Below are 72,089 nucleotides of genomic sequence, written 5' to 3' on the forward strand. Positions count from 1 at the left end.
CATTATTCATGACAAAGGATTTTCCATACCAACCTCATCAGATTCATCGTCTATATCATCATCTAGAACATTCTCTTCTACATTTGGTTCAACTTCTTCAAGTTCTTCATCTGACACAACATCAATATCATCTAGTTCATCCAAATTAACATTGTCTCGATTAACATATATTCCTTTAACTTCTTCGACCTCTTCGTCTAACACTACATGAACCCCCCTGCTCCTCTACATCATCTTCTTCTTCAATTTCATCTTCTTCCACTACATTATGCTTTACGGGCCTTCCTATAGGATCATATCTAAAAACATATGACCACCCTACTTTACCTGGAACTCCTATGTAAAACACATGTTCACATTGGCTTGGAAGAACATATCGCTCTAATCTTGGCTCAATATTCCTTGTATCAACCATGGTAAATCTATTAGCATGCTCAATAATGTAGGAATTAATGTGTAGATTCAATAATGCTCATGAAATTTGCTAAATCACAAGACATGAAACTACTCCATTGATCTGCGGAAGTTAATTCACCATCTAGAACAAGAATCAACATGCAAAAGGAAACATCACACATGCATACAGATTTATCTAGGGGAATGCAACTACTCAAAACCCCTTACTATCTATATTGCATTAATCATAGAATAGAGATGCAATACATATGCTTGCTCAAGTTTGAGCACACCCCACAAGTGTATAGTCTATCCCTATGTCTGACTAACTGACTCTAGCCAAAACTTAGCCAATTTTCAAGCCCTCAGTTAACTCCTCCAAATTGTTTGTTGATGTGGAAATTCAAATTTTTTCAATTTTAATTAAAGGCAAAAATCATAATTGAGATTTTCTTGCTGCATTTTCAACAAACAACAATTCTATCAGGATCACGTTCATGTATTCATAGCCTAAACCATTTGACATCAAACACAACTATTTTGAAGGATTCAAAGTCACACTCAAAAATATCATTCAAATACTCATAGTATCGATTGTCAGAGAGTTATGGATGTATGTCACCTCTAGAGGAAACATTGATAACTTGAAATACTGCAATTATCCACTATTAGAAGTTTTCATCTTTTCATCCAACCTTTTCATGCGAAATTTGTGGCCAACGCACCACATTTTGGGTGGTGTTTCAACTACAATACGTCAAACACATTAAAAATTCATTGTCAATTGAGAAGCATATTTATACTTGCAAAATTTGAAAATTAAGAAGAAAAAAAAGCACGCCATATGCATCAATATAATTGTAAAAAACTCAGTATGGGTGAATATGCTTCCCTAATAATATTTTAAACCATATGCTAAATCAATTTCGTTATGTGTAAGATTGGTATCTCCACTACGTTGAGCTTCTTTGACCAATGTAGACACACCATATCATGATAACCTACCATTATTAGCTTGTTTGCATCATTCAATCCATACTTTCATCTAATCAAGATTGTTCGCAATGTATAAATGTATTGCATCCCACTCTCGACCGTGGTATTAAAATAAAAATATTCGCAAATATATAATTAGTTACCATGTTATACCTTCATAATAATGGATTATGCAGGAAGACTAAAAATTAAATAAGTACAATATACATAAAAACAAAAATGTCAAATGTGCTATAAATCTCCACTATCTACTTACATCTCACTTTGCTCATTCTACCTTTCCCCAATAGGTGCTCCCCTTCAAATTTGTCCACTGAGTTGACATCCCAAATGTGGTCCAATACATTACTTTTTCCTATTTCACGACTATATTGACAAATATAAACCATGGTTTGATATACCATATATCCCTTGAAATCGTTGAAGGATTGACCAAATCCTTTAGTGATTTCAAGTGCCTATTAACCATCCACATTGATCTTGTGTGTATAGGTCTACACTTTTCAATCTCCTCGACTTGGTGTATGAGGTAGTGTTCTTGTGCATTGAAAAATGTCGAAGGTAGATACTTTTTCATTTCACACATTAAACGAGGAATTTGTTTCCTCCAATACTTCATATCCTCTAAATTGATTTCTTTAAATGACAATCATCTACAAATGAAGCAAGCAAATCACATATCTCAACAACAAAAAAGTATATAGTACATGATCACAAGTAAAACACATGCAATGAAAAATATGCGACACAACAACTTATTGAACAAATTACACTCTGCACATAAATCTCCAATTACCTTGTGCATTTGTCAAGATCATATATAACTTGTTTGACATTGTTGTCAAAGTTTTATGGGAGAGATAGAGGCAGAATATATTGTAACAAAAATAATGATCAATCATTTTTTCCCAAATTAATAGGAACAAAAAAAAAAACATTAATCAACAAGATGTTCCACTAATATATAATTATATACACCAAAATAATTACCTTAATGAATGTATGTCAATCATGAGTTTTTACCCAACCTAATTGACCTTTCTTTATTAGGATATTCTTTATGTTCGAAGAAAAGCTAGTTGGAAATTAACTTTTTTTTCAATAACCTCTTTAACATCCTTGCTTTGTTGTTTTATCAATAATCATGGAAGGGCGCTTAGATTTTGGCCATCTTCGTCGCTATTTGAATGAGTCACGCTTCCCAAATGCATGGTTGCCCTCCTTAATGTCATTACAAATCTTGACATTTTTTTCTTTATCTCTCCTTCCATCTAAGATTCGCCATAAGGTCTTTGTTACATTCTTTCCAATATGCATTGTATCAAACAAATGAACAACTTCTAGGTGCTCATAGTAGGGGAGTCTATTGAATTACTCAGGATAACTTTTCATTCCACGTGGAAGTGCCCTATTAATAATGCCTTGACGACCTACAACGTGAATCATAGGTAAAGATATTATTATAACAACAATATAACCTGTCAATTAGTACATTGAAGAAAATGCATGACTGCTAAGACTTTCTCATTTGCTCGGTCCTTTTGCGTCTCTTTTCTTCTCCAAACCTTCATGTACCTAATGTTAGGGTTGTTCTTCTTGGAAGAGTCCACCATATACCTACAATCGCGAGCTATATGCCCATAGTTATGGCATTTGTAGCATTCAATGTTGGGCCTGAATGATTGAATTAGTGACATATACTTTTTGCTAATAAAGTTTGTTTGAAATTTGTCTTGCAATCCTACAAACATATTTCTTTCGTTTTGATAATGTCTTTGATGATAAGCGCTACTATTCATATTGCAATTTGTGGCCATATGCCTTAGAACATGAAAAATAATAACCATTAAATGTGTTAGGGTACCTAGACGTGTTGTCCCTTCTTAATTCATTCTTCCTTGGAGGCAGTACAATTCTTTGTTGATCCTTGATTGCTTTAGCATTATTTATTGGAGCTGCAACATTTTCAATCTTCTTTGGTTCTTCATTTTGATTTGGCCTTTTAGCGATTATGTTGTCAGCCATATCATCAATCTTGTTCTGCGAGATCTTGAAGCTTGTGTCTTCATCGCATGTAGATTTACCTACTTTTACCTTCATCTTCAACTAATATAATTCTTGATCTTTCCTTTCAATATCCTACAAGTGTTCATTGTCCCATTCCATGAGCTTGTTGGTTTCAGATATGTTAGTGTCAAGTTCTCCTTGCTTTTGAGCAAGGTCTTCCTGAAATATGTTTATCAACAATTTCCTTCTTTCTTCTGCCTCTTCTACTTGCAATTTTAAAATAGTGATAATTTTAGTTGCTTTGTTGAGGTCTTGTATTTGCTCTTTTGCCTTTCATTTTCATATCTGAGCCTGTTGATTTTGGGAAAGATGCATCTAGTTTTGCTTTTGATCAATTTCAATTACATACCCCTGACCATATTCCTTTAATTGGCTTGCCAGGTCTTTTTCATTCTTTTCTGTGTCTTGCAATTGGAGTTCCAAGAGAGCTACTTGTTCTCTTAGTGTGCAATTTTCCTCCTTTGTGTTCATCTCTTTCAAAGCATTGATTAATACCTTTTCCATGCCAACTTCCTCTTCTTCCTCTTATTCCTCGTTAGAAACTTCAATATGAGAGTATTCCTGACTTGAAACATGATCATCATCATCTTTGTCTTGACCAACATCAACGTTACCTAAATGAAGATTTTGAATTTTCTCCCACAGATTTTTGGCTATTGAGCATAATCCTACACTGAATTTCATAGAATATGGCAAGGAACTTAAGATGACACTCATGGATTTGGAATTGTATTTTCTTGATTCATCAATAGAGATATTTCCAAAAACAACAAAATCTCATACATCATATCCAATAGCTTCCAAATAGATTTCCTTTTATTGATTAGAGGAATTGGACCAACCTGTTTCTCTTCGTTAGTTATAATAGGTTCTGAAAGAATTTCAATACCAAGAACTTCCTTTGGTTTCTTTGAACGCTTGGCGGCTTGCTTCCTTGACTTTGCCATCTTCATTCCCTTAGATTTGCCTTCTAACTGTTAAGCTACTACTGAAAGAGCCGGCTCTTATTCCAATTGTTAGAAATATTGAGAGGGGGGTGAATCAATATTTCTTACTTCAATTTGTATTTCTATATTTTCAAAGCATTAAACATTATTAGCATTAGTTAAACATAGACAATCATTAAGACCATTCTACAATGCACAAAATCAAGACAATAGATGCCAGAGATTTTTAGGTGGAAACCCTTCTAAGAGAAAAAACATCGAACGCTTCTTAATATTTGTCATCAATAAATACATCAACAAAAAGCTGCAACTTCCATAATTTTCAGCTACAAATGAGGGAGGCTCCACCCTTCTGGTTTACAAGCTACAACCTGACAGATGGTCCAACAACATGTCTACCAACTGCCATTGGATGGACGCTCCAATATCTGAACTTACAGAGTCTAAACTACAGGAAGCACTAACTCCCTAATTCACCAATTGTTATTGGAAGGATGCCACCTGCCCTAGCACTTCCATACCCCCTTGAAGTGTTCTTAGGCTCCAACCTAACAAAGACTCCACTCTCGTCTCGCACCACCCTGCCACCCTATTCAGCGAGCTACCACTTTCCCTGAAAGCTCCAACCTTCAACCACCATGGCAGACATGTTTCACAATTTTCAGACTAGATCCACCTGCATTCAATAAACTGTGATACAACTTCTACTTAATGATCAAATACCAAAACTCTACTCAACTATCAATTTGATCTCTATGATACAAAGCCAATTCTTTTTACTCCTCAATACATCATGCTCTCTCTGTAAATCAATCGTCTAGCCATTCATCTACAATACAAGCTTAAAATTGATTCAAGTACGAAAACCCTAGTTGCAACCAATCTCTGCTCAATAAGCTCTGCTTTTTCTCAATCACTACTCAATATGTTCATCACCATGAATATTAACCTCTACAACAAATCATTGGCCAACAAACAATGATGCTTATTATACCATCCAACCCTTCTACAATTCAATACAGTCAACCATTGGATTTCCTACTCAAACACTATAAACCTTAACATTCCACACATGTCGACAATGAACCTTGACAACTCACATCAATAGCACAGTTCTTGGCAGCCACATGCTATACAATAGCAAACTTTAGCACAATCAAATATGTTGTTGTATCAACCCCTAGTTGGACAACCTCAATAATGTCCTTATGTCAAACCCTAGTAGTGATCATAGCAACATGTATATGTGGCTACAACCTCTGAGAGGGGGGCGAATTAATATAACAATTTTTAACTTCAAAAACCTATAAATGCATCCATAGGTATAGAGTAGAGCACATAAATATACAAAACATGGAGATTTTTATATGAAAAACACGGAATGTTCGCTCCAGATGAAAAAAAAAACACCAATAACTTGATTTATCAACACCAACTAAAATGATGCACCAACTCCTTGATTTATCAAAGCCAAAACTTGTACAAAAGTCAATATTAGTCAAAGAAAGTTTGTCCTTCTGGCAATTATTCCTCTATCCTTCACACTGGTACTCAACTTCCTAAACATGACCTTAGCAACAAAATTTCTCTCAACAAATGATCCGGAGTCCACCACCATTTAACAAAACTCTACCTCCTCCACAAGTTTCAATCCCCTCAATGGAGAACAATGTCATATCTTCAATACTAACTTGAAACTTACCCTTCAAACACACCAAGATTTAGCTCTTAAAACAAGGATGAATTCAACCTTCTTTGTACCAAAACATTGGTCCTGATATCCAACCTCAATATAAACAAGTCATTATTATCATAACAGAACTAAAATTCGACCTTCCACTCTAATTTGGCTCTCTACATAGACTTGAAATTCAGCCTAGGGGACAAAATTCAGCCCTCAAAAACAAAAACAAGTCTGCAATCAATCATCTAACCAAGACCATAAACCTTCAAAAGTGTGCCAAAAAGCCTTCCAAAATAAGCTAAAAACCCCTTTCAAAATAAGCCAAAAGCCTTTCAAAATGTGTCAAAAATACTTTCCAAAAGTCTCTCCAAATCAACATCTCTTCACTTCTGATTCATGAGGTATGAACCTCAACACTCCTTTTTATCACCAGTTTGAACAGATCCAAACTTGCTTGAGTGAATGATTTGAAATGTTTTTTCTTGCCCCTATTTATATTGCACTCAAGGTCTAGATTGGGTTGGCTTGTCCATTGGTTGGACTAACTTGTGTAACTCACATAATATATAATAAAAATTTAAAAAATCATTTCTCCTCGACCTTGCGGAGTTAGAGTGTCATATACCATTAGAAAGGCCTCGAAATAAGTTTTAAAACCATATATATCATGCTTCCATTTGAACTAGGTAAATGGAATAACAATACCTTCAAAAATAGGGCATCCAAATGGGACATCAAAAATCCAAAAACAATATTTTGTTTGAATATATACCTCTTTCATTTAGAGAACCTTTGACATCAATGACAACATCAAACATAAACATGTTTGATTGATTGATTAAGAGCAGCTCATATTTCTCCAGTATAAGGAAACAAATTAATAATACATTATCCAAAGGCAATGAACAAAAGTTGATAAATCAACCCGTATTTGTGGATCACTAGTGATGGCTGTCCTCCCTTTAACAGCCAAGTTATTTTACCATGTTATATTTACAAAAACAATCTATAAGCTAAACAATCAATAAACAAAAGTTAATAAATAAACCCGTATTTGTGTATCACTAGTGATGGTTGTCCTCAAAAACACTCTATAAGCTAAACAATCAATAAACAAAAGTTAATAAATAAACCCGTATTTGTGGATCACTACTGATGGCTGTCCTCACTTTAACAGCCAAGTTATTTTACCACCTTATATTTACAAAAACACTATAAACTAGACAATCAAGTTAGCATAGCTTTTACCACCTTATATTTACAAAAATACTCTTTAACCCTATATTTACAAAAATACTCTTTAAATTTTAAACCTGAAAATGTATTCATAAAAGATTTGCACACATCATCGATCGGAGCTTGACAACCCTAAACTTTTTAAGTATGGGGGATTTTCGCAGTGCATTATATTAGATATCATTTTTGGGATTCAACTGCATTAAGTAAGTCATTCAAAGTATGACCATTTCCATGAGAGGTAGTCGTAAAGTGACTAATTTCTCATGATTTTTGAATAGTTCACTTAGCACTCATTGCATCGGGTGATGCTCAGTCAAATTAACAGCTCACCAAACCTAAACTTATTAGTCAATTTTTTACGCATCATGGATCAGGAGCAGGAGCTTGACAACCCTAAACTTATTAGTCAAATTAACAGCTCACCCATGCCTTAATTCTTAAAGAAACTTTCACTGAAAATGAAAGGATAAAATAACACTAATCCCCTATAACCTCATTTCAAAAGATAAACAAATTTGTCTACCTTGTGAACAAACTAGATGCTACCCTCGTTTTCAACGGGAATCTGTGGAACAAAATCTTACCGTATTCATGGGTATCTTTGTTTGGGTATCCTTGTTTTGCACATTCATAGGTATATATTCTTTTGCTTATGATCAGTTAGAAATGTCTGCTTCTTGTTGAATATGAAAGCATGTACGGTCATGTTGGAGTGTTTATAACTCAGACAACAGGGAATCCTTTTGAGAAGAGGTTTGCATGAATTTTAAATAGAACACTGCCTTTTGTGGTCAATTAATCGATTTTGTAGTTAATTGGCCTATTTGATTAGAGTGGTAAACAAAATACATTGCATTATAATATTCCAACAGGGAATGGACAACTGTCACACAATAAGCAGCATCTTGTATATATAAAACAAACCATACGCAAGTACGAGCTAATCCCATCAAAATGTCACGGACAAATTATAAGATAAATAACATATAAGAAATACACATACTTGGCTTAAAAAGAAAAAACACATAGCATATTGTTTTAAAATTTGTCCAAGCGTGTTAACATAAGCGACTACTTAAAGTGTGTCTTGATAAGGACCAGAGATATTAATATGTATAAGCGAAACGCTTCCAGAAAAAGAGACGGTTATATAGTCGTCGCATACAGGAAAAGCGCAGTACAGGTATCGTTTGACACTCCCATAAACACGATTGTGGAGATGACCAAACTAATACATTCAGCTCATGCTTAGATGCGTCGCTTGCTCTTTGAATGTGGATATATGCAATGTATATATAGACTAACAGTTAACACTCTCAACAAAAATACCTCCACCTATCATCCTACTTTAAAATTGTTGAGCATTTCCTTCACTAATTTACTCCCTTGAAAACGGGTCAGCCTAGTGGCCATCTTTAAGAAGAAACGGATAAGGAAAAAACAAAAGGGAGTAGAATAGTCATATCGAATATGTAGATTGCACTAAAGAATAATTGTCAATTAAAGAATATTATGCGGAAAAATTAGAAAAGATAAACATTCGGAAAATGACCCATCCGGTCGTAATAAAGGAAAATATCCGCCCCTCACCTAACCATTCCAATCTACAAAATCATACTGAACATGTCTAAAAAAATTGGCAACATTCGTACGCCAAACTATTCTGCAACCAATTCAGCCGCCAAACTATGCTGCGTCCAGGTGAAAACACCCTCAGTAGCACTCCTGCTAATATCACATATAAACACCTCATTTGATAGCGCGACTATCCTTCAAGCAAATATAAAATCATCAATAACCCATAGGCGGCATACCATAAGCTGGCATGGGAGGCATTCCCATTCCAGCCATACCTGGTTGAAAACCACCCATACCCATACCTCCTCCCATACCAGGAATTGGAGGTGCTGGTAAAGCAAGCGGAAGAAGCTGGGCATACATATTCTGCAAATAAACAAAAGAAAATTCAGCATATAAAAAAAAGACTCCATTCCATAAGTTGCAAGTACAGGAGGTTTCACAGAGCACAAGGCTTATACCTGCTGAGCAACCATATCCTTTTCTTCCTTTTCCTTGGACTTCACTTCTTGAAGATTCTCTAACTTATCCTTAACCAGCTCATCCACTTTTGTAGTGTACTCTCGAATGAACTGAAAAAGGAGACAAGGTTATCATCAGGTCCATATGACGGATCAGGACAACTTTGATTTTCGAAAAGAGCCATATGGAAAAATAATCAAATACCTGAAGTAGGTACGGGAATGAAAAATCAATCATATTGTTAAACCATGCTAGCTCCAAGGCCACATCAGGCCTGATCAAGTCATAGCATGTGAACAAGCATGAAGCAAAGCATTCCTTCTTGCCCTGCAATTCCAGGTAAAGCTATTAGCCACCACTACTAACAACTATACTGTACAAAGCTTTGCTTTTAAACATTACACATAGAAAAACCACAAGAGGAACAGAAAATTTTGCACTAGCATACCTGTTCCACAAAATATACAAGCAATTCTTCTGCAAGCTCACGGTCACCAGATTGAGAACTAGTCTCCATGGCATCCTTGTAAAGATTATCCTTTTTGGACAAGGCAACAGACTGCCTCCATCGTCCTGCTTTCTTGTAAATGTAGGCAGCAATACGGCGGAACTCAAGAAGTTCGTGTTTCTCAACCTGCTTGGAACAAGTAAACATCAGTGATTTGGAATATTCTACTAAATCCACAGGCTTCAACTGGAAGTTGAATGACAAAAAGGTAAAAGTTTTTGAGACATGTTTTCGGCAATAATCACATCAAAATTCATTTGTTGACGCTTTCAAACCAGGACGTGTGGTTCATCTTGTCCTGATGATGAACCACACTTGCCGTTTCGAAACGCGTCGACAAATGAATTTTGATGTGATTATGGCCAAAAACATGTCTCAAAAACTTGATATGGATCACAGAAGCCTTAATTCAATAAAAAGGTAAAAGGTCAACCCCACCTTCTGTGCAAGACCTATCTGGTCAAAGTTATCGTGCATATCTATAGATTCCCGAAGTCTCTCATAATCTTCCTCTTCTACATAAATTGCATTCAATGCCTCATTTACAGCAGCCACATTATTGCTCTGGACTGCAACCATGTATGGCTTCACAAGATGGAGATGTCCAGCCTGAATCACAATTCAATAAAATGCAAATATAGTTTAGTACCTTTCTTCAAAGCTTTCAAATAGCAATGCAGTACAGGAAAAAAAATATACAGAACCTGGTAACAAATAGGGAAACACTCAGACATTCCGTTTAATGCCACACTAAAAATGAAATCTGATCAGAATAAAGAATGTCAGAACAGCATACCTTGCGCATTATGTCCACCACACGTGTATGATCCACCCTAAGAGAGAGGACATTCAATAGATCATTGATAAGATCTGGATGTTCTTGCAAATAAAAGTGAACAGCCTTGTAGTATAACTCAACATTGGCCACCTTGACCACAACATCTTTAAATTGCATGTGATCCCATGCCTCTGGAGAATGGTTCATGATTGTTGCTGCAGCATTATCGTACTCATCATATTGAATGTATAAATATGTAAGCTCCTTCCAGTGCTGCTGCTCATCACAAACACGGATGAGCTTGGGAATGTTGAGCCGTGTTGAGAACAACTTAATATGTTCCATAAGCTTGTCTGGACGATATCTAGCATACAGGATACCCAACTCTGTAAAGATACCCATATGTGCACGCTCCAACCCCAAGCCACTCTCCATTAGAGAAATTAATTCATCAAAGCGGCCCCTATTCTGATAATAATCACTGACCTCTTCCAAGTCATCTACCTGGAACAAAAAGTTCAAAAATAACATCAATCTCTTGACTTCACAATTAAAAATAAACAGTTACAAAGCCTCCAATACATGCCTCTGGGTTAATAGGTCAGAAGGGTCAATCTTGTACCTACTAAATTTTAAAACATGATTTCTAACATATTCTCTTCAGTAGAATGCACGGATATCATGCCATTTGATAGATGGTAATCGAACATTTTAAAAACAGAATCCACGAGATAAAACTGTTCAATGAAACCATGTTACCTGTACAATGATGTTCAATCCACATATTTGAGCCAATCTAAACTCTTCCGCATCAACACAGGCAAAGCAAACTTCCTTCCAAGTCTTTGAACTGTTTGCCTTGCGAGCAGCATCAACTGCTCCTTGGAACTGTCTTAGCTTCACAAGAGTGCTAGCAAGTTTTGCCCAGTTTGAAATAAAGGCAAAAATTATCTTTGCGGCCTCATAGAGCTCTTCATCAAATAGACGGTCTCCCACACCTTGGAGATTAGCTACATTAGGTGACAGTATGAATTCCTCAATATCAGCAAGTCTGTCAATCTTAGCATATGCATAGATAAGCTCACTATCAACCTTTGGCTCTTTAACCTTTCTCCGTACCATCAACAGGTATTTGACTAAGTCATGATACACGCCAGCTATCTCAGCCGCCCTTATCACATCAAGGAACTGTGTAGCATCATCAGCACGAATAAATGATTCAATAGCATCACTGACCAATCCTTCCCTGAGTTGTGCCTTTGCAACTTGACTCCAAACTGCATCCTCCTCAACACGGGATGCAAACTCAACCGCCCGTTCGATGCTTCGGATGTTATCCAAAAGCACATTCACTGCCTGCACATTCAAGTTGAATTTTTTGAAAATCGCAAAGGCTTCCTCAAACAACTCTGCTCCAACAGCTATCTCTCCAACAGCAGGGCCATCGAAGTTGTCCAGTCTGTTGATATAATCCATTACACGTGACTTGTCAGCCTTGATGGCTGTAAGAATAAGAAGATTTTGCAGATTGGGGTTTCCACTAAATGCAGAATTTTGTAGCACAATCTTCTCTAGAAGCTCAATCAACTCATGTGGGAGATCAGCAGTCATGAATGCTTTCACTGTTGCAGAGACTTGATCTGGATTCTTACTTTCTGGTAAAGCAGTTGATACAACCTGGTCAATAAGTTGCCTTCGGAATGGATTTTCAGGGGTAAGTACCTTTTCCCAGAGGTCAGGCTCCATCCGCTCAACAACATACCTGAATCAAAATGTGTCAATTCAGACATTTACAAGAATCTTTTTAACAGAAACAGAAACCACAAACATATAACAAAATGTTAAAGGGTACCTGGCTTGGAGTTTGAACAGAGAATTTTTATTGGTAACATCAATAAGTTCATCATCACACTGGCCCCGCTTATATGCAACAACTGCCAGAGTCGGATCTCTTTTCTCACAGTATTTACCCACCACGCGCGAATCATAGTAGGGATTTGTTGTAAGGAAGTGTTCTGGATTGTTATTTGTATCAATGATGATTTTACCAAGGGCATTGTGAACATGTACATCTTGACTTCCTTCGCTTACAAGGTGTTCTAAGAATTGGGTCAGCAGTCGAAGCCGATTCCTACAAAACACACAGACAAAAAGAGAGTTACAATTTTAAAATTACAAATCATAATTACATCTAATGAGGTTTAGAACAGTACCTTTTCTCGCATTCTTCAACAAGCGGTTCTACAGGAAGAAGAGAACGAACTGACAGAATAAGACCTTTAATGAAATCCTCTGGACAATCATCATCAAGTAGTTGGCCAACAACTAAAGGAGCATTGCTTGGATTGACCTTATCAGCAAAACAATAAAATGACAATAAGCAAGTCTCTCAAAACATGTCTGCAAAACCTTCTAATTGAAGGTTTTAATTATTTTAACAATTTATATTGATGTCTCCTACATTGATCGTCCCTTCAAAATAGCAGACGGCTACAATATCAGCCATCTTTTCGTAAATCAAAAAGACATTCCTGGAAGCCTTTCATGACTAATAAAAAGATATAGCTAGACTATTCAGTTTCATTGAGCTTCCATATGAATTACTATGTCGAATTCAGCAAAAAGGGTACTTACTTTCTGGACATAGCCTTCAATGTACCGCAGCATGTTGTTTGAATATAAGTAGTGAGTAAGATCTGGTACAAAACCAAATCGGTCGCAAACATTTATCAGGGGACGGGCATCTGGAAGTCTCGCTTCCATCAGAAAATTCTTGGTCTTCTCTGCGTCATAGAAGTTTGACTCTCTGGTTACACGCTCCACCTCTTTGATTTGACCAGTTTTTGCTGCTGCTTCAATGTATTTAAAGTGAATATCGGGGTCCTCACTGCCAAAGTTATTCAATTTTCAGTTCCCTATAAAGCAAATAGCCACATACATGCCTACAAGATCAACCTCTCTAAAGGACCATTAATTTCCATTCACAGTTTAAACACCAAAAGTAAATAATGACTAAGCAACCCTTATAAAATTGAAGTTGCATAGTTCACCTGGAACTCAAATATGAACCCAAAAAGAAATAGAGCCCTTCATATGACTTGAACTGCTCAAAGAGTTTGATACATGAATCTACACCCAGTTGATCCGAATATTCTTTTGCAGCCTGCAACCGATGAGAAAAAAGGTTAATACAAATGTTAAGATGAGCACAAATAACAATTTGCAGCTATAATATAATGTTGACATACAGTTAATAGTATTCTTACCTGTACAATTATCTGGAGGTTTCCTCTTAGATTAACAAGAAGCAGATCTTTCATGCACTCCAATGCCCACTCTCTTGAGAGAGTACCAAAAAACTCAACCAGTGCCTGCAAGAGGTTAAAATCAGTGACAGAATTTAAGATTTTTCAAGATGACCCCAAAACATCACAGTTCACAGACCTGAGGCTCAATAGCATGAGTGTTGACAATAACACGTTTGATATCAGGCAACTCTGTATAATGCTGCAACCAAAGTTTGCAACGTCAGTAATGTAGTAAAAATTAACTTTTTAAAAGCCTGTGTTATGCTGGCATAAATTCAAGTAAAACCTCTATACAAGTGTACCATAGCCAACCTGTAGTCTCAAAAGAATCACAAGTACTTCTAATTCTAAATAGATCCCAAGTCTTACATACCTGAAGTGCTCGCATATATAAGCCAGCTTTCTCACACAGTTGTGCAATACGGGGACGGTCATAGTGACTAAACATTCCATTTGCCAGGATTGCATCAGCTACATTTGGGAAAGTGACCAGGTTGATCTCGAGAACCTGCAGGGGAATCATATTGAATAAATTGCAAAACCAAAATACTTTCCATAAAAAAGGATATTTCAATTGAAAAACTTGCCTTTGTTTGAAGATACCCATGTTCTGGCAAATTAGGCTTCAGAACATCCAATAAAAAGGATGTTGCTTCACGGATCATGTTTCGCTGAAAACAGATGCGCACAGACACTATCAAAACTCGATATATTAAATAAGTTGCCTTTAGGCTTTAACAAATGCTTTCACAACAAATATAATAAGAAAAATTGAAAGTCAAATTCCTCTTGAAGTAAATGTGAGAACATTCTCATAGATTATTAAAAATATCTCATTTGTCCCATAACATAAAATTTTAACTACAGTTAGACAAAACTCTCTTTGACAACAAGCAATCCTCGAAAATAAATGAGAAATGGTGAAACCAAAGAAGTTTGAGAGTCAAAAGATATAGAAAGCTGTAGGAAATGTAGGCATAGAAAATGATTAAAGCGAACTTTCAGCTTAATCCAAAACCAGTTTTTGGCTCTATTGTGGATGCGAAAAAATTAATTTATCAGTGAAACCATCCGATTACAGAGCTACCCACATCAGGTTATGTCAGAATCTTTTACTGAAAAATCAGAGATCACAGGCCCAATCTCCGTGTACAACTCTTTGAGGACCTTGATCACTTTTTTGAAAGGGATGGAGAGGAGGGAGTTAAAAAATGAACCAGAAGAGGACAGATTGAAGTGGTGAAATGATAATTGCGCTGCCAAGACTTCAAAAAAAACATTTTTTTCCTGTGACAATGGAAAATCTGTACAAAAAGGGGAACCCAAGGCATTCATGGTGCTTTCCCTCCAGCAGCTTCTCCTCGTGCAGTCTGCATAGAAAATTATGAAGTCTTACTCAAAACACCTCCAAGATAAACCAATTCTAAGAGGTAAGGAAGCAGTTGACAAGAACGGATTGGTAGAAAACATTGGCAAATATGGAGCTATCCTGCTTTTCGGTGGAGAGTTGACAAGCAACACCACAGCAACAGGTGCAGGAGGTATAATCATTTGAAGCATAAAATAATATCGCTTCCTTTACCATAGGTATGGATACTTAACAAATAGTGTAGCTGAAACTTTACAGCAAAGACCCAAGGATTAAAAAGATTGGAGTCAAAACTTGTTATTAACCTTCTGAAAAAAACCTATAATTCCAAGTGGCTCAAGATTGATAGATATGTGTAAAGCTCAGACACATTTAAGGAAATCAATTTCTAGCATGTTGATAGAATTTGGATTCAGGAAGCAAGCTGCATTAAAAGAAAGCAAAATTAGAAAAAGTGAGAGATCTGTAGAGGATTGGGGAGATCTCTGTTTTACCATCATGAAAAGCCTTAGTTTAGACCTAACAGCTTCGAGGAGTACCCCATTGAAGGAGTGTAAATGCAGGCCTTCAGGCTAACACAAATTTTGAATGGACAACAGCATAGAAATAGTAACACTCCAAGGCAATCTTTGTAAGTTAACCTTCCAATTTGAACAATTACATGAAGATTGAAAGGTCAACTAAAGGGTCTAAAAGCGATAGGGAGCAAAGCAAAGAACTGTCAAGCCTTTTAAAAAGGACGAGTAGCAGCAAGCACCGTACGGGAAAGACAGACAAAATGAAAATTGAAAAGCACTCAGAAAACTGAGAATAGGACCCTCAAGAGTGAGAAAGCATAGAGGGACCCACAACAGTGAAGCAGGAGGTATATAAAGCCATAAGTGAAAATAAAGAAGCCACCAGTCTCTGAATATGGTACCATCAGGAATAAGGTGCTTAGGAGCTATGATGATGCGTTGGAGAAGATTCCCTGGGTCATTGAAATAGAGAGAGGAACAAATATAATCTGAACCACATCAAAAAATACAGTAGTGAGATAAAACAGAGTGCCCAGGGGCCAGGAGTTTTGAGCGGTGGATACAGATGTGGAATTAACAGTCATATAAGGAGATCCAAAGAAGAAAACCTTACCTCCTCTATCATTTTCCATGCTTGAAGAAGCAATCTAAGTTCCTTTGTTTTGTAATTGAAGTATCTCAGGCACTGGCTATTACTAAATATTTTGTAAAGGAAATCAATTTTTATGTGCAAGTATAACATGGAAGTCAACCCTTCATTTAAATTATTTCTCACTATCTAATAATTATACCTTTTCTAAAAGGAAAAGAAACTGAAATATCCATCTAGTATTATTTTGGCATAGATTAGATTCCAAAATTAACAAATAGATACAAGCTTTGCAACTTTGCTACAGGCAACAGATTTTGGACACAATCTTCTTTCTATTTTCCTAAGCAGAAAATACTCCAAAAAATATGCACAGAATCACTCTAGCTAACAGAAAAAAATTTATCAGGCCATAATATTAACGAGTAATGGATACTTGCATAAAATCTACAATTTCATTTTACTGTTTTAGTAATTAAGGTTGATCTAAGAAACTATAACATAAGAAGGAGGTCAAACTAAATACCTGAAGGAACAAATCTGTAATGGTATTGTAGTCCAGCGGACAGCCACCTTCCATTTGAGACATCATCAGTGCAAAGTTTACAGCACCCTGAAACAGTGGATAAACATCAAAATAAAAACATATCCAGCATAGCTTCAAAACCAAGGTCAGAAGACCTTCTTTAACAAAAATGACAGTACCTGTGGATCGGAGCGCAAAATAGTCTGGAGGAGAAATAAGTAGTCTGGCGTGTACCCAACCTACACAAGTTTATACCCAATAATATGAAACCATAATAGTTATCCAAAAAAATATTACAAATGTTTTCTGAACAAATATAAGAATTACCAAGCTAGTTTAATAACCACATTTCCCCTAAAATACGAATAAACAAAGTTGTCTTCTAATTCCACTTGTAATAGAACCCCTGTGTTACTGTTATGCAATGGGTCAAAGTAAACATTACAGTTGGTTAAAGCATACCTGTTTGGAGTATATAAGTATTTTGTCAAATTCTCTTCTCTCAGCAAAAGCTGCAACTACCTTAGGGGTAGCCCTTGCTTTTATATAAATTTTTAAAGCAAGGTCATTGTCCACCGTCTGCATCAAAGTAACACATTATTGCAATGTTGCAAATAAACATTAAACAAGAAAATAGTGAAATATTGAATTAAATCTATGACTAGAGAAAACCAACATTTACCATGCATAATAGTGTATCCAACCCATTCTAAACAAGAAAATGAGTGCTCTATCAAACACGCGATAATAAAACTGAAACAGATTGTAAAGCAATAATTATCCTTTGTCCTTGTCAAACTTCACAGCACACTTCTAAGCATAAGCAAACCTTTTGAAATTAATCTTTAGAAGGCAAGAAAAGCACACATGCATAAGGATTTTTCAAACCAGCACAATTCCTAAGCATGAATTCTCAAAATCTTAAGGTAACAGGAAATCAGCTTTGGTGCGTATGTGTGTGTGCATGTCTTTGTACGAGCTGAGAAAGACCCACAGTTGCCTTTTAGCGTTCTAGATATTCTCTTTGATTTTATGGACTGTAAATAAGAGCTAAAAATAGCATGTTTTTAAAGAAAACACAGAGAGAAAATCATTCCCTGATCTAAAAACGAAAGCATCTGGAAAACTAATGCAACATGTAAAAGATTTTCAAGGCATTTTCTTACTATAAAGTATGAACACTAAATAGAAAGGGTCACATACTAGTTAACAAGAAAAAAACTAATCAGATGAAAAAATACCAGATTAAATCAGAGCAGTGAATCTCACCTTCACAAGATCCCCCAATTCCTCACTGCACTCCAGCTTATCCTCAGCAAGCCAATTCTCCAACAGATTTTTCTTGTTCTGATTTACAACTAATCGTGAAAGTTCCAAAGACTCGAACGCATTCAACTTTCCCCTAGTCAGAAGAGTCCCAAAATATTGTAGAAGGGGTGGTGTCTGCCCAGGCTGTACTGGAACACTCTACAAAACCGTTTGTCATAGATAAAATGTTAAATTGTTACATTGCACAGCCCTCTAATAAGCAATGAGCATACAAAAACCTGCCAATTTCAGAGAAAATCATAAGAAAGAAGATTGATGCATTTATTAAGAAATTTATGTGCCTCAGCCTTTACTTTATGTTCTAGCCTTCTTAATAGTCAAATTATCTAAGTTATACTAAGCTTCAGTATCTGAATAAACGGTTAATGTTAGTCAAAGCTCTAATGTCATTTTGTTGTTTCCCCAACTCTATTTCATATTTTCATAAATTACAAATGATTAAGAATATGAAACCATTTGCACTTCCAAAATGCAGTGAAAAAATCTTCAAACTTTGACAAACTTGATTTCAAAGTCAATCAACCCACTAGTAGCTGAACATCCCATCCATGTATAATGTATACCTGGAATTTTGCCACCGTATCTGGTGTGCGGAGAATGCCTTGGGGTGACTCAGCAGCTAGTTCTGCAGCTTCTTTATACTTCATTTGAGAAAACAACTCCTGGAAGCGCTGGACAACCTGCATGAAAACAGAATATACTCATTCAACTGCAATTCTGAATCACGTGAAAAGATCTATTACTCGTGCAAATATGATAATAGTCAATTAATCAAATGAATGCAAACTCTAGGAGTGGCAAATACAACATTTTGATGTCAACTGATCTACCAAATTTTGTGCTCATTTAAAGAAGATATTTTCTGAGGGCAATACAAACTATAGATATCCCATTTAGTGGAAAATCAATTATTTTCATTATGTTTAACAATCCAGCATTATGATAACAACTGATCTACTGAATTCTATGTGCATTTAAAGAGGTGTTTTCTCTCTAAGACAAATGAAAACAATAGATATCCGATTTATTGGACAATCAACCAATTTCTTCACGATTGGATGCCACATCCATGTCTATCTATCTTTATATCCACACACCACATAAGTCGAAGGATGCCATTTTGGAATTTAGATGAGCACATGTAAAAACCATCATTGCGGCACCTGTTTATTAACAGCAATCAATCTATTTTTTGAGAGAAATTTTTTCCATATTCACATGGACTGATCACAGTATCAAACCATTTCTTACCAAACTTACTCCACCACTATTGTTACGATCAAATAAAACCCCATACAGATATTTTGGAAGAAGAGTAAGTTGATAGGAACTGAAATTAGTAGCATGTTATTTGAGGAAACTTTCCACAATTAAAACGTAAAAAAGTACCCCACAACAACAGCCAATAACATGACTGCATAAGTGCATTCCAATATTTTTATATAGTTACAGTTTGAGCGGTAGACCTCATATATGTACCATAGATGGATGCAGAAATAGCCGCCATCAGCACACAAACACATGCATAATGTTCTTAGCCCTCATAAATTGCAGGTTAAATATTTCCTATGATGGTTAAATTGCATAACTTGTCACTGGCAATATGCAAAAATTATTGACACAAATTCTCATGATTATCTACAACTAAGTTATACAAATGCTTACCAAGTTTTCAGCTCCAGGAAGGTTTCCTCTTTTAGCAAGATTCACGGCAAGCTCTAGATTATTCAGCTGCAAGAACACAAGGAACAAATTCATTGATACATAATAACCCTTTAACAAAATCTTAAGCCTATTAAATATGTTAAAAAACATATCAGAAAAGTTTACCTGTCCACTAACAAAAGGCACAATAGTTGCTTCATTGACAGTTGCAAGCAACACTTGGCCTCGGCGATTGATAGCATAGAATCCACCAATTGACGAAGCTTCCGTTGTTAAGAAAATGGGATCTGGACTGATACGATTCCTGTAAACTGCTGTAGCAGTATCCAAATCATAGACAAACAGAAGTCCCAGCTTTGTGATGACATATATCAGACTATACTTGTTTGATATCTGTCAACAAAGATTCAAATCAAAAGGGTAATTCTTTAACCAAGTGTTCAGCATCACTACCACAAACAAGGCGCGTTCATAGAGGAATATCATGTTATGGTTATCAGAAAATCATTTTAAAAGCCTTACCTGCATAGCCACTGGAAAATCATCGGCAAAATCTGGCGGAAAAAAGAGATCTGCCTGTTTCTTCGAAAATCCTGGTTTACCTGATGACATTTAAAAATCCATTGATTAGAGTGCAGAAAGCTAAAATTAAAGTTAGAAGCCACTTCAGTTACTCTTTACTTGTACATTACATAAAATTTAAAATTCAAAATTTTTGGCACATACAGCAAATAGATCCAAAAGACATAAGCATGGTCTATTTCTATTCCACCATCAACGTAGCATTGAATTTTTAATAGATATAGTAAGGAGTCAAAAACCAAAACGTACAAGGAATTGTCTCCCAATAAAGAGACACATGCTAAATATGGTGCCGACAATTATCTTTTCAACATACCAAATCCATTAATAGCAACAACATTGACTACATATATAGAAGTTGCAAGAGTCTGATTCTTTTCCTGACTATTATCAGGAAAAAATACTTCCTCTATACTCATTCCAAATGTAGAAGTATACAGAGGAAGCTGACATCAATACTTAATTTTTCATAAAACTGTGAACTGCATAAACTCTCATAGACTTGTGAACTGCATCCTTAATAAGACAAATGAGAGCAACTATTTGAAAATAAATCGAACTACAAGTATTCCAAGTCCAGACTCAGGTTATAGAGTCACCAATGTGAAATTATCATGGGAAATTAACAGTCTAGCACTTAAAAAACTCTCCAACAACACAAGATTATCGTAGTGAAGGAGATTTTTAAGTAACATTTTATGTAACCCCAATTAGAAAAAAGCAACAAATATTTATAGTAAAAACTATCAACTATTATTGGCTATTCATTGTCAATCAACAGTTAAAACATTGAAAAGATCAAAGGTATGGACCCTTCAATTTGTCCTTGATGTGCAAATGCATAAACCAATAAAACTTGCATACTAAGTGTAAACAGAGTAACAGACCTGGCTGTGCACCAAGCTCAATCACATGTAGCTTTGATGTAAGCTGCCCTCCAACCATGGTTTTTGAAGCAAATGAAATAAGGATAGAAGGATTTTCATTCCCAGGAACCTGCAGAAAAACAAGGCTACGGTTGTAAATGATCTAAAAATGTATACTTACTGCAAACATGAAAATTCAGAGGTTGAGAAACAAGCACCTAATTTGGTGCAAACCTTGCATACAACCAACAGAAAGGAAAGTGATGCATATCATGGGGGAGGAGAGAAATTTCCCACCTTAAAAGATGCAAATGCTGCAGCATGGGCTTCTAGAGCTTGACTGCGCTGCTGATCTACAGAAAACAGCTGCATGTTCCCCTTAACTAGTTGAGGCCTCTGTCAATAAAATTTGGCATCTGTTAGGAAATGTCCATGAATAGTCTAAATGCTACAACATAGTGATATCTGCATCAACAGCACAGCAAATAATAAGAAAGTCCATACCTCGGGTGCCCCTGGAGCAATTCCAATTAAAACAAGCCATTTCTCAGATGGATCACAACGATAGTTTATTATTTGGTTACCAGTTAAATTGGCAGTTCGATCAAACATTCTTGCAGGCTCAGCATCCCCTGTAATTCAATGTGTAAATACTAAAAACAATGTATACCCTTCTTGCATAATGAACAGCATTTGCATATATATATGAAATAAGAGTTTATACCATATTCAACATTGTATCATATTTACAAACCATCTTCACACTAGAAGGATATAAGTATCAAAAAGGATAATATCCTAGCTTCATAGAAAGGGAAAGAATAAATACATAAGGTCAAGATGTGAAGCAACACAATAATAAGACATCGACATTTTCTTACCTTCCAAGGTCCAATGATAGACAGAAGTCTGTGTAACAAGTCCCAACATCTTTGGGGTTATCCATTTCCAAAAGACAACCTACATAAACATCCATCAAACATGAGATAACAATGGGTTTTCCAACTTTGCCTAACTGCAGTCAATGGCATGATATGCTCTGATTTATCAAAAAATTCACTGAGAAATAAAGGAACTCGTTTTACCTGTTCGGGCATTTGATATGACTTCATCTTTGCCTTCATCTCAATGTTAAAAATTTGCAAATGATCCTGAGTACTGCCAGGTATTTGAGCTGGCAGAAGTCAATAACATTTGAAGTGTCAGATGAACTGGAAATTTTCAAGTCATGATAGTGTTAAATATCCACCACTGAAGCTGAATATTACCAGCTCCCATTAGATCAACTGTTATAACTTATCTATCATATCTACAGATTCTGTACCATTGTAAAACTTTCTTGTAAAAAGAAGTTTCAGCTATATGCAGGCTATTGTTGTTCATGGCCCTTCTCTTGTCAATGTCCAAACTAAAGATGTGCAAAGGAACAGAACATTATACCATCCCTTCATTGTCATGCACATCTATATACCCACCCCCAAAGAGATAAGGAAAAGCAATGCTATTTTGCATTAGCAATAAATATCTCCCTCTGCAACCCACGTTTGCTCACTCCATGCCTACAGCATAATCTTGTGACTTGTAACTTGTAACATTTAACTTTGCAGCAGAACCAACTTTTATAACTTGCATCTCAATGGTTTTGCTTATTGATGACCCAATTGATATCACCACACATTATCAATTGATGTGAGCATGTTGGGGCATAGATGCATGCATGGAAGCTTCACTCATTTGTTTTGTATGAACCAGATCAAAGATTCATATATTTATAGATTTATTACTATATATTACATCAGCCAACATAATATAAATAGTCCTGTGGAACTAATTAGAATAAAACTTGAAACATTTTTGTAGTTAAAAACTTAAAAAATAAAATAGAATTGTATGCTTAGAAGCTTTAAACATTCAATTCATCTTCTAAACAAATTTTACCATCTTTCATACTTGTTCTTGTCACTAGAGAAGTGATGGGATGCAAGAGTGCTAAGCCGTTTTTGATGATACGATACAGAGATTCAAGGAACTACAATGAGCTGCAATCACACTGTAAATATTTTGAGTTATATTAATTAGTGGCAAACAATTGTCAATTTCCCACAATCAAAATTATACAGCATAATAGGGAATTTATATTTCTTAACAACATTGATACAGTGCTTCACTGATCAATGACGGTGCCTGTTGTGTTGGCAAGGGAGGGCCACAAGTTCCATATCAACTGTTGGCATCAATGGCATTAGCTAGGTTCTCCAGAGTCCACCAGCATGTCGTATGAATATCTATTAGTTGCATTTACACTGATGGTGCCAAATTCTTATGGTATTAGCTGGCTTCTCCAGAGTCCAGGATGTTATATGAATATTTCTTAGTTGCATAGCCACTTGTAAATATCTATTGGTGAAGAATGAGAATTTTCTCTCACCTGCTCTGTTCCACTAATTAGGGTTTAGCCCTGAGATTAGCCTCCACGTACATACAGATAATGTTGTTTCATTTTCTGTTGTTAGTATTCTTGTTTTTTCTTTACGTCATATGGGCCTCGTGTACCTTTATATGGGTTTCTTACTAGTCCCTTTCACCTAGTTTGGCAGCGCACATTAATGTAAATTTCATTTCATTCATTTCTCATATAAAGTATGCTGCTTTGAATAGAAGTAGACATGTCTTAGCTTCTTAATCAAAGAAATAATATAATCCAGTTTGCCAGATTTTGAAATTGATGTCTGCATCACATGATATGACACCCTATTAGGCTGATATATTCTCTGGATTTTAATATGTTTTAAGTTATACTACAAACCTAAGGCATGAAAGTGAACACAAACTAAAAATTATAGGGATTGATCTTCTTAAGTCAAAAAAAAATTATGCATTTGATTGTTGTCATCCTCACTGGAATGCTTTGAAGATCCAAAGCACTCAAAGCACTATTTCACTTCATCCTATAACTTAGAACTTGTAGAATTGAGTTCAAATCAGAAAGAGTTCATGGGTCCAGAAGAAGGTCCACATCAATTGTAAAATAGATGTAAAGGTCTCCAAAATAGACAATACAGTGGGAATTTGCAAGCACAGAAGCTTCATTTAACTTATGTTGCTAAACCATGAAGTCGGGCAGAACAACAATGTATACAAGCATGAAATGAAAACTTTCCCTATTGTTATTATGATGGCTCTAATTCTTCTCAATCTTTTACAGTCTGAGATTGCCTACAATCACATTCTGCATGACTTAAGATGATGTATAATTATTCTACGAAAAGTCAACCAATTTTAACAGAATATAGTATATACACTACATTAATGTCCTCCTACCAAGATTTCTAAAATTTTGGTGACTTCCACCAATGTCATTTTCATTCATTGAAAGACATCAATCAGCGCAAACTCAAAGCTATCACCCTGAGCATCACCAATATTTGATGCTTTTATCTGCAGAGATACATAGTATGACTATGACTACATTTTCCCTGCACATGAACTTTCTCGTACTTTTTTCTCCCACAACTGACTTCCTTTTCCAATGGTTGACCATATTTTCTATCTAAGTTTTGACATTTTATTAGCAGAGATACAAAGTATGGTTTTATCTATCTCAGTCTGGTCTGATTAACCACAATTTCTAGTTTTCTGGCAAATTCTTTCAGTTGTACATCATCCAACCATGCCAATCATTGAAGGATCAAACATGAAACAAAGAACATTCTTTACGGCTCTTCTTATTCCTTGTCAAAAACTAGCATATTTCTTCTCTTGTATAATTTCAATGCAAACTCAAAGTGAACGTGGATTCTACTGGAGACAAATTGCAAAAACACAAAAATGGTTAATAAAAAAGAGAAGAGGCCAACAAGACCTTTTAAAGCGAGAATTCTGCTGTTAGGATTCATTAAAGCCGAATCTGCCGTGATAGGCCTTCTCAATGGCTGCATAGGCATATTCATATCAATGATCACAACACTGTTCGCAGGAGCAGTTTCCCGTACGCAGATGTACTTGTCTGACTCCATAGTGACATGAGTAAAGGTGATAAACTGTGGATTAATCCCGAGGCTTGGCAACTGCAACCATAAAAAATCATAAAAAAAGGAGACTTTAGTCACAGCTTATTTACTCAATCACTATTTTTCTGCACTAAAATTTAGCTCCACGTGACTGAAGTAGAAAATATGTCAGTACTGACGCATTCAGTAGTCCTATGGAAAAATAATATTTTAGATCTTGATTGCAATTTGAGAGATCAGTTTGTCCTCTGTTTACTGAGTTTCAACTAGGCATGAGTCAGACACTGCTGTAGCAAAGACTGTCGATAGTGCAATGTGTGGTCAAACCTAGTAGAAAAGTAAATTTTCAAACTAACACTTTTGCAAGAAGAATTGCTCCTCTGGTTCTAACTTCAAATTTAATTCATACTTAACACAGGCATCCTCAGCAAACTCAAGTTTTCAATAAGACTCTTAAGCCTGGAAGTAGCTTAGAAATTCTATCTCCAAATCTCTTTTAATGGATCTGACATCCACATATTAATCACGATAGTAGATACAAGAAGAAAAGCTCTAACTGAACCAAATCCAAGTGGACATGAAAATTCCTTGTAAATTAGTGTAAACAAATTATACATTCAAAATTGTTGACTTCCGACATGTTTTGACACTAGTTATAAGATGAAATACTACTGGAACTGGCAAATTAAAATGAGAAAAAAAGGAAGTTTTATTCCTCTGCATTTTCTGCCAAATTTTTGTCGCTCCGCAACTTTTACCAAATTTTTAATTGCTGGAATTTTTTTGCCAATTTTATTTGGAACAATTTTCACAACATTGATGATCAGAGCTGAAATAGATCATTTAAAATACACAGCAGATCCAGATCTGCAATTATCTAGCATTTGTGGCTCAATTACGAGTAGCCCAACAGATACTAATATTGAAATTAATCAATGCAAGCCAGATATCTTCAACTGGTTTGTAGTTTATTTTCCTCAAAGAGGAATCGCGGGCAAGTCATGGCTGCCAATAAGATCAGTTAGGACCACAGCATTGTGCCCCCAGAACACTTGCTGACCAGATCAATAGATCAGGTGACTTGATCTATTTTATCAAAGACGACACATAAGATCCTAAACTATTGAATCAGTAATAATACACTGTTGTTTAAATAATTTCCGTTAAAGTCGCCAGATCACTTAACGGTTCTGACAAACTAATACATATACTAACTAAACATGTTCACAGCAGGTCAACCTAGGGCACACAGCTTCTGGCGGACTTTCATCTCAGGTTGAATCTCAACAGCTCTAATCTAAAACACGTTACTGAAAAATTATCCAAACAGCCATAGAATCTAGAAAAAACAATCTGGCTCGCTAGCACAAAATTACATCTGAATTCAACAGAACAGAAATTCAGTCCAGACATAAAGGTCAAAAGACAAAAACTTCAGATTACTCAAGGCGCCAAATGTCCATGAAATAGCAGAAAAGAAATTGCCGTTTTCCTGCAGTGGTACTCACCGTCAGGACCTCCTTCATGGTGATCGGGGCGCTAGCTGCAGCCATGGCGCCGGTGAAAGAAAACCCCGATCTCAAACAGCGATTCCTCGGAGGAAAAAGGAAAAAGCCTTAATTCCGATCGAACGTATCCAATTCCACAAAAATTCCTAGAACAGCCGATCTGCCAAAAAAACCGTCTATATTCAACCAAACCCTGCAATATCAAGCTCATAAAAATTCGCAGAAAAAGGTGAACACTGAAGCCAATACCGGAATCCACCCCGGTACCAATCCGGCCGCTGTTGCAATCGAAGATCTGGGAGCCGAACTGTGCTCTGAAATCGCAACCCTCGCAAGGGTTGATGATGAGGAAGAAGTAGAATACGAAGGCTTTAGTGCCCACCGCACATCTATCTGGAAATAATAATAAAAAGATGAAATGCGCTCGCTCAACCAAATGCAAATTTAAATGTACGCCAAATGCACCTTAATTCAGACAAATTCGCCAACATGGCATTTCGGGGCTCGGAAAAGAGATTCGTTTACAAGTGTCGGGAGCCCGTGCCTAGCTGTGATTCGGTTACGAACCTACAGGCTACGGTGTAGTTCGGGTGTTGGGCTTTTGCTTTTTCACCTTTATTTCTAGGGGCAAATTTGGATCTGATTTCTATGCCCCTTTGTCACTCCTTCAAAGAGTAACAAATTGTAGGTCCCCGCCGGCGAGCGGTTAGCGACGAAAAAGCAGGCAATTTCGTTGGTATTAATTTAAATAAAAAAATTTGTATTTAAATTTTTCCCATAACGGGATAAACTTGATGCAAGATTTGGAAAAGTTTAGTTTAAATATTTCATAATTTGGATTTTTTTTCGATATTTTTTATTTCAAATTTGGTTGTGAATTACTAAAATTATATATTTTAAATGACAAAGTTGTATTTTATAGGTATAATAAAGATTTTTAAAGGAGTTGAATTTATCTTTTTAATTAAAATACAAAATTATTTTTATGATGAAAGCCTTCGCTCTCAAATTTCTTTTATAATTGAATTTCATTGAAAAAATTCAATTCATAAGATATTTAAACGGGCTTGGAAATTAGTTAAAAATAAATGTAAAATATTTAGTAAATAATATTATTTTTATAATAAATAATTTTAATAAATATAACGAATTAAGATTCAATTTCCAATACGTTTTGGTTTAACGCTTATATTATGGGGTCATTTAATTGAGAAACTTTTAATTAATAAGTTTTAAAAATATTAATTTTATTTGAATGGAAAGGAAAAAATGTTTAAAAAAACAAAAATAATGTCGTAATTAAAAGGTCATTTTTTATAATTTTGAAGTATTTAGTTTGTTATTATTTTGATTATAATTTTTTTGGGTAAAAATGTAATTTTATTATTTTTTTAATGTGAAAATGGATTATTCATTTTGCAAATTCTTGTTGCATTTTAATTTTAAGAACTTATAAGTTAATAGATATCTTTTTATCAATTCAAAATTATTTTTACCCAATTTCAAGGTAAAAATGTCAATTTCTCTTCTCAATATTTTGAGAAGCAGAATTAATATGTTGAACATTTAAACTATGGCTTATATGGATCAAATGCCTTGATCATAAAGGAGTTAAACAACTATGAAGCCCGTCATTAGAGTTGCATTGAAGAGAAGCTCATTCAAGCATTTTTGAATTATGGGAGTGTAGATTAAATAGTTGTATTAGAGATACATAACAACACAAAGTTGTTAGCATTGAATATGCTTTGTAAGCAGCAACTTTGGCATGGTTTGGAGTAGTAAATTCCTATTATGTCATGAACTTGCTAATTTTTTTATTTACACATTTAAACATTTAAACGCAAAGACCACTTCACATTGTTTAAAAGTTTGGATACACAAAAACTATGGCTTATGTGGATCAAATGCCTTGATCATAAAGGAGTTAAACAACTATGAAGCCCGTCATTAGAGTTGCATTGAAGAGAAGCTCATTCAAGCATTTTTGAATTATGGGAGTGTAGATTAAATAGTTGTATTAGAGATACATAACAACACAAAGTTGTTAGCATTGAATATGCTTTGTAAGGAGCAACTTTGGCATGGTTTGGAGTAGCAAATTCCTATTATGTCATGAACTTGCTAACTTTTTTATCTACACGTTTAAACATTTAAACGCAAAGACCACTTCACATTGTTTAAAAGTTTGGATACGTAAATCCATTATCACACTACCTTGACGCATTAATCATTGTTCGAGATATTCTATCTAAATCAACAAGTGCAAGCCTCGAAGAAAAACAACATAATGAATTGTTGCACACCTAATATCAATCACTATGTAGCATCTTCCTCTCTTGCTTTCTCAAATTTGTAAATTGTGTAATTTATAAAGTATGAATTAGAGAATGAAAAAAGTGTTTTATATTTCCTTAGTAGTGTGTCGAATGGTTAAGGATGTATTTTTCATTGTAAGAGGTCACAAGTTTACGCTTTATTATATTTTTGCAGTCAAATCGCTGCATGGAAGCAAGTCCCTTGTCTCACAAACAAAAAAGTCTCATACACCACCTTCTAACTCGATGGTGACCTTAAAATTAGATTATTATTATTATTATATAACTCAAGTTAAAATTATAAAGAGGTGAGTTATTTGCTTTCTTTTCATTTTCCTAATGTTACTATTTTATTGTTAAAAAAGAATTAATGAATTAAAATATATTATTTAATATAAATATATTTCTTTTAGACAAAGTGAAATTACACTATGTTTTTTATTTTTTTTTAATATGCATGATTTGAGTTTTTTTTAATGGGTAGATATCTTTAAAAGCAAAGTTGTGTGGAATGGTATTGGATCCCATCAATTAAGTGAATGAAAAGAGTTAAAAAATGAACAAACTTCTTTTTTTTAGTCCGCAAATTACACTATGTTTTTTTTTTTTCATACGCATGATTTGATTTTTTTTAATGGGTAAATATCTTTAAAAGCAAAGTTGTGTGGAATGGTATTGGATCCCATGAATTAAGTGGATGAGATGAGTTAAAAAGTGTACAAACTTCTTTTTCTAGGTACATAACAACACAAAGTTGTTAGCATTGAATATGCTTTGTAAGGAGCAACTTTGGCATGGTTTGGAGTAGCAAATTCCTATTATGCCATGAACTTGCTAATTTTTTTATTTACACGTTTAAACATTTAAACGCAAAGACCACTTCACATTGTTTAAAAGTTTGGATACAGAAATCCATTATCACACTACCTTGACGCATTAATCATTGTTCGAGATATTCTATCTAAATCAACAAGTGCAAGCCTTGAAGAAAAACAACATAATGAATTGTTGCACACCTAATATCAATCACTATGTAGCATCTTCCTCTCTTGCTTTCTCAGATTTGTAAATTGTGTAATTTATAAAGTATGAATTAGAAAATGAACCACACTGGCTGGTTCGAAACGCGTCGACAAAAGTTTTTCTATGTGATTTTCGCCGAAGATTCCTCAACAAATTGATATGGATCACAGAAGTCTCAATTCAATGAGATAAAGTTTCCTATTTACTCAATTTTTGAAATTCCATAATTGAAGTATTCGTAAAATAGATTAATTTTTAATGGTAAAGTTTTATGGTTAAAATTCCCATTAAATGTAACAACTCTCGTGAAAATTTTATGTAATAAAAGTTAATAAAGGAAAAATAATAACCATGGTTATTGGGACACTTATTCCAAGCTGAATGTTGGGCAAGACATCCTAGTGGGTGTTCATTTGGTTATTAAGGCTAAGGAAATTGGCTAAGGCTTTGGAAAGACAAAATGACATTTTTGGCAAATTTATTTGTGAAATAATGGAAATTAGGAGAAAATTGAGGTGAAAGCTCATAGGTTGCATGTGAGGAGGAAAATGAAGAAGATAGAAGCATCATTCATAAAAAGGATCCTGAGGATCAGTTGGTAACCTCTTGTCAGTTTAGTTTTGGAGCTCTCTCATTATTCTCTCTCTCTCTCACACTCTTGGACACTTAAAAGTTTTCTTGGAGCATTTTGGCATTGGACCAAGAAAGGCAAAGAAGGCAACAGGAAAGGTAGGATCAAGCAGCTACAGCAGGATTCTTTGTAGGTATCGATTTGCATGTGTATTTTCCTTGCTAGATTTGGCATGCATGGTATTGCATATGGTTCTTTGTTGTTATGGCATGGGTTTTTCCAGGTGTGGCAGTGTTTTCAGCCTAGCCTTTCCATTTCCAGATAGCCATGGTGTGATGGGGTTCTCATGTTTTGGTTGAGTTAGATTGTCGTGGATTCGAAGTTGAGTGAGGTGGATCTCCGAAATAATAGAACACGTGGTCTAGTAACCCCTGAACCAGATTGTGGGTTGCGGTAAAGTCAGATTTTGTGTTGCCTCGGATGGCCTAGGAATCCTTGCTAGTGAATGGAAAAATATACGATAAATCTTAGAGGTGGTTTGCTCTTCGTTGGGCCTAGTAATCTCGGGTTTGGGATATGTGGTTAAGGTGGAGAGTGGGTCTCGGTTTATGGCCTAGTGATCCATGTTTGGATTGCGGTAAAGCCTGAGAGACTAGGAGACAGGAAGATCCCTCACAGTGTAGGTGGAGAAATCCAGTGGCATCCATGCTTATTTGGCCTAATGATCGAGTGGAGATCATGGTAAAGCCTATTATGACATGTTTATTGTGTTGGCCTAGTGATCCGGGATGGATTACTGTAAAGCATGGTTTCTATTGCTAAGGGTGAGGTGGTTTAGCCTCGGTATGCCCTGGTTGGTTCTTTTGGTTTGAGTCCCACATTCATGCTTGGAATATGGCACAAGGGTGAATGGTTGAAGAGATATTTGGCTCGGCCATTTTATTGTCGGGTGGAACATGGTAGTCCCATCCCGGGTTTGGATTTTGCATCATTAATGAAAGGTTATTTCCCTCTGTATTTCTATGAGCATTGTACTGGATTATATGTGGTTTATATGGTTGTGATTTCATTCGTATTTTTGCTTCTATTGTGTTGGTTACATATGTGTTTTATGACAGAGACTATGTATGGCTTTCATCATGTTTTTACTTGTAATTGGATGAACAATGTATTTATGTCCTGATGGATGATAATGCAGTAAATGATATGAGGGAACAATGGTTCTTAGCGATTTTCAGATAAGTATGAGATCCCTATGCTTAACTTTGTTTTTTACACCTGTAGATTACATGTTTGTGATATGTTTGACGAAATGTCTGCCATGGCTAATAGGGATCTGGTTAAGTGCTTGTACAGGTATTTACATTTGCATCATTTTTTCCTTGTTATTTTGTTGATCTGAAGGTGACATTAAATTTTGGGCAGTGACCTGGGCTCTGGGCCTAAAAAAGTGGCTCAAATCCTGGGGATGCTAGCATAGAACTAGACATATTGGTCCCTAGACATTGGCTGGCAGGCCTGTGAGAGCGTCCAGAGGTCCTTGGCCGTTGTCGTGCCTATAACATGAGAGCGGCCAAAGGGCAAGTGATCAAAAGCTTCAGTGGGACCCAGGGGCAAGCTGCCTGAAGTGTTGGCATGGTTCTCAAGGGTCCTGTAGCTGATGTGGAAGGTATGTATGTTTTGTTTCTATCGATTCCATTTCCTTAAGGTCACATAGGAGGTTGAATCCAACCATAGTAGCCTCTCATCGCATGTTTACCCCGGTTGGTCAGTTACTTGGGTAGATGTGGGAGGAGGGTGGTACAGAGTGGTATCAGAGAATGGTTCACCCCTCGGACTGGATGGGCTATGTGTTGGTCATGCATGCTTGTCAGTTGCATGTGTCTCTCTTACACTTGTATTCCATGCGCTAGTTGCATTTGCATGATGTTTATTATGGTTGTAGTGATGTCGTCATGTCGAATTTATTGTCATTATTATGGGATGCATCGTCGTGAGTGTATGATTGGTTACATGTTATATGTCGCTTACATGTATCATTTTGTATGCTCGATTGTATTCTCGTATGCTTGGTTACATTCTTGAATCATTGGTTGCATGTATCATTCGTGTATGCTTTGTTACAAGTGTTGATCGCCATGCTTGAGTACATGTGTTTATGCATGTGTGTCGTTGGTTACGCATTGCTTAAGCATGTTGACATTTAATTGTGGCCATGTGTATAGTGGCGTAATGGTTGTAACTATCATGCATGAGGTCATGGTACGTGTGATTGATATGGTCATCCATTGATGACTGGACTCTAGCTATAATGATGTTTAGGTGTTGATGCACTTATTTGTTATATGTCTATATGTTGTCATGATTATGTTATACATATATCACATTGATTTGATGATCTTGTAGACAAGGTATCCTCCCCGAGCTATGCTAAGGTACGTTGGTTTATTGTGATTTGGTTTAGCTGACATAGTATGCCTTGCAGCAAAGAGATCAAATGGCTAGCAAGATGGTAGACTACAAAGACTCTCCCTATGAATCAAATGAGAAGCGTGGTGTTGCGCACTATTCTGATTTGGCAGATACATTGAGAAGCTTGAAGGAAGAAATAAGGAGTTTTAAGGCAAATAATGACATAATCATACATGCACAAGAGAAACAAGCAGAGGTAAATGCAATACTTCTTTAGAGTTTGTCAGAATTGCAGCGACAAGGGCCACTTTGGATCAGCCATGGACAAGATGAAAAGACTAATGGGGCATATGGTAGTAGGTCTCATGGTGGTCACAGGTCAGATAAAGATGACATAGTCAGAGATGGTAGATTGCTCGATACTCTAGATAGGAGAGGTGATGGATATAGGTATTATTCTAGTTATGGTTCTAATAGGCATCATGATCGCCATCGCTACCATCCTTATAGGAGGAGTGATAGGGGATATTGCCAGATGAGTTTAAGAAAGCAAACCACCTACTTTTGATGGAGATGTGAAGAAGTCAGAAGATGCAGAGGCTTGGATCCTTGGAATGAAGAAATTCTTTGAGTTGCACAATTACACAAATAATATCAAGGCCAAAGTAATTACGCCGTAAGGCGTTTCCCTCTGAAATGAACTCCCCTAAATGTCTCCCTGTCCTAATCTTAACCGTTAGATCTATTGTTAGACGATTCAACAATTCTCTGCCGTCCAAAAATCCATTAAAAAACAGTTATTAATTAAAAAATTAATTAAACCCAGCGCAGCCCGTCCATCTACCTAGCCAGTCTGTCCTGTGCTGCACGAGCTTTTTCTGCAAAGGAGGGCCAGGAGGATGGGAAGGGCCGCGCATTCTCGACTACCGTCTGTTTAAGACCCTCAGTTCCCAAACCCCAATGTGTATTTCTTTTCAATATTTCCCCTGCGATCGAGTACATTGAAGATCAGTGAGTGACGAGCAGTATAGGGGCCGAAAGGACAATTTTCCTGCTTTTTCTTGTTTTTTTGGCAATGCAGATATCTGGCACTCGCAGGCCTTGCAGGCCATGGGCTTGTGTTGTTTCTCTATGAATGAGCGCAGGAGAGTAGATCTAGAATTTTTTATTAATGGAAGGATCAAGATAAACAGTGGGTTTTTTATCAGAAGCAGAGGCAGATGGGTCAAATGTGGCTGACGTACAGACCAAGTTGAGAAAAGGCTAATTTTTTCCTCTCATTTGAAACACTGCCCATGTGAAAATATTTGGTATTTGCGGTTCCAGGAAGGTTCGCAGATAGTTGAGGCATTGGCCTTGCATCAGGACATAAGAATACAGCGTGGATCTAAAATTGAACAGAGACAAAGAACTATGTAGCAAGATCAGAGAAGAAAAGTAAGTACCTTGGTCTGGGGTTGATCTTAATGTCTATGATTCGATTACTGCAAGACATGCTGCTTTTTCTTTTCGTACTGCCCTTTATGAAATAATTTGTTTTCATTCACAGGGCTACTAGAATTGATGAACCAACCAATAAGAATAAAAAGCTTGACACTGAATATGCATTGCCCTTCTTTGATAAAAAAATATTATCATAATTTTCCCTTTTAAAGAGGAAATTAACAGAAGCCATACTATGGAATGGCCTTTCAAGCATCAAGGCCCTTTTTAGTTGGGAGGTGTTTTTTGTCATGTTTGGCATCTAATAACTGTAACGGTTTTAGAATATTATGTTTCGGACTCCCTTCCATTTCTTGACCTAAAGCATTTCACATGCCACATTGTGCAGGGTCGCATTTCCTTGTTTGCATCTATTCAAATTATAGAAGGAAAATCATGCATTCAGTCTTGAAAATCGAAATCTGTTCATCAATTATGTCATTTAAATCATGAATTTGATCACAAATATATGTGCGCTATAACAAACTATATAGAGATATGGACATCTGGACATGCGTTGACCTAAAGAATCCAGCTTATTGTGGTTGTTTTTTATTTTACCCAGGTGATTGATGCATTGGACCTTTTCATTGACTATCAATTCATGGGTGTTCACCTTCACAATCTTAGGCAAAATATTATTTTCCTCCAGTTATGCTTCACATGCCTCTTTGAAGAACACTAAGTTTTCACCCAAATGTTAGGGAATTCCGCTTTCTGCTATTTTGAGGCAAGGATAGTTCCATCGTCTCATATTTTGCATGTTTAGTTCCTTATAGGCTTAAATTGATCCCACTTTTTTGGTTTGATACTGTATTCGAACAAAGGATGGCAAATCTTTCTCATTCAGTTTGTTTTTAAAATTTTAACTGAACATCCTACTTTGCCATGAAGATAAATCAGTTCGGGCAATACTTTTAAGTTTGGTTCAGGTCTCCGTTTAAAATTTTAACTGAACATCCTACTTTGCCGCGAAGATAAATCAGTTCGGGTAATACTTTGAAGTTTGGTTCAGGCCTCCGTTCAAATTCTTAGTTATAGCTGTACCTTTTTTAAATGAGGTCATAGGCATTAAGTCATGTGTGGTACTGATAATGCTTTTCTTGATGTTTAACTGGAAAATAATTTATTTGTCGGTGTCCCAATAATGAAATAGTTCATAATTGTGAATTACATAGGTTTGTTCAAACCCAATGTTCCTACTCCTGTATATGTTTTAGCTACTAGTGTTCATTGAAGCAACCTTTGGGATTGTCACTACTCACAGTAGTTCAATTTCGATACCGTTTTCATGCTTTTGAGGGAATGTTGTTAGCTTTCTTTCATCTGGGAGAAAATCTGGCCATGGAAATTTCAGGCCTAGATCATACCTGTTATTTTGCTCTGCTTAATATTTTTCTTGCTGTTAGATCTTATTATCTGCTTCTTACTCAAATATTCAGGTTTCTATCACAGATCACATTTTATGAAGATGATGTAAGTTTTAAAATCTGATTGTGATGTAATTCACCTGATGCAGACCCCTACAGAGGTTGAGTTTTTCACTGAATATGGTGAAGCAAGTCGCTACAAGATTCAGGAGGTTATAGGAAAAGGGAGCTACGGTGTTGTATGCTCTGCAATTGATACTCACACTGGGGAGAAAGTTGCAATAAAAAAAATAAATGATATCTTTGAACATATTTCTGATGCAACCCAGATTTTACGTGAAATTAAGCTTCTGAGGCTGCTGTGGCATCCTGATATTGTCGAAATCAAGCACATTATGTTACCGCCCTCTAGGCGGGAATTCAAAGACATTTATGTGGTATTTGAACTTATGGAATCATATCTACACCAGTTTATTAAGGCAAATGATGACTTGAGGCCAGAAGATTATCAATTTTTCCTGTACCAGCTTCTACGAGCTCTGAAGTACATACATACTAGTAGATTTCTTTTGCTAATATTCTTATTTCTAAATAAGTTTAAACTTTAAACCTGGGAAAGGGTGTATGCATGCTCATTGCTGACTATATTCACTAGATATATGGGCTGTTTATGTGAGTAGGCAATATTCGGTTACTGTTCTGTTAAGATTGTGATTTTTGCTTTTATGTTGTAGGGGTTTTGTCTAATTTTAATTTATTCTCACTATTTTTTAACGCATAATTACTGTGTGAAAAATAATATGTATGTATAGCGGCTAGCCTATTTCCTTTTTGCCTTCCTCCAGTTTTATAGATAAAACAATCTGAACCATGAGATCGTTCTGTATGCTCTTTTCTTTCTATGTATTTCTGCATTACAGATGTATTGACAATCCAAGTGCAATATCCAACTGCAAGAGCTCCTGCCAGACCATGTACGCGCTCTGCAATCCTTTTCAACCCTTCTGGACCATGATATATTGCGTACATCGCAGACATGTTTGCTAGCAAGGCCTGGGTACAAAAAGATCTCAATGATCAAAGCCATACTCGTCCAAATATGTCGTATAAAATCAAAATTAAAACATTTTAAGCTAGAGACCCTCATTGACCATCAAAACAACTGAAGTTAAAACTTGAAGAAACATTGAAAATTGAGGCAACATGCAACCATAGAGAAATAAAAGCTCAAATATTTAAAGAAAACGGTATAGAAAGTTTGTTGTTACATTACATACTCTGGTCCTTCACTGGTGCATCTCAACTGTGGGAATTTTATTTGGATTTAGAGCTGGCTAAACCCAGGGCTCAAATCTTAAAAGCGTTTATGTGCTTAGTACACAGCCCTACGTTTTTGGTCTACACCAACAGCATATGAATGTTCGATCATAGTAATTCATCTGCTTACAATTTTGATCATAGCAGTCTTGGTAACCTGGGACACTCTCCAAAATCACCAACCCTCAATAATAAAGGAGCAAGATGAAGGGTAAAAGGTTTCACCTTTGGCCTCTCCATAAGGTCATTGGCTTACTAGCGGAGTCTCCATAAGGTCATTGGCTTACTAGCGGAGGTGCGTAGTTCATTTTGATATAAGGGAGGAAAATCCATCAAAAGCAAATACTAACCCATAAATTCTGTTAAGTATCAAAAGCAAATATTAATCCATATATTCTGTTAACTATTCAGCAAAGTTGTGATATGCATATTACCTGTGCCGTGCAGATATTGCTGGTGGCCTTATCTCGCCGAATATGTTGCTCCCGAGTCTGCATCGCCATTCTAAGAGCGGGCTTGCCATTTGAATCGATACTCACTCCTATAATCCTACCAGGCATGATTCTCTTATACTCTTGGGAAGTAGCCAGAAAAGCTGCATGAGGCCCTCCATATCCCATTGGAACCCCAAACCTCTCCAAACCTCTGTGCAGATCCAATGGCCATATCTGCTCCAAACTCCCCCGGAGGCTTCAACATTGTCAAAGCCAGCAGATCTGTTGCCACGACAACCTTAACACCTTTGGCATGTGCATTCCTGACGAAATCAGAGTAATCCAAGTTATTAAACAATAATTATTTTAATCATTTTCTGGCACATCAGCTATTTATACTCTTGATTGAAGTCCCTATTTATTTCACCATGGTAATGTCCACTATAGGCATCAGAGGCCCATTGTTGTTTTGTAATTGCTCACAAGTCTAAGGATCACTTTTTTTACCACAATTTGACATATGTGGCCGGTTAACCCTCAAACCAGTTTAGTTTGATTCAGTCATTAGAAATCAATCTTTCAGAATAATGGTTCAATCTTCAAATGCTCAAATTTTCATCTATAACTGCAAGAGTTAGTCAATTTGAGGATTCACAATTTTGATCTCTGTATTTGCCCCATGCATTGTATTTACAAATCATTTCAAGCAGTTGCACATTGCAATTGTGCTTTATTCACTTCCAAAAATAAATATTTTAGTGTTTTGTGAAGTGCATATGCTTCTTTCTCGTTTGTGTACTAAAGGGCATCTGGTTTAGGACATCGATCCTGTTAAAATATTCATGTTAAGTTTTAACTGTGTTTTTAAGAATCTATTGTGACTGTGAAGCACCTTCCCATTTCAGGGAACTTAGTATGGAAGAAGAAATGTGAATTCTATTCTCTAATTTGTCAACTTTATGTTCTTATAGCCAATGTGTATCATCAGGATTTGAAACCGAAGAATGTTTTGGCAAATTCTGATTGCAAGCTAAAAATATGTGACTTTGGCTTAGCAAGAGTTGCCTTCAATGACATGCCCACAACAATCTTCTGGACCGTATACTATTTTAAATTCTCTATTTGATTTTGATTGTTGTACTTTAGTTAGTAAATTTCCCATTTTTAAGATGTATATATTTGATGAAGTGCAGGACTATGTTGCCACAAGATGGTATAGGGCTCCAGAGCTGTGTGGATCCTTTTTCTCCAAGGTATAAATTTTTTAAAGGATTCTTTGTTAGATCTATTTTAACTATAACTGCATTCTACTTAGTCTGTTGTGACTAACTATTCTTAGATGTATAACATTCTTCTCATCTTTTTGCTTCTCTAGATGTTATGGAACTAGGTGTTTGCTTGGTAGTAGTGTGTTGATTTCAGTGTTGTAAAAATCACGATAACATAAAAAAATCGCAATTTTTTGGTAAAAAATCATGAATTTTTGAGAAAGAAATCATGATTTTTTTATTTTTTCCGATTTTTACAATTTTTCTCCTCGCTGATTTACTCCTGATAATGATTTTCGCAACATTGGTTAATTCACCATATCCAGTTATCTCGAGTCATAACAGTATGCATGCTAATTATTTTCAGGTGTTCAATCTCTTATCTATAATTTTGGCCAGGGAAACACTGAGGCCTAGAAATTTATTTTATCAAGAACTGATGTCAGTTGCAAAATTTACAAGTCATTTCTCATTTCTGTGGTTGTGTATCTTGGTGAGACACATGAATGAATATACTGAGGCCTTTGATGCATGTATGAAAGGAATCCTTTCTTTTATAGTGGAGAATGCTGAATGTAAGCATACATAATTATTCTATTTTAAAAGTATTGAGATGAAAAATACTTAAATAAGATGCAGAGTTTGTACCTTGCAATTGAGGGACCATGAATTGAATTTATTTTTCACGAATGTGAAGATATTTTAAGAGCCCCAGAATAATGGTTAATATTGCACACTTTTGATGTTACATGCAAATGTTATGGTTTGAACTTTACAACTAATTTCTCATTTCTGTGATTGTGTATCTTGGTGAGACACATGAATGAATATACTCAGGCCCATGATGTTGCATGTATGAAAGGAATATTTCCTTTTATAGAGGAGAATACTAGATGTAAGCACAAATAATTATTCTATTTTAAAAGTATAGAGATGAAAAATACTTTAAATAAGATGCCAAGGTTGTATCTCGCAATTGAGAAACCAAGAATTGAATTTCTTTTACATTAATCTGTAGATCTTTTAAGAGCCCCAGAATTGTTCATATTGCACAGTTATGATGTTACAAGCAAATGTTATGGTTGTTCGAAGTTGTGTTATTTTTTTCTGGAGATCTCTTAAAATGGATTAGCATTCCATGATTGTTGAGAGAGAATGTGTGAATTGATGGGAAAACAGGGTGGTTGTTAAGTACTTGTAAGTTGAGGGTTTCTAGTGTGCTTGTGTGCGTGATTAGCCTCAAACCAGATCTAGGGCCTAAGGAAAAATCGACACACTGAAGAGGCTCATATGGCGTTGCCACATTTTGTGCTTGAGGGTTTTTTCGATGAGGTTGGACTTTCTGAAAACCCTCATGGTCTAATTTATGTTGATTTTCTTTTGTTTCCTCTGTGAGATTCAGGGGACAATCCTTGAAGAGATGGTTGTATTCATAGCACCTATGACACCTAAACAATACATGCTCATAATCCAAAGCTTGTTGCTAAACTTCATCATGGTAGGAGATTTTGATTGATTTTGAAAGTGGTAAGGAGATATTCATATACACACATATCCTTACATGAGGTGTAGTGTCCTCGCTATTTTCACAAAATCTCTAATCATGTTTCCAATGCCTTCTATGATTTTCTCCTCTCGATATTCTTTTGGCATAGGAAAATGGGGATATTTTCACAAAATCTCTAATCATGTTTCCAATGCCTTCTATGATTTTCTCCTTTCGATATTCTTTTGGCATAAGAAAATGGGGCTACTGGCAATTTTTCCTTTTCTGGGTTGTAACTTTCTTTTCAGAATTTCATGAATAACCCCACATTATTGAAAAAATACATGTTGTTCTCGAATACATTGTTTATGTCTTCTAGATTTGCAAAAATCACTATAATGAAACCCTTTGCTCCAAGCTCAAGATCAAAGTGTTCCTTTAGCTACCATTTTGTTGGGTCCATCCAACCAATGCTCTCTCCATTGGTCACATATCAATGAACTTGCATATTAAGGTGTAATCCTTCACATGCTAGATGTAGCTCTCAATTTTGTTTGATTTTACTTTGTATTTCAGAGCCTCGACTGCCTTAGGGAGGTATCGTCTTTGTTTATATCCACACAACTTGAGCCAAAGTTTATCGATGAAGTGCTTGCATCTTATGGCTTAAACCAAAACCTCCATCTCATATAACCAGATTCTTAAAAGAGACGTTTACACCTGAGGCTCTTACCATAACTACTCTCACGCCACTTCGAACAAATTCAATACAAAATCAATATAACAACAACGCGAAAAAATAAAAATAAATACATAAATAAATAAATAAAAATTAAAAATTAAAAAAAAATTATATAATAATTTTATTAATCATAATTTTTAATTTACATAAAATAGTACAATTTAGAGATTTAATTATAATGGTAAATTAAAATACTTACCCTTTTATTTATAAATATACTTTTATATTTATGCCATAAGGCGTTTCCCTCTTAAATGAACTCCCCTAAATGTCTTCCTGTCCTAATCTTAACTCTTAGATCTATTGTTAAACGATTCAACAATTCTCTGCCATCCAAAGAAAACATTAAAAACAATTATTAGTTAAAAAATTAATTAAACCCAGCCCAGCCCGTTCGTCTACCTAGCGAGTCCGTCTTATGTTGCATGAGCTTTTTCTGCAGGAGGAGGGCCAGGAGGATGGGGAGGGCCGCGCATGGCGGATTTTTCTACAGGAGGAGGAGCGCCAAGCCAGGTTTCTTACTTTTGCTTCTGTTCTGTAATCCTGTTCAAGCATGTTCGAAACGAGTTTGGTAATTAAATGACTAAGCATAGCTATGTACATTATATCTTAGAAAAAAAGTAAATATTAAAGTATCTCATGTCCCTGTAAAATATTTCCATTTAAAAACGCAATCTGAAGGCTTTGGTTTGGAAATATTTCAGAATTGCTTCCATGTAATCCCCATCGACCGTAATCACTCGAAATATTTGTGATTTTTTAAACAAATTTTGAATTGTAGAGCACTGGCCATGTCGGTGGATATGAATATAAAATAAAATCTAAAATATAGATTAAAGTGGAAGTGGGAAAGAACTAGAAATTGGGGCAAATTTATGGCTGTTTGAGATGGAGTTGCTATATAAGAGTTGCAAGCAAATTATATCTTATTATTTTGAGCTCATCTTCTTCTGTATTCTGCATTGCTTTGAATTGGCTTCTACTTGTTATTTTTTGGCTTTCATTGTGTATTTTCTTTGTCGATTTTTCTTTTACCAGCTCGTGTTTGTTGAATTTTCTTTTATTTTTTTCCCTTTTTTTGGATTGGTTGATTTTATTTTGTTTGGTTCGATGCGGACCAGAAGAGATGAAATGCATGATTTCAGATTTCTGTGAAGGGTAATTACCTGAGCAGGTATGCTTCTTGTTTAATTCCAAACCAGTATATTATATAGGTGTACAGAATTTAGAATGCCCTCTGGTAGATAATGATTTGGAATCTTAAGATGAATCAGAGGGTTGTTTGATGATTTTATTTTCTATTGCAGGGTTTTAAGTACTCAGACACAACTCATTGGGATTTCAACAAGAAAGTAATTCGAGGGAAACTCATTGACGCTTTAAATTCATTTAAATGTTCACTCGCTTACCTAGGTTTTGACCTATTAAGGATATTTCTATTTTAAAGATTGAAATAAGATCTGATTGAACTGCCTTCTAGGAAGAGCCATCCCTGAATACAAAACGAGGGAAGAAAATTACATTCGGACGTCTTATTTTCAGCGGGTACAGTGCATTTGATGGGTTACTCGCTTATCTAGGTTTTGACCGGTTAAGTGTATTTTTATTTTAAAGTTGAAATGAGATCTGATTGATTTGATTGCCTTCTAAGGAAGAAAATTACATTCCTACGTCTAGTTTATTGTTCCCTTACAAATGGACTTTTTGTGATCCATTGTGTAAACAATGATCTGCTTGTTATAATCTAAACAAGTAATTTTTTTACAAAATATTTTCTCAATCACCAGATCTCTTTGATTTTTAATGTGGTATATGATGCATTTTCAACAGCTAAAAAAATGGTGTAGCCAATTTGAGAAAATAGATAACCTTTCATTACTGTCTTACTGTGCACAAGTTCTGCTGTTTTAACTGAATGATTACATCGTTATACCTGTTGGTGTAAAAGCCAAGGTTGTATCATATCACATGATAAGATGTTCGAGGTAGCTAGTTGGAGGAAATGGATGGCTCTTGAAGGCTTTTTTACTATGGACCAATGCTACTGTTTTAAATTGAAACGTTACACCGTTTACTTATTGGTGCAACGCTGCATCAGATTTATCTGTTTGTTTTTAGTGAGCATCATATTGGAACTTAGAAAAAATTATATATGCGTTAAACAAATTAGGTACATCTAACCAAATGTATAAGAAAATGGAAATGAAGTCCATGGTAGACTCTCCTCCAAAAGTTCTCTGTTTTGGTGCTGTTACATCCAAAGTGCTTATTGATGGTCAAGAAAGGCATATTTAAGCAAAGAATAGGGCAGTTTTATATAATCTTCCAAAAACTCCATGCTTTGAACCAACTTTATCAAATACAGATATGCTCCCTGAACACTTAGAGACAAACATCAAAAGTTGTCTTCTATAATATATGCATAGTGCATAGTCCTCTCAAAGTTGTATCATATTTCAAGGAACCTATTTGGGAAACCCTATCCTTGATCAAACTCATTAGATTTACCTGATTAACATGTAGAATACAAAGCTTTTTCAGGTCTAGAAATGTATGTACTATTCTTTTTAGCTCATTATCTAACTCATAAACCATTTCAGAATCTGTTCGAATGCAATCAATAATGTCTATGACAGATTTGGACATCTCAATATGATGAAGTTGTATCATGTTCTTTTGACAATAAAAATCAGATGAAATAGTATTTGAGAATTCATTGAGATCGGTGTGCAAAGAATTTTGCATGCTACTTGTTTCTTTTGCTGAAGGATCTCCACATTTTATAAAACTTCTTTTCACATTCAAGTAAAATAACATATCACTAGATACAAACATAGAGTTGAACAATTTACAATTCCTATGCAACAAGATTTCTCCCTCTTTGAGCTGACAAGGAGTATTCTTACTAAATTTATAGCTTTGCGTGGCTTTTTCCACCCTTTGAAATTATTAAGTTGATCTACTTTCAACCTTGGAATTCTATGTGGTATCTCTCTCATAAATTCTCAAATTAAAACAGGTCCTTCTAAATTCCTCCTCATGGCTTTACAATTCCTGCACAACAAGAATTCTCCCTATTTGAGCTGGCCAGGAGTATTCTTATTAAATTTATAGCCTTGCATGGCTTTTTCCACCCTTTGAAATTATTAAGCTGATCTACTTTCAACCTTGGAATTCTATGTGGTATCTCTCTCATAAATTCTCAAATTAAAACAGGTCCTTCTAAAAAAGCTTACATGATTGGACCGTAACCCATAGTAATGTTGGGAAATACTGGGCCTTTGAAATGCCTCTGAAATTAGGGGATTGAAACAAGACAAATGAACATTAGATAAAAGACTTCATAAAGATAATTGCAATTTGATTGGACCAATTTTTGAAGCTTGACGTCCACTCCCCTTCAGCTAAGTTCAGTGAATTTGTGTTTAGGTCTGATCCTTCTATTCCTCCTCTATTGCAATATTAGCCAATAGGTCTGCTACCATATTTCCTTATCTCTTTACATATTGGAAGCTGACCTCCTTAAAGTTTCTAGTTTCTTCCCTTGTCCAAGTGAGTTGTACTTTTGAATGCAATGCAAGATTTTTGTTTTGGTTTAAATTTTTAAAACAAATTGTAACATTTCACTAGAACATGATCACATGCAAACCCAGATGTATCCTCTGAATTCATGAAGTACCAGGGCCTTTGTGAAGGTACTATGGACCACTACTAGATGAGTTTCCTTGACTGTGTTATGGAATTTTATTTTTACAAGCTATTCCTGTCTGGAAAACACTTGTAATTCACAATAATTAGGAATTCTATACAAAAGATGATCGGGAAGGTTGGAATCACATTCTCCGCACTGCATTATTCATTGTCTGAACAGGCTTATGAATACAAAATACCATTGCATTGCTCTTGCACTACTTAAGGTCCTCTTTCCATTTCTCATCTGATTTCCTTCAAGAATGTTGTACAGACAGTGTGACTCATCCACTGGTGGAGACTTCATTAAAGTAGGCACTCAAAATCCGTGTTTTTGATAACTAGATATGGATAGATAAAGAAGAAAGTTGGCCATCTAGCATGAGAACTATACTGTAATAGCAACTGTCATGTTGGCAACAATGCATGAAATTTATAAGCCCCTATTGATGGCCTGATTAAAAAGCAAATAAATCTGGAACATAGATGTAGATGGAGCAGAGTCAACATGTTAATCGCAATAAATATAGAAGCCCCCTTATATATCATAATTGCGTGCAAGGGGAGAGAAAAATCCCAATGTCCAATGCTCTGAAACATAGACTTAGAGGCTTTGGCCATTTGCAATAAGGCCCATTCTGTGTCATGGTATGAGGCTTATAGGAAAGTTTATTTTTGTTTTCTGTCTTTCATCTTTTTCACACACTATCCTTTTGTCTTCCAATTCTGATTTACAGCCTGTTACATCCAAGTACAAGTTAGTTTTAAAAAACTGAGCTGCATGGCAGGTGCATGGAGTACTATAGCATTTTATTTAACAAATGTTTAAAAAAAATACTATAGCAACTTTTTATCCTGTTCATGGAAAAATATCTGGACAAAACCAAAAAACATCATCAAAATAAGTGGGTTACTCAAAAACGTTATAGCAGCAGCTTGAATCCACATTTTCTACGACTCTGTACCCTTTCTCTTGTTTGATCAAGTTAACGGATTATTATTCCCTTACAAATGGACTTTTTGTGATCCATTGTGTAGACAATGATCTGCTTGTTATAATCTAAACAAGTATTTTTTTTTACAAAATATTTTGTCAATCACCATATCTCTTTGATTTTTAATGTGGTATATGATGCATTTTCAACAGTTAAAAAAATGGTGTAGCCAATTCGAGAAAGTAGATAACCCTTCATTACTGTCTTACTGTGCACAAGTTCTACTGTTTTAACTGAATGATTACATCACTATACCTACTGGTGTAAAAGCCAAGGTTGTATCATATCACTTGATAAGATGTTCGAGGTAGCCAGTTCGAGGAAATGGATGGCTCTTGAAGGCTTTTTATTGTGGACCAATGCTGCTGTTTTTAAATTGAAACGTTACTTATTGGTGCAAGGCTACATCAGATTTATCTGTTTGTTTTTAGTGAGCATCATATTGGAACTTAGAAAAAATTATATATGCATTAAACAAATTAGGTACATCTAACCAAATGTATAAGAAAATGGAAATGAAGTCCATGGTAGACTCTCCTCCAAAAGTTCTCTGTTTTGGTGCTGTTACATTCAAAGTGCTTATTGATGGTCAAGAAAGGCATATTTAAGCAAAGAATAGGGTAGTTTTATAGAATTTTCCAAAAACTCTATGCTTTGAACCAACTCTATCAAATACATATATGCTACCTGAACACTTAGAAACAAACATCAAAAGTTGTCTTCTATAATATATGCATATTGCCTAGTCCTCTCAAAGTTGTATCATATTTCAAGGAACCTATTTGGGAAACCCTATCCTTGATCAAACTCATTAGATCTACCTAATTAACATGTGGAATACAAAGATTTTTCAAGTTTGGAAATGTATGTACTATTCTTTTTAGCTCATTATCTAACTCATAAACCATTTCAGAATCCGTTCGAATGCAATCAATAATGTCTATGACAGATTTGGACATCTCAATATGATGAAGTTCATGTTCTTTTGACAATAAAAATCGGATGAAATAGTATTTGAGAATTCATTGAGATCGGTATACAAAGAATTTTGCATGCAACTTGTTTCTTTTGCTGAAGGATCTCCACATCTTACAAAACTTCTTTTCACATTCAAGTAAAATGACAGATCACTGGATACAAACATAGAGTTGAACAATAAAGAGACTTTCTTAGTTAATGACTGAAGTGCATTTTTCAAATTATCCTGTGTTTTCATGTCAATGTTGTCAGGTACCCCACCCAGAACAGTCTCAGACTTGAACCTTGGAATATCTGATATACCAACACTTTCAGAGAGCTTTGGACCATTATTTTCAGGTTGATTATCCTGGTGCTTATCAAAATACTCCATTATATTCAAAAAAGTTGAAGTCACTTTCAAAGAAGGACATGTAAATTTAATCAATTTGCAGTTGTCTTCATCTTGTATATTTTTCTGAAGAGAAAAACAACTATGATTGTTGCAGTCCCCTCCATGTGAGTGATGGAAATCCAAATAAATCCATTCACTTGCACATGTAGAATGCTCCTTTTGTTGATGGAGAACCATTTTTCTAACATATAAGGCTATAAGTTATTTTTTAGCATCATAAAACACGGGAGTTGGTAATGACTTGTAGGTGTTGTCAGTTAAGGTTAGCTTAGGTACAACTACTAATTCATCAAAAGATCCATGTGATATTAATTTGGACTCATTTGATTTTTCCATAGTAACATCTATTGTTTCCATCAATTCTTAGAAGATTTCAAATGTTCCTAAACGTACATAGCATGCATTATCTTATCTTGTGAAGATAAGAAAAAAAGGCTCGTGTACATGATTGGCAGACCAAAACTGGAAAATAGAAAACACAATAAACATATGACCATATTACCATATTCTCGAGTTGAATTTCAATAACAGAAATGTATAATTTGGCACCCAACACAACATATGCTATTATGAAGAGTACTTGCATAATTGAACCGGGATTGGTCTGGAGAAAAGGCAACCAGTGCCGACATGGAAACTTTGAGGCAATGCTGCATGAAATTATGGAATGAATTTTGAAATAAGCTAGAAAGTGTTATGAACTCCGAGTTCCACCAACTCAAGCAAGTATTCAAGAAGAAACTCTAACCAGAGGCACATGTAGCAGATTAAACATACAAAGAACTTGGCCCAAAACCTAGGCCTTGATCTTTCTCGTTATCATAACTTCAACCTTGAGTAACCATACCTAAAACACGTTCTTAGCTAGCAGAAGAAGGTGAATATTAGCAGAACTTGAACTACTCCCCCGAAACATCACTGCAAAAGTTACCTATGTGCTACTACACCATTTGGCATTAACCTAATGGAATGTTGGAGGTACCAATTCACACCTTGATATCAAACAGGTAAAGATGCCCATCATCAAAAGGGCAAGTAGCTCACTGGTAGAGCAGGTCCTGCATTAAATTCCTAGCCAGCCCAATTTTCACCAGAATGAGTTTTAGACAATGCAATAGAAGCACAGAAGACAAAGAACACTCTGCGTTGAGGCCACACTCACAAAACTACTCACATCAACCACAAAAATAGCTAACAACCACTTTAGACCACAACAACTGCAATGAGGCCAGTTCATCCCCTTACAAATTACTGAAATTTGATGCTCCATCTACCTTCAAAACTAACAAAAATTATATTCCCACTCCCACTTATAGTCGCTTTAATGAAGTGAAGGAAAAAATGTCGCTCTTTTTTATCAAAGGCTTCAGCTCTGCCTTCTGATCCAAACCTAAGATATATCATTCAGAATGAGCTTTCTTTTGTAAACGAGGATTGGAAGCAAGACAAGGGTTCTGCTCCTGTTATGCCATTTATTAATTCCAATAACACTCTCCCCCAAAAAGTCTTGTGTGTAGAGTCATTGGGTTTACTATGGTAATGATTGTAACATTTTGCAGTCTTTTCTTTGTTGGTCTATGGTTTGGTGGTTAAGTAGTTGAGACACAACATCACCTTGTTAATGACCCAAAGTCAAATTTAGATCAGAGCCTTAAATTATAAGTTGATTGAATTTTATGAGATTTATATGTAATATTAATTCAATAATTAATAAAAAATAGTGTGAGGCACCCTAAATCAACTTCTGTTTATATAGCGTTAGAATTTCATTTCTGCTACATATTTGCATCTCATTTAGATTTGCCCATTCCCATGTAGTGATTGTTCCTCAATTTATGCCTTACGACGTTTCTTTTGCAACATTTGATGCAAATGCTAGTTATTTTCAGCCTGAGAGGTAAAGCAGATATATGGTAGGAAGATGTGACATGGGTCAGAGACATCAAGATAGATGATTTGAGTTGGCATGAATTCAAGGGACTTTTCAGTGAGAAATACTTGTGAGAAAGGTACTATGACAGCAAGGCCAAGGAATTCCATGAGCTAAAGATGAGATCAATGTACTTATGGAGTTATTGAGATAAGTATCGTATCTTAAATATGAGCAGGCTGAAGTTCAATGATTTGTCAGCGGGTTACCATTAGACTCGGCGACGAACAAACAGGCATATATCCGTCTATGTGGTATTGTGAAATGACAATTATTTATGAATGCTTCTCTTCGTCACGCGTTACATGTGAATGTACATTGGTTTCGAGCATCCGTTTACTTATAGTTAATTTTTGGTCACACTATTTTTGTGAAATAATGAGCTTCTCTAATGATTCTGTTGGACACACATTACTTGTGGGTTGTATTTTTGACTGACGTTCTATTTTTGACCGATTCTATGTGTGTACATTTATTTATAGTTAATTTTTGGTCACTCTTTTTGTGAAATAACGAGCTTATTTGTCGAGAATGATTCTCTGGGACACACGTTATTTGTGGGGTTCTATTTTTGACCCATTTTCTATGTACCGCACAGTAGGTCAACCTCGTCATGACGGACCGGTCTTGTGTTCGATCCCGAGCAAGGTCGGTGCTCGTCGTGTGAATAGTAACCGAACCGGGCCAAGCCCACTACCTTTTATGTGCAGTGATGTGTGGTTTAACGGTAAGTCAAACGGGCGAAGCTCGGGAGACCAAAGTTCAAATCTCATGGAGTACAGTGACCTGCTGTGGTGGCGGCTAGAGGGGCGGACCCCCCCTGACCGTTGGGTCTGCTCTTGCTAAAATCATAGGATCTTAGCATACCCGACTTGCAGGTGGTTGGTTATGCTCTTGGTGTTATAGTGGCAGCGATGAGGTTTGTTCCTGGGTCTCACGTGGATTAAACTTGATAGTTACCGATTCACCATGTGGTTAAAAAAAAACAGAAGCAACAAAACATTTTTTTCACGATTTTGTTTCACGGTATTGCGTTTACGGTATATCGTACCGTGATTTGTTTTCAACTCGAGTTAGTTTATTCTCAATATACTTAAAAACGTAAATTGCGTTTACAGTATATCGTACCGTGATTTGTTTTCAACTCGAGTTAAAAACGGGCTTGGAAATTAGTTAAAAATAAATGTAAAATATTTAGTAAATAATATTATTTTTATAATAAATAATTTTAATAAATATAACGAATTAAGATTCAATTTCCCATACATTTTGGTTTAACGCTTATATTATGGGGTAATTTAATTGAGAAACTTTTAATTAATAAGTTTTAAAAATATTAATTTTATTGGAATGGAAAGGAAAAAAATGTTAAAAAAACAAAAATAATGTCGATCATTTTTTATAATCTTGAAGTATTTAGTTTGTTATTATTTTGATTATAAAAAAAAATTGGGGTCAAAAATGTATTTTTTTTTTTTTTTTTATGTGAAAATGGATTATGCATTTTGCAAATTCTTGTTGCATTTTAATTTTAAGAACTTATAAGTTAATAGATATATTTTCATTAATTCAAAATTATTTTTACCCAATTTCAAGGTAAAAATGTCAATTTCTCTTTTCAATATTTTGAGAGGCAGAATTAATATGTTGAACATTTGAACTATGGCTTATATGGATCAAATGCCTTGATCATAAAGGAGTTAAACAACTATGAAGCCCATCATTAGAGTTGCATTGAAGAGAAGCTCATTCAAGCATTTTTGGATTATGGGAGTGTAGATTAAATAGTTGTATTAGAGATACATAACAACACAAAGTTGTTAGCATTGAATATGCTTTGTAAGCAACAACTTTGGCATGGTTTGGAGTAGTAAATTCCTATTATGTCATGAACTTGCTAATTTTTTATTTACACATTTAAACATTTAAACACAAAGACCACTTCACATTGTTTAAAAGTTTGGATACAAAAAACTATGGCTTATGTGGATCAAATTCCTTCATCGTAAAGGAGTTAAACAACTATGAAGCCCATCATTAGAGTTGCATTGAAGAGAAGCTCATTCAAACATTTTTGAATTATGGGAGTGTAGATTAAGTTGTATTAGAGATACATAACAAAACAAAGTTGTTAGCATTGAATATGCTTTGCAAGGAGCAACTTTGGCATGGTTTGAAGTAGCAAATTCCTATTATGTCATGAACTTGCTAATTCTTTTATTTACACGTTTAAACATTTAAACGCAAAGACCACTTCACATTGTTTAAAAGTTTGGATACGAAAATCCATTATCACACTACCTTGACACATTAATCACTGTTCTAGATATTCTATCTAAATCAACAAGTGCAAGCTTTGAAGAAAAACAACATAATGAATTGTTGCACACCTAATATCAATCACTATGTAGCATCTTCCTCTCTTGCTTTCTCAAATTTGTAAATTGTGTAATTTATAAAGTATGAATTAGAGAATGAAAAAAGTGTTTTATATTTCCTTAGTAGTGTGTCTAATGGTTAAGGATGTATTTTTCATTGTAAGAGGTCACAAGTTTATGCTTTATTAGATTTTTGCAGTCAAATCGCTGCATAGAAGCAAGTCCCTTATCTCACAAACAAGGAAGTCTCATACACCACCTTCTAACTTGATGGTGACCTTAAAATTAGATTATTATTATTATAATATAACTCAAGTTAAAATTATAAAGAGGTGAGTTATTTGCTTTCTTTTCATTTTCCCAATATTTCTATTTTATTGCTAAAAAAAATTAATGAATTAAAATATATTATTTAATATAAATATATTTCTTTTAGACAAAGTGAAATTACACCAGGTTTTATGTTTTCTATTTTTTTTAATAGGCATGATTTGAGTTTTTTTTAATGGGTAAATATCTTTAAAAGCAAAGTTGTGTGGAATGGTATTGGATCCCATCAATTAAGTGAATGGAAAGAGTTAAAAAATGAACACACTTCTTTTTTTTAGGTCCGCAAATTACACTATGTTTTTTATTTTTTTTAATAGGCATGATTCGAGTTTTTTTAAATGGGTAAATATCTTTAAAAGCAAGGTTGTGTGGAATGGTATTGGATCCCATCAATTAAGTGAATGAGATGAGTTAAAAAGTGTACAATTTTTTTTTAGGTACAGCCAGATAAAGTTCCCTATTTATTCAATTTTTGAAATTTAAATAGATTAATTTTTAATGGTAAAGTGTTATGGTTAAAATTCCCATTAAATGTAACAACTTTCGTGAAAATTCTATGTAATAAAAATTAATAAAGGAAAAATAGTAACTATGGTTATTGGGACACTTATTCCAAGCTTAATGTTGGGCAAGACATCCTAGTGCGTGTTCATTTGGTTATTAAGGCTAAGGAAATTGGCTAAGGCTTTGGAAAGACAAAATGACATTTTTGGCAAATTTATTTGTGAAATAATGGAAATTAGGAGAAAATTGAGGTGAAAGGTCATAGGTTGCATGTGAGGAAAATGAAGAAGATAGAAGCATCATTCATAAAAAGGCTCCTGAGGATCAGTTGGTAACCTCTTGTCAGTTTAGTTTTGGAGCTCTCTCATTATTCTCTCTCTCTCACACACTCTTGGACGCTTAAAAGTTTTCATGAAGAATTTTGGCATTGGACCAAGAAAGGCAAAGAAGGCAACAGGAAAGGTAGGATCAAGCAGCTACAACAGGATTCTTTGCAGGTATCGATTTGCATGTGTATTTTCCTTGCTAGATTTGGCATGCATGGTATTGCATGTGGTTCTTTGTTGTTATGGCATGGGTTTTTCCAGGTGTGACAGTGTTTTCAGCCTAGCCTTTCCATTTCCAGATAGCCATGGTGTAATGGGGTTCTCATGTTTTGGTTGAGTTGGATTGTCGGATGGATTCGAAGTTGAGTGAGGTGGATCTCCGAAATGATAGAACACATGTTCTAGTAACCCTTGAACCAGATTGTGGGTTGCGGTAAAGTCAGATTTTGTGTTGCCTCGGATGGCCTAGGAATCCTTGCTAGTGAATGGAAAAATATACGATAAAGCTTAGAGGTGGTTTGCTCTTCGTTGGGCCTAGTAATCTCGGGTTTGGGATATGTGGTTAAGGTGGAGAGTGGGTCTCGGTTTATGGCCTAGTGATCCATGTTTGGATTGCGGTAAAGCCTGAGAGACTAGGAGACAAGAAGATTCCTCACGGTGTAGGTGGAGAAATCTAGTGGCATTCATGCTTATTTGGCCTAATGATCGGGTGGAGATCATGGTAAAGCCTATTACGACATGTTTATTGTGTTGGCCTAGTGATCCGGGATGCATTACTGTAAAGCATGGTTTCTATTGCTAAGGGCGAGGTGGTTTAGCCTCAGTATGCCCTGGTTGGTTCTTTTGGTTTGAGTCCCACATTCATGCTTGGAATATGGCACAAGGGTGAATGGTTGAAGAGATATTTGGCTCAGCCATTTTATTGTCGGGTGGAACATGGTAGTCCCATCCCGGGTTTGGATTTTGCGTCATTAATGAAAGGTTATTTCCCTTTGTATTTCTATGAGCATTGTACTGGATTATATGTGGTTTATATGGTTGTGATTTCATTCGTATTTTTGCTTCTATTGTGTTGGTTATATATGTGTTTTATGACAGAGACTATGTATGGCTTTCATCATGTTTTTACTTGTAATTGGATGAACAATGTATTTATGTCCTGATGGATGATAATGCAGCAAATGATATGAGGGAGCAATGGTTCTTAGCAATTTTCAGATAAGTATGAGATCCCTATGCTTAACTTTGTTTTTTACACCTGTAGATTACATGTTTGTGATATGTTTGACGAAATGTCTGCCATGGCTAATAGGGATCCGGTTAAGTGCTTGTACAAGTATTTACATTTGCATCATTTTTTCCTTGTTATTTTGTTGATCTGAAGGTGACATTAAATTTTGGGCAGTGACCTGGGCTCTGGGCCTAAAAAAGTGGCTCAAATCCTGGGGACGCTAGCATAGAACTAGACAAATTGGTCCCTAGACATTGGATGGCAGGCCTGTGAGAGCATCCAGAGGTCCTTGGCCGTTGTCGTGCCTATAACATGAGAGCGGCCAAAGGGCAAGTGATCAAAAGCTTCAGTGGGACCCAGGGGCAAGCTGCCTGAAGTGTTGGCATGGTTCTCAAGGGTCTTGTATCTGATGTGGAAGGTATGAATGTTTTGTTTCTATCGATTCCATTTCCTTAAGGTCGCGTAGGAAGTTGAATCCAACCATAGTAGCCTCTCATCGCATGTTTACCCCGGTTGGTCAGTCACTTGGGTAGCTGTGGGAGGAGGGTGGTACAGAGTGGTATCAGAGAATGGTTCACCCCTCGGACTCGATGGGCTATGTGTTGGTCATGCATGCTTGTCAGTTGCATGTGTCTCTCTTACACTTGTATTCCATGCGCTAGTTGCATTTGCATGATGTTTATTATGGTTGTAGTGATGTCGTCATGTCGAATTTATTGTCATTATTATGGGAGGCATCGTCGTGAGTGTATGACTGGTTACATGTTGTTATATGTCGCTTACATGTATCATTTTGTATGCTCGATTGTATTCTCGTATGCTTGGTTACATTCTTGAATCCTTGGTTGCATGTATCATTCGTGTATGCTTTGTTACAAGTGTTGATCGCCATGCTTGAGTACATGTGTTTATGCATGTGTGTGGTTGGTTACGCATTGCTTAAGCATGTTGACATTTAATTGTGGCCATGTGTATAGTGGCGTAATGGTTGTAACTATCATGCATGAGGTCATGGTACGTGTGATTGATATGGTCATCCATTGATGACTGGACTCTAGCTATAATGATGTTTAGGTGTTGATGCACTTATTTGTTATATGTCTATATGTTGTCATGATTATGTTATACATATATCACATTGATTTGATGATCTTGCAGACAAGGTATCCTCCCCGAGCTATGCTAAGGTACGTTGGTTTATTATGATTTGGTTTAGCTGACATAGTATGCCTTGCAGCAAAGAGATCATATGGTTAGCAAGATGGTAGACTACAAAGACTCTCCCTATGAATCAAATGAGAAGCATGGTGTTGCGCATTATTCTGATTTGGCAGATACATTGAGAAGCTTGAAGGAAGAAATAAGGAGTTTTAAGGCAAACAATGACATAATCATACATGCACAAGAGAAACAAGCAGAGGTAAATGCAATACTTCTTTAGAGTTTGTCAGAATTGCAGTGACAAGGGCCACTTTGGATCAGCCATGGACAAGATGAAAAGACTAATGGGGCATATGGTAGTAGGTCTCATGGTGTTCACAGGTCAGATAAAGATGACATAGTCAGAGATGGTAGATTGTTGGATACTATAGATAGGAGAGGTGATGGATATAGGTATTATTCTAGTTATGGTTCTAATAGGCATCATGATCGCCATCGCTACCATCCTTATAGGAGGAGTGATAGGGGATACTTTCCAGATGAGTTTAAGAAAGAAAACCACCTACTTTTGATGGAGATGTGAAGAAGTCAGAAGATGCAGAGGCTTGGATCCTTGGAATGAAGAAATTCTTTGAGTTGCACAATTACAAAATAATATCAAGGCCAAAGTAATTATTTTCAGCCTGAGAGGTAAAGCAGATATATGGTAGGGAGATGTGACATGGGTCAGAGACATCAAGATAGATGATTTGAGTTGGCATGAATTCAAGGGACTTTTCAGTGAGAAATACTTGTCAGAAAGGTACTATGACAGCAAGGCCAAGGAATTCCATGAGCTAAAGATGGGATCAATGTACATGAAGAGTATACGACCAAATTTATGGAGTTATTGAGATAAGTATCGTATCTTAAATATGAGCAGGCTGAAGTTCAATGATTTGTCAGCGGGTTACCATTAGCATTTAGAGACCGAATTGAGTATGATAAGCCTCGGTCACTTTAGGAAGTTATTGGGAAATTGAAGCATTGTTATTTATGAACAGTCAAAGCGTAAGAAAGAATCTCGGCAAGGATGGAAGGGAAAAGACAAAGGTAAAGGTAAATGGCAGCCGAAAGGTACAAGGCCTCAAAATGCAGGTGAGAAAGAAAATGTGGCGCCACAATATAGATTCAATGCAACTAGACATGGACATGGGTCACAACCACAACACAAAGTTAGGTACTGGTCGGTTGGAGTGTTGGACATGGGGTAAGGAGCATCTTAAGAGAGATTGTACACAGAATTAGGGTGGTAGGGCTCAAATATATAATGTGCAAGAGGCACAAACTGTTGGGGATGTTGATCAAAGCATTCCTCGTATTTATGCAACATTGGATAACAAACACGTAGACCATCGTGCATCTATCATTGAGATGGACGATAAGCTTTGTGATCAAGTTATTTCTATTTTGATTGACCCTAGATCTAACTATAGCTACATTAGGCCTGACTTGGTGGATAAGTGTGGATTGAGTAAGGAATTGCATGCAGGGTCTTGGTTAGTGCAATTGGCTACAAGTACAAAGAAGCGAGTTTATCATTGAGTAAGAGCTTGTGCATTTGATTTAAATGGTATGCCTACTACAACACATTTGAATGTATTACCGTTGGAATCATATAGTATGTTGTTGGGCATGGATTGGTTGTACCTTCATAGAACCAAGGTGGATTGTTATGACAAAGCCATTAAGTGTGTTGACGACAATGGGAAACCAAGAGTCGTATAGGGAAACAAGAAAGCCACATCAGTTAGGATGGTGACAGTTATGCAAACAAGCATAGTCGTAGGAAAGGGTTTAAGTTATTCACAGTGCACATCTCTAGTGACAAGGATAAGGAAGTTGAGGATGTAGATGTTTTGAGTAGGTACCCAGTTCTACAGCAATTCAAGGATGTATTTCCTGAGGACATTACAGAGTTGCCACCTCACAGGGAAGTAGACTTTTGGATTGAGTTAGTGCTAGGGGCAGCTCCAACATCAAAAGCACCTTATAGGATGAGCACACTTGAGTTGGTAGAGTTGAGGCTACAGTTGAAGGAAATGTTGGACAAGGGATACATTATGCCAAGTGTATTGGGGCGCACCGGTATTGTTTGTGAAGAAGAAAGATGGAACTCTCAAATTATGCATTGACTATAGGCAGTTGAACAAAGTGAATATCAAGAACAAATATCCGTTGTCGAGGATTGATGATTTGTTTGATCAACTGAAGGGAGCAGAAGTGTTCTCTAAGATCGTCTTGAGGTCAGGATATCATCAGGTATGCATCAAAGAGGAGGAATTTACAAGACCTCTTTCTGGACCAAGTATGGGCATTATGAGTTTATTGTAGTTCCATTCGGTTTGACTAATGATGCAACTACATTTATGTGCTTGATGAATAATGTGTTGCGTCCGTATTTGGATAAGTGTGTTATTGTGTTCATTGATGATATATTGGTATATTCTAAAAACGAGGAAGAACATGTCGAACATTTAGCAGCAGTGTTGAGGTTGTTGAGAGAGCATCAGTTGTATGCTAAGCTCAACAATTACAGTTTCTTTCAAACTGAGGTACATTCCTTAGGACATGTTGTCTCCAAGGAGGTCATTGTAGCAGATCCAGGAAAGATAAGGGCCATCATGGAGTGGGTAGCTCCTAAAAATGTGGATGAGGTGAGATATTTCATGGGTTTGACAGGTTACTACAGGAGGTTCATCAACAACTTCTCAATGGAAAGGTAAGAAGTTAGAATGGAGAGGAGTGTTTTATGACAGAGACTATGTATGGCTCTCATCGTGTTTTTTCTTGTAATTGGATGAACAATGTATCCATGTCCTAATGGATGATGCAACAAATGATATGAGGGGACAATGGTTCTTAGTGATTCTCATATAAGTATGAGATCCCTATGCTTAACTATGTTGTTTACACCTATAGATTACATGTTTGTGATATGTTTCACGAAATGCTTATCATCGCTAGTAGGGATTTGGTTAAGGGATTGTACAAGTATTTACATTTGCATCATTGTTTCCTTGTTATTTTGATGATCTGAAGGTGACATTAAATTATGGGCAGTGACCTGGGCTCTAGGCTTGAAAAAGTGGCTCAAATCCCTGGGACGTTGGAACAAAATTGGAAAAATTGGTCGCTGGACGCTCGCTGACAAACCTGTGAGAGCGTCCAAAGGTCCTTGGACATTGTCATTCTTATAGCATGAGAGCGAATTGAGAGCAAGTGATCAAAAGCTTCAGTGGGACCTAGGGGCAAGCTGCCTGAAGTGTTGGCATGGTTCTCAAGGGTCCTGTAGCTGATGTGGAAGGTCTGTATGTTGTGTTTTTGTCGATTCCAATTCCTTAAGGTCACATAGGAGGTTGAATCCAACCATAGTAGACTCTTGTCAAATATTTAGCTCGGTTGGCTAGTTAATTGGGTAGATGTGGGAGGAGGGTGTTACATTAAATATGTAAAACTATAAAATTTAATAAATTTTTTAAAATAATTTCAACCATTAAAAGATTAAAAAAAATTATATATTTAATAATTTATTTTTTCTTGGGGGAGGGAGGAGCAGGAGGGATTATCTATCACCTAATGAAGAAATTGAGATCCAATATGCTTGGGGATTAGGGATTGCTACAAATAACCAAGAAGAATTCTCCCCTTGTGGCAAGGGCTAGAAATGACTATATCAAAGAAAATACAACATTTTATGGTATTTGGGAACTCAATGATAGTTATCCAATAAGTGTATAAGCTAAGAGAGAACCCTGGCAGTGATCAATCCCCTATTCTATAGAGGATTAACAAGAAAATTGGAAAATTTGAGACCGTCAAGTTCTATCATGTTAAAAGGCATTTGAACATCAAAGCGGACACCTTAGCTAATGAAGGTGCTTCCTTAAATCAAGAAATGTTAGTCCACAATAATGAAAGTCGTACATTTAAACCATTGTCATGATCATTGTAATTATAACTCAATCATAAGGTGAAATGAGTGTCACAAGAATGCATAAAGGATTAAAGGGATCTCGAGATCTCCCCTCCTCCCCTGGTATTCACGCCAGAGATTGCCCCTAGCTGGTGAACCTTTTAAAATATGCGGAGGTAGAATGACGACTTCACTTAAATGAAGGTACCGAGAATTCAATTCGCACTTGGCTAAGGAAGGAGCATTAATTTGAGGAAGGGGATAAATGGTGGTCAAGAGCCATCCTTTGTAATTGCGTGAGGGATATATGGACATAAATCTTCATTTACAAATTGATCATGGTACACTTGATCTCTAGCATAGTAATGGAGACGATCTTGATCTTCAAAAGAAAAAACGTGAGACGTGGATTGATGGAAAGGGTCATTAAAGTGGGTATCCAATTTATAAATGATTGCAAGCGGACGCAAGATATGCAGGGAGTGGCCAATGCGAACAACTCATTTCATAAGACATGTCAAGTCTCTCTCCCTAGGGTTGTGGTTCGTGTATAGATTAATCGTCCCTGCGATCGACAGGCAACAGTGAAAATGGAAGGGGCGACGCAAAACACAGTTGCACAGGAGAATGTTAACATAACAAGCCAGCTTGATTACATAACGACCAACATGGAGCATATATTATCTATGTTAAACAACCAAGTGGAAAATGTTGGCTTATGGAAACCAGGCTCAAATACTTCTAGTTAATTAAAAAATGGGTCTTCTCCAAGTCAAATTAGAAAGTTTGCAGGTAAAGGTGGACACGATGGATCTCCATCTAGAAAAACTTGAAGCTTCAGTCCAATCTAGAATAAAGGAGATGAAGGAGGGTCTGGAGCACCAAGAAGAAGAGGGATCTCCTCCTCTTATTGTTACTAATCAACAAAAGCATTGGGATTAGATAGTTGTTGAAGAAAATGCTAAAGAAGGGACGACATATGTAGGCTAATCAATCACTTTCTCTTTTGATATATGTACAATAACTATGTACTAGTTCTAGGAGTTTTCTTGAAGATTTTCAATTGTAATCAGTCTAGGAATATAGTGAACAGGAAGTTTAGTGGAAGCAAAGATGATTTTTGGTCTAGACAAAATCTAGAATTAGAAGAATTCATTGAATATGTAAAGGACCTGGGCTTGAAACTAGTTTTATATACATACAAATCATAATCATTTCACGTGTGTGTGTGTGTGTAGAGAGAGAGAGATTCTTAAAAAAGGAAAATAATTTCTTATTCAAAACAAATAAAAAAATTACATCTAAAAAAAATGTTTTTTTTCAAAGATACATCTAAAAAATGTTACGATAACATTTCATAAAAGCTAAAAGAATATCCTTCCTATTTCAATTTTTTTTCTCCTTTCACATTCCCTACTTCAAAAATATATATGATAGCATTATAAATAAACATTTTGTGGCAGTGAAAGAAAGTGGATTGTGATGGAGAGGGCTAGGGTTTATTCCTGTGATTTTATAACTAACGTTGTTGCCGACCAAAAGTGTGATGCAGGTGACAAAGGTAGGTCAAGGCCAGGGCTTGCTTACCCTCACAACAAAGATATGATTCCTACATGGTTTGTGACTATGGAGAACTGGGAGCGTCTTTGTTGGATTGTGTGTACAATTAAAGAGGAAACACACTTAAGTGGCTTTGAGAAAATATATCGAAACAAGGGTCAATATACAAATGGATCTACGGGTCAAATACCAAAGAAGCAACCTCACACAAAAACGGTGGAGATTTGGCTCACAAAGCCAAGTGGGAGAAGGACACTCTATCATGGTTGAGGCCGATTTTCAGTTCCTGCTCAGATTTGGAGGTGGACAGTATGAAGACATTTTCCCAGGTCGTGGATTTGGTGGTGAATAGTTCGAGAATCTTATCCCAACTCGTGGATGGGTATCTCTATTGTTTTGCCTGAGATTATGATGCACTAGTTGATATGATGCAATGAGCAATCAAATAATGGATGCATCCTAATAATGGGAAGTCTTTTACCTAATGGATACGTGGGTCAGATCTGGTGAAACATTTGTAACAAAGTATTCAAAATGACATGGAAATACCAACAAAAATCCAAATTTTATTATACAAAGGAAAAGTGCTTCGAGATGTGTTACAACTGTGAAAGATTATGGCGTGGAAAAGGATTCTACTATAATATTAAATCTAAGGTTGCGAGGTGGAGCTATAGCTTTCAGAAACCCTAATACAAATTCTAGAAACCCCAACAGAGCCTTTTCATTCAAGGATGTCGTGAAAAGGAAGACAGACACTCTAGCTAATCTAGTCCAAAATCTGTCAGGACCTTATATTGTTGAGAAAATGGACAATGTTCTAGCCATGGATGTGAAGACCCCATAGGTGAAATCTTATTTGTTGATCTAAAATCAAAGGAATTAATCTGTCGGTTTAATGGCTTCTGGCCAAGACCTGAAGACCTACATGAATGGGTGTATTCTTCTTGGACACAAAACTATGATCTCTACTTATGCTCTGGAGGCTTATTCATAGTACAATTTGACACACAACATGTTATGGAAAAGGTTCTAAACGAAGGGCCATGGTTTTGGGGTAGAGTCGGGCTTTTCATTACCCCATGGTTCCTATAATTTGATGCTCACACCATGGTGGCAACAACAATGTTGGTATGGATGAGGTTACCAAACCTCCCTCTTCCCTTTTGGGATCATCAAGGCTAGGAGGATATCAGAAATACCCTAGGTAAATTCAAAAAAATGGACATGGACAAAACAAAAAAAATATCTTTACATTTGCTAGAATATGTGTAAAGATAGACCTTAGCAAAGGTTTCCTTCATTGTACTCCTTTAAACCATGAAAACCTTCACTCGACGCAAGTTTTCGATTATGAAAATATGACATTTTGATACAACACTTGCTTTCAAATAGGTTAGCTTCAAAACACTTGACCATAAGCAAAGAAGACTCCATAAAAGAAAAAGAGGTAGGCCCCAAAACCAAGGGGATGGTAGTTTCCTTACATGTCTGAAGACGAAGAAGAAGAGGCTATGAAAGTTACTCCGAATATAGATGCACAACCACAACCTAGTAGTCAAGTAAATGGAGGAGTTAGAGACTAGTCAGGAATAATGAATCATACCTAGAAAGGTATTGAATCAACAGAGATCATAGCAACAAAGCAGTAGAAAGTAGTAACACCCCCTGAAAAGGAATCGGGGGGCATAAAGAGACCTCATGTCTCTGAGAGCTCGAACTCAGACAAAGAAGCGTCTTTGAAGGTAGAAGGAAATCACCTGGCAATAGTAACAACCACTCTCAAACAAGGAGTTTGGCAAAAAGTGGAGAAAATGAAAGGAAAAAGGGGAAGCTAAGTGACTTTGATCACACATAGTCCTCGAAAAAGTTTTGTATTTTTTATATAGATTTTTTCCTTCTATTTTGTGCATGAGTTGTCAGGTTGACATGATCGAATGCTCACTAGCATCTGCAGAATGCAATTTTGTTCCCTTGTTTCAAGTTGAATAAAATTACTATTTTTTCTTTTGGAAACAAAAAAATTGCGACAGTGTTAATTAAAAATACACTTTGATTTTGTCCATGGGGTCTTGGATACATGGTGATCGAGTGCTCTATTAAGGCACTCTTTGATGTGAAGTCATTTGTTCAATTCCTTGCCTTGATTGAGGTGATATATTGGACATGATGAAGATATGATTTTTCCAAGCTTACAAAAAAAAAAATAGTCAATCGTCGATTTTTTTATTTTTATTTTTTAATTTATTTCTAAAAAATAGTACAATAATGAAAAATAGATAAAAACAATTTAAAAAAAACATATTGCCATTAATTTTTTTGAAATACCCATTAATAAAAATATATATAAGCTTGATGAGACTACATCTTCATTATGTTCCATATATCACCCTAATCAAGATAAAAAATTGAATTGACTTTACATCGTAATCACCATCCATCCAAAGCCTCTTAAATCTAAAATTAAATTTAAATTTATTACTTACATTATCATATCAATATAATTTGGTATATTAATATAATTATTTTTACTCATGTAATTTTTATTCGAATTACACGTAAAAGTAATAACGTTAATGCAAGCTGGTTGCAATTAAAATGATCTTACTTTATTATAAAGTACTCATTACGTAAAAGATAATTGTATTTAGACTTGGTAGTGCTGTGTGATGTAATTAAAATCAACTTTCCACTCGATAAAGCTTTATAATGTTATAAAAAGGAGTATACATAGATGCACTTTATTCCTTAGCAAATTTGTCAAAATAACTTTGAAGTTGTATAGTTTGGAGGTCAAAGTTGCACAACTCACTTTTAGGCTTTATAAATGTTTTATGCAAAATTTAATAAATGATGTCATTCCATAAGATGTAATGGAGACATTCATATAATCATGTTTTGAAATATAATATTTTTTAATTCATTATTTAGGAGAAAAATATGTTATTAAATGAAAATTTAAAGAAAATAACACATTTATTCTTATTATTTATAAAACTAAGCAAAACCGTTATTAATAATAAAAATTCAAATAATTAAAATTAAATTATATATATATATGTTATATTTATATATAGATATAATAGATATATGTGAAAAGAAGATAGTTGACTTTTTTTAAGTATTATATTGATATCACAATTTTATGCAGGGGCTTTCACAAAGCTTGCTGACTTGGCCTTGTTGTGTCTCTTCATTTGTCTTCACTGATCGACGTCTGGACTTAGTGTGAACCTACTCAGATCTTTCACGCCGTGTGACCTTACATATGGCTTCCTCGCCTTCCAACGGTCTGACGTCCCTTCGAACCTTTAGCGAACCCCTAATGAACTTCGAGTGAAGATTATGAGACAACTACTACACAACAGCACAAATTAAAGCACACAGTACTCAGAAGTGGAAAATGAAATAACACTCTTTTATTGAATTTTTCGGATATCGATTACACTTGATTTACAGTCTATTCATACCAGAGATGGATTGTGTTTGAATTTACTAGACTGTTGCTACTCAATACTGAGATAGCTTACTGGAGGCTACCTAGCGATTACACAGACTCTGTCTTTGAACATATACTCAAAACACACATATAGACAGACACACTAACGATCTGGCCACTTTAGGTTCTCACCAGTGCTCTCACACTGATGCGCAGAATTCTTAGATCACCTAAAGACTTGAGTTCTTCTCGTGATGCAAGCAGATCAAACTGAATGTCCGTAGTTGCAAAGCAAGAGAAGCTCTCGACTCCAAACTTCAAAAGACACAATAACTCTAACTCTCGATGCCCCAAATGAGCCTGACTCTCTTCGTTTTATAGGAAGAAGAGGGGACAAGCATCCGACCATCGGGCCAACAAGTTGAGTACGAAACATTCTATCAATCACAGAGATGTGGTTCAATATCCACCAAAAGTCGGAGAAGTGCTCCAAGTCTTATAACTAAAAAATCTATTTCCTATTACATGATTACAATCGATCCTATAGAAAGCATATTATCTACAATGTGGATGCCTTTTAACCAGTTAAGGCCCATGAGGAAACTGGCCATGAATAGTCCTCATGACTGGACAACATAATTACACAGTGGAGCTTTTTGGATAAACCCACGGAAACCTTTTTATGAAGAAGGACTAGCACTGTAGGATGATTCACCAAGAGTTGTGATTCCCGGGAAACTACTTCTGGGATAAATGAGGTCGTCCCATGCCTTTGTATAGATCCGTCGAACTATCATAGGTTTATTCAGTACATATTGATGCTTTATTTTAGTCATGACTAGCCATTCGTCATGCCTAGCCATAAATTGTTGTAGTATATGGTGATATGGATAATTTAGCAGATCACTTACTGTGGTGCAAGGAATATGAAAACAATCAACAACATTTCTGTGGTAGCATTTGTCACATGAAATCTAAAAAAATCTTTCATAAAATATTGGATCTATAGTAGTGCAATTTACTCCAAAATCTCTCCAACAATCACCTAACCATCCTGAAAATTGATTTCTTTGCATGGTCCTAATTGATCCAAATTTTAATTTTGTATAATGGATTTCTTTCTTTCCATCAACATTTAGGAGATCCCACCATAATTTTTTGTAACCTGCAAAATTATAGATAGTGTCAGGAAAAATAAGATTAGGATTATTTTGTGGCCATAAGATAGGAGAATTTCTAGTGATTGTCCAATCTGTGTTTCTAGTTTTGTTGATGACTAAATATCTGTGATAAATATTTCTTTGTCTTCCTCCTTCAGACCAAATCATTGCGATGTCATGGAAATTATTTTGTAATGCCTCTTCTGCTTGATGAGCTGCAACCATACTGCTAGTATACACCATATCATGGATCCAGCGATTTCCTTTGGGAAATACTCTTCTTTCAGGCACTAGGTGTAAAATATTTGTATGTGGTTGTAGATCCGCATCTAAGACTTTTGTTTGTCTTAGCTGCCAGGTTGGCTTCCAGTTTTCCTTGTATTCTTCCCAGCTTTGGTCCTCTCTGATAGTTCTGAGAACTTCTTGTTGATTATCTGGGTCCCATTCAGTAACAATAAAAAAACATGTTCTTGTTCTTGTGATTGGTTTTGTATGTATTCCCGGCTGAGAAAATCAAGTAGACAGTTGTCTTCTCCTTTGATGTGTTCCACTTCGAAATCAAAATTTGCAAAAAGGGCTTGCCATCTGGCGAATTTGGCTTCTCCAGGCTTCTTGATATCTTTATTAAGCACCTTCTTAAGGGTAGACGCATCTGTCCTGAGAAGAAATGGTTTATTGACCAGATGGATCTCGAATTTGTCGATGCTATTCCATGCTACTTTCACCTCTTTCTATAGTAGAATATCTTTTCTCTGTGGGGTTCCATGTTCCTGAAGCGAACTGGATAACCTGTTCTTCATTATCTTTTCTCTGTTTTAATATACCCCCCCATCCAATGTTGTTGGCATCGGATTCTACAATCTTATAAGCTGCATCATCAAATATATACAGTATGGAAAGGTCTCTAACCTTGGCTTTAATCTTTTGAACTGCTCTGGTATGGAGTGGAGTCCAAGGTTCAGGATTTTTGCGCAGCCTCTAATTTAACAAGCTTCCGTTCTTGGCACAGTCTTGATAGAAATTACTTACGTAATTTAAACAACAAAGAAATCTTTGTAGCTGTGTCTTGTCTGTAATGATGTCTGGAAATTTGTTAGAGAATTCCAGAGCATGTTTTTGCAAGGAGATTTGGCCATTGAATATAGTATGGCCAAGAAATTTAATGGAAGTCTAAAAGACTTCGATTTTCTTTTTACTTAATACAAGACCATTCCTTTTTATTGTATTTACAAAGGTTTGTATATGTTTAAAATGATCTTGCAATTTTTTTGAAAAAATAAGTATATCATCTATATACACAATCAACCAATCGAAGAAGGGTTTAAATATAGAGTCCATCACCTTTTGGAACTTGGATGGTGCATGCTTTAGGCTGAAAGGCATTACATTCCATTCATAATGTTCGGTCGGGACACTGAACGCTGTTTTGAATTTATCCTTCTCTGATATAGCAACTTGCCAAAATCCTGATTTCATATTGAACTTGGAAAATATTTTTGCTCCTGCTATTCTGCGTATCAGATCTCCTTTGTGGGAATCAGATATGTATTATCTGCTAGTATTGAGTTCAAAGGCTTATAATTGATGACTAGCCTTGGGATGCCTCTGATTTGTTCTGCTCTTTTATTTACATAGAACCCATAACAATTCCATGACCTCTCTGATTCTCTGATTAATTTCTTACTCAACAGATTCTTGATTTCTTTTTCGCAAAGCTCACGATATTCCTTGTTCATCGGAATTGCCTTACTTTTACATGGCTTACCTGTATACTCTGTTTTATAGGGCAATTCAACACAATATTGCTTTCTGTGCCAAAAAGCATTTGGATCTTCTGCACAACATTCTTTCTCTATTTGTGCCTTTAATTCTGAAATTTTCTTTTGTATTGTTTTTTTTTTTTTACAAGATCGTCTACTCATATATTATAAAAACTGCACTAGGCAGGAGGTGTTACATAAGATGCAAGAAGGGGAGTTAGAGAAGAAGTCCAAAAAAGGGGCGCAGCCCTTGACTTCTGTGAGTTTAGCTTGAGGAAAATATGTTGGAAAAGATATCTACTATATTGTCTAACGAACAGGCCGTCTATAAGGCGAACTTTGCTGGTCATGAGATTAACACCAAAATTGGTTCACTGTGTCCTCCATCTGGTCATCCTTCTACTGCTCCTTTTGGCTGTCCTTTGTAGATGCCTCTACCTGCATGCTCTCCGTGAGGCTTTTAATATGGTTGATGGCCTCCTCCAAATGCTCGCACTTTTCCTTGAGGCCCTCGATTTCCTTCTTACGTTTTTCAAGCTTTTTGCGTTTGGATCTGCTGTCAGCAATGAAATCCTCTCGAAGTTCGTTGTGGTGCTTAACGAACCGGGCAATCATAAAACAGTGCTCTTTGCAAAGGGTGCAGGTGTCATTGCCTAACACTCTGTCAAGCGGATTTGCACGTTGCGCCTCTCCCCCCTGTGCCTCTGGCTGCTGTCTATTTTCTGCCATGACTGAGTAAAAGCGAGTTAGTGAACAAATGACTAGAAAGAAACTTGTTTTATACCTGAGCGCTGTGTAGGGGGCCGGATGATCGTTAGTGCTCTGATGGCTGCCTCGCTGATTGCTGTAGAAATGGTCGAGAGGGAGAGACAACTGATAGCTTCCACTAAGTGAGCTGCGTCGCTCAGGAAACACCGCTTGACCAAACTGATTCTGATGAAACAGGGAAGTTCTGAGAAGAGAAGGGATAGGAGGGGAGATATAAAGGAACGAGAGAGGCCTGTCATGATGAGGGAGCAAGATATTTTTGACTGGGGGAGCTGAGAGCGGATCCAGCTGCAGATTTGGAAGGCAGACTTCGAGAGTGCGGAAGAGACATTTACCAGAAAAGTCGGAGGGGAGATCACGAGGAGAATGGGAATGTATTGCTCTGGGATCGGGGTAAGAGGGGAACGACGGCGAAGTGAAGGAAAAGGGAAAATCGAGGGAAGGGGAACCGAGGAGGTGATTGATATTATGACAAATTCTGAAGGGGCTATTCTGATGTGCTGTCTGACACCTTGATCTCTTATGGGATTGCCCTTTCAAAGATTCTGTCATTCTCGCAGACTTGTCCTTGTAGCCTATTGACTGCCTTGCTCGCTAAGGAGTCCGCCTCAGCGTTGTTCTCTCTTAGCACGTGCAAAAATGTTACTTCTCCCAAATGTCTGATGTTGTCTATTATCCTCGTCCTGATGTTATTGAGACTTGCTTTGATGAACTCTTTACCTGTGATCATGGCTGCGATGATGATGGCCGAGTCCCCAAGGATTATGGCGTTCCTTAAACCTAACCTGTGCAGAATTGAGGTACCTAAAAACAAGCTATAGGCTTCGGCGGCGTTGTTAGAGGCGTTCCCGAGTCCCCATTCATAGCTGCAAATGGGGTTCCCATTATGATCTTTAATTATACCTCCAGCTCCTGCTCTCCCGGGGTTGTTCTTTGATGCTCCATCAAAGAGGAGAAGGGGGCGTTTCTGAGCGAGAATCCATTTGCTTATCTCTTCTTTAGCTCCCCTGAGTTTCCAGTTGTGGTGCTTCTGCGGTGCTTTGAGCTGAGGGGGGGGACTTTGAGAGTGACTAATGTTGAAATTATTATACCAGTCTCTCTCATTTTGAGTCCATCTTTGTTGGTCTGGGAGGGCTATATGATTTGCGCTAATAGCTTCTGAGATACCTGCAATTGTCTTGGCAATGATCTTGTCTATTTTTGGCTGCCCATTTTTGAAGACATGATTATTCCTAGCTAACCAGATGTTCCAACATAAAGTGGCAGGGATGCATTTCCATATTCTAATAAGATTATTCTTGCCTTTCCTGGAAAGAGGGTAATCTTTCTTCCAATTTTTCTGAAGGTTGTGCACCTGATCATAGCTTCCTCTAACTTCCAGGGGGCTAACTAACTGTTTCCAACAACTTTGAGCGAAGGGGCAACGAAGGAAGGAGTGATGAATGGACTCCTCCTCTGCTCGGCAAAAACAACAAATCGAGGGGCCTTGTATTCCTCTCTTTCTCAAGTTCTCGGCTGTGAGAATTTTCCCTTTTAGGAGAGCCCAGTTAAAGTGTTTCACCTTTGGGATGCATTCAGTCTTCCAAGCAGCCGTGTGGAGATTCCAATTTACTGTGGGGATCATGTTTTGCAGAGATTTATATCCTTCTTTCACTGTGAAGCTTCCTCCACAGGTGTCCCAAATGTATCTATCATCAGTCTCCTTGTTGGTTGGGGCAGAGCCAGAGAGAGAGAGCCTCAAGTTGTGCCATAGGTCTCTGAGCTCCAGAGGAAGATTTAGGTCCTTCCAGTCAAGCCATCTGTTTTGAGTCCAAGAGGAGATGTCATACAGAGTGGTTATGTTTCGTTCCTCCATCCATGCTTGTAAAGGTCTGAATTCTTGATACGAATTTCTTGTGTTGGAGCCCATAATTCTGTCAGACCATATTTTGATATTCTTTCCGCTGCCTGGGATTTTGGAGGCATTTCCTCTGAAATGGGGTAAAACTTTTTTAATCAGTCTCCACATTGGGGTACAAGGCCTGTCTGCAATTGGATCATTGAGAATGTTGGAGTTCGGACCGCTGAGATATTTTCTTTTTATTGTCTCCACCCACCACGAGCCATTTCCTGAGAGGATCTTCCAGATCAGCTTGAGTCCCAGGGCCTGATTGGAAAGACTTGGAATTTTTATGGATAGACCTCCTTTTTCATAAGGAAGAGTGACTTGATCCCAATTGACGAGGCTGAATTTCTTTGAGTCCTGTTTTCCTCCCTGCCAGAGAAAACTTCTCATAATGAGTTCCATATGTTTATGAATGCTAGCGGGTGCCATGATTACCGCATATTGATAAATTGGGAGGCCTGAAAGGACAGCCTTTATGAGAATGGTTCTGCCAGCAAGGTTTAGCCAGGAGGCGCCCCAGCTCTGAAGGAGGCCTCTCATCTTTTCTATATGTTTTGTCCAGACCTCTGCTTTGATGTGTTCTTTTGCCAAGGGCAAACCCAAATAAGAAAATGAGCTCCAGTTTCTTTGTAGAGGAATGTCTAGAATCTGAGAAATTCTTTGTTGGATCTGAAGGGGGACATTCCATGTGTAAATTTTACATTTTCTGTTGTTCAATTTGCCCCCAGAGACTAGGAGAAAGGCGTCCAGAACTCTTTTGAACCTCCTAGCCATCAGACTGGAGGCTCCCCCAATTAGCAAAGTGTCATCCGCGAAGAGCGAATGATTTATCTCCTTTATTCCTCTTTCAATGCGTATGCCCGTGATTTCTTTTTTGCTGCGAAGATTTTCTAGATGGGCGCTCAGGGTCTCGGCCATGAGAATGTAGAGGAAGGGGGAGAGGGGGCAGCCCTGCCTTAGCCCCCTCGAACTTCTGAAGTATTTGTTGGGGCGACCATTGATCAAAGGAGCGGTCCAAGGATTGGAGATACACCCGTTGATGATGCTGACAAAGTTGGAGGAGAAACCGAATTTTTTAAGAACTGCTCTTAGGAAGGAGTGGTCCACCCGGTCGAATGCATTGGCCATATCCAATTTGATGATCATTCCCCGCTCTCCTCTATTGAGGCTGCTGTGAATGGCTTCCTGAATTAAAATGACGTTGTCTATGATCTGCCTGCTTGGGACGAAGCCGCCCTGGTTCTCAGAAATTAAAAGGGGAAGGAATTTCTTTAATCTGTTGGCGAGTATTTTTGTTATAATCTTATATGAGACATTGCAGAGCGATATGGGGCGAAATCTGTCGAAGGTTTTTGGGTTTGCTTCCTTGGGGATCAAAGCTATGTGAGAGGACTTTGTATTTTCCCCCAACTTATGATTTCTAAAGACGTTCTTTATCATTCTCACAAAATCCTTCTTTATAGTTTCCCAATGTTGCCTGTAGAATGCAACCGTGAAGCCGTCCGGCCCCGGAGCCTTGTCTTGCTGCATGCTGAAGGTAGCCTCTCTGATTTCTTCTTCCGTGGGGTCTTGTTCCAGCTCATTATTATGATTCTCTGTTATTTTGCTCTCTATTATACTGAGGAATGCCTCGCTGGTATATTGTTGGGGGTCTGCTGTGAGAAGATCCTTAAAGTGATTAAAGGCTGCGCTTTTTATTTCTTCTTGTTCCTTCAGCTCGCTCCCTTCAACTTCGATTTTGTCTATTTGATTGCTGGCTCTTCTGATCTTAATATTATTGTGGAAAAAAGAAGTGTTTTTGTCCCCAGCCTTCAGCCATAGGCAGCGGGATCTTACTCTTTGTTCCTCTTCCTCGACGCGATTTTGCCGATAAAGCTCCTTGTACAGAGTTTTTTCCTTCTCGAGATCCTCAGCTGTGTATTGGGTTTGCTCTTTTTCTTTGTGCCAGCGTTCCATCTCTGCTAGCAGTTCAGTTTTCTTTTTCCTATCAGAGATTGCCTGCTCCCTCGCCCACTGCTTTATGACTGTCCGGAGCTGTTTCAGCTTTGTTTCCCATACGAAGTAAGGCGACCCTATTACTTCTTTAGCCCACTGGTTTTGTATAAGGGTGCGGAAATCTTCATGGAGATCCCAATTTTTGTTGTATTTGAAAGGAAGGGGGCCAAGGTTTGTTCCTTTGTCCAAAATGAGGGCCACAGGCTTATGGTCCGAAGCTGTACCATGGATTATATGACTCTTGATTGATTGGAAGTTGCCTGCAACACCTTCCTGGATTAGGAACCTGTCCAGCCTCTCCT

The 72,089-nt window shown here is 36.4% G+C and overlaps 1 protein-coding gene and 1 pseudogene across 2 annotated transcripts; both read right to left on the reverse strand.

Annotated features, from left to right (window-relative positions):
- Positions 1-8,776: 8,776 nt before the first annotated feature.
- LOC149161776 (clathrin heavy chain 2) lies at positions 8,777-27,333 on the reverse strand. Its single transcript, XM_089437039.1, has 31 exons — positions 27,175-27,333; positions 26,926-27,085; positions 25,270-25,474; positions 22,493-22,581; positions 22,289-22,367; positions 21,912-22,039; positions 21,705-21,803; positions 21,429-21,537; positions 20,482-20,561; positions 20,125-20,352; positions 19,960-20,025; positions 18,858-18,974; positions 18,235-18,432; positions 17,428-17,544; positions 17,145-17,204; positions 16,966-17,052; positions 14,551-14,634; positions 14,337-14,471; positions 14,100-14,162; positions 13,922-14,026; positions 13,706-13,818; positions 13,290-13,542; positions 12,869-13,005; positions 12,508-12,786; positions 11,415-12,417; positions 10,674-11,159; positions 10,316-10,486; positions 9,818-10,003; positions 9,574-9,696; positions 9,369-9,479; positions 8,777-9,273 (listed from the first exon to the last, which is right to left on the reverse strand). The coding sequence occupies exons 2-31, from the start codon at positions 26,968-26,970 to the stop codon at positions 9,121-9,123; spliced, it is 5,109 nt and encodes a 1,702-aa protein (XP_089293165.1). The 5' UTR covers positions 26,971-27,085; positions 27,175-27,333; the 3' UTR covers positions 8,777-9,120.
- Positions 27,334-36,824: 9,491 nt separating this feature from the next.
- On the reverse strand, positions 36,825-38,067 carry LOC149161777 (glycine dehydrogenase (decarboxylating), mitochondrial pseudogene; annotated as a pseudogene). Its single transcript, XR_016261450.1, has 2 exons — positions 37,853-38,067; positions 36,825-37,154 (listed from the first exon to the last, which is right to left on the reverse strand). The product of XR_016261450.1 is annotated as a glycine dehydrogenase (decarboxylating), mitochondrial pseudogene (transcript).
- Positions 38,068-72,089: the final 34,022 nt, after the last annotated feature.

The sequence above is a fragment of the Pinus tabuliformis genome, chromosome 5_2 (genome assembly GCF_031772625.1).
Source record: "Pinus tabuliformis cultivar Carrire ecotype Pingquan chromosome 5_2, CPIR1, whole genome shotgun sequence".
NCBI classification, from domain to species: Eukaryota; Viridiplantae; Streptophyta; class Pinopsida; order Pinales; family Pinaceae; genus Pinus; species Pinus tabuliformis.

Coding starts and splice junctions, on each gene's coding strand:
- LOC149161776 (XM_089437039.1), bottom strand. CDS start 26,970: ATGGCTGCAGCTAGCGCCCCGATCACCATGAAGGAGGTCCTGACG. Junction 17,205..17,427: donor TACTTATATACTCCAAACAG/GTATGCTTTAAC, acceptor AAACTTGTGTAG/GTTGGGTACACGCCAGACTA. Junction 13,543..13,705: donor GGTTCATATTTGAGTTCCAG/GTGAACTATGCA, acceptor TAACTTTGGCAG/TGAGGACCCCGATATTCACT.